General features: G+C 31.2%; 3 protein-coding genes and 1 non-coding gene across 7 annotated transcripts; 3 read left to right on the forward strand and 1 right to left on the reverse strand.

Moving 5' to 3' along the window:
• Positions 1 to 19,281: 19,281 nt before the first annotated feature.
• On the forward strand, positions 19,282 to 19,386 carry LOC150027228 (small nucleolar RNA R71). Its single transcript, XR_016522276.1, has one exon. It is a non-coding gene; the product is annotated as a small nucleolar RNA R71 (small nucleolar RNA).
• A 6,633-nt stretch (positions 19,387 to 26,019) lies between these two features.
• Positions 26,020 to 31,790, forward strand: LOC137831089 (polyamine oxidase 2). 4 transcript variants are annotated; one of them, XM_068638617.2, is made up of 10 exons: positions 26,020 to 26,389; positions 27,716 to 27,828; positions 28,621 to 28,709; positions 28,816 to 28,929; positions 29,117 to 29,204; positions 29,329 to 29,414; positions 29,507 to 29,609; positions 30,302 to 30,399; positions 30,488 to 30,917; positions 31,127 to 31,790. In XM_068638617.2, exons 1-10 carry the CDS (start codon positions 26,350 to 26,352, stop codon positions 31,433 to 31,435), a joined length of 1,470 nt encoding a protein of 489 aa, XP_068494718.1. In that variant the 5' UTR covers positions 26,020 to 26,349; the 3' UTR covers positions 31,436 to 31,790. The 4 variants fall into 4 exon arrangements, with proteins under 4 accessions (XP_068494718.1, XP_090159244.1, XP_090159245.1 ...); XM_090303118.1 differs by lacking the exon at positions 29,329 to 29,414 and having other exon boundaries at positions 26,023 to 26,389; XM_090303119.1 differs by lacking the exons at positions 26,020 to 26,389; positions 27,716 to 27,828; positions 28,621 to 28,709; ... (1 more) ...; positions 29,117 to 29,204; positions 29,329 to 29,414 and adding an exon at positions 29,733 to 29,847.
• A 375-nt stretch (positions 31,791 to 32,165) lies between these two features.
• LOC137831088 (protein DETOXIFICATION 41) lies at positions 32,166 to 35,622 on the reverse strand. The gene is made up of 8 exons (XM_068638616.2): positions 35,236 to 35,622; positions 34,079 to 34,623; positions 33,422 to 33,508; positions 33,273 to 33,329; positions 32,959 to 33,197; positions 32,703 to 32,821; positions 32,447 to 32,533; positions 32,166 to 32,362 (listed from the first exon to the last, which is right to left on the reverse strand). The coding sequence occupies exons 1-8, from the start codon at positions 35,545 to 35,547 to the stop codon at positions 32,288 to 32,290; spliced, it is 1,521 nt and encodes a 506-aa protein (XP_068494717.2). The 5' UTR covers positions 35,548 to 35,622; the 3' UTR covers positions 32,166 to 32,287.
• An 8,780-nt stretch (positions 35,623 to 44,402) lies between these two features.
• On the forward strand, positions 44,403 to 50,672 carry LOC137831091 (putative polygalacturonase). Its single transcript, XM_068638618.2, has 5 exons — positions 44,403 to 44,875; positions 48,945 to 49,065; positions 49,183 to 49,357; positions 49,496 to 49,566; positions 49,907 to 50,672. Exons 1-5 carry the CDS (start codon positions 44,534 to 44,536, stop codon positions 50,536 to 50,538), a joined length of 1,341 nt encoding a protein of 446 aa, XP_068494719.2. The 5' UTR covers positions 44,403 to 44,533; the 3' UTR covers positions 50,539 to 50,672.
• Positions 50,673 to 72,089: the final 21,417 nt, after the last annotated feature.

Below are 72,089 nucleotides of genomic sequence, written 5' to 3' on the forward strand. Positions count from 1 at the left end.
GAATGGTTACAGCAGTTACCAGTTCAGCGGGATCTGATGGATTCACTTTTGAGAAGATTCGTGATCTCATTCTTGGCGAGGATGTCCGAAGAAGGAGTTATGGGTAATTATCTAGTGAATCGCTATATGTCATTAAAGGTAAGAAAAATATCAAAGATAGTGAGAGCAAGAACAAAAGAAGGAGTCAGTCAAAGACTCGGGATTGCTCAAGTGTAACATGTTGGAACTGCAAGGAGGTGGGGCATTTTAGAAATCAATGCCCAAATGATAAACGAGTCAACATTGCAGAAGACTTCGTGGACGATGACCTTTTAGTTTGTTGCGTGGATAGTAGTGTGGATTCATGGATCATGGATTCTGAAGCATTGCAGAATCTAGTTATTGGAGACGTTGGAAAGGTAAGACTAGCGGAAAACAGAACTCTTGATGATACGGGCATTGGTGACATAGTGTTGAAGACACCAGTTGGTTTATGGATTTTGAAGGATGTCAGAGTTGTTCCAAGCTTGAGGAAAAGTTTGATTTCTGTTAGGCAATTGGACGAACAGGGACATGAAGTGAAGTTCGGAAATCAGCAGTTGAAGGTCGTCAAGAGAAATCTTGTCATGGCTTGCGGAAGAAAGAGAGGTTAGTTGTATATGGTCAGATTACCGCGTCTAAGGGAGTGACCATCCCAGTTCAGAAGATAAACAAAGTCTGGTTCACAGAATCTCGTGGGCAGAAGAGGGTTGTTTTTACAAGAGAGATACCTAGAGCCACAGGTCAGATTCAGGATGAACGAGCATGGAAAGGTTCAGGTAGACCAGTCAGAGGTACTTGTGGCAGTCGGAGCACGGGTTGTGCTTCAGCTAAGGTTCCTAGACGACAGTGGGTTAGGAGAACCAGTATTCCAGCAGTTGAAACTTCTCCAGAAAATTTCTTGTTGAATATGGAGAGTGTTTGTTCTCAGGTTGTTCTAGGATCTGACAGTTCCTATAAGTCGGAGCCGGTAGGAACAGAGAATGGGTCAGTGAATGACGTGTTGAAACTCAGGGGAGTTTTAACGAAGTCTTCAAAATGATTAAGAAGGCTGGTGGCAACTATATGTGGAACATTGAGTTCCGTCGACAGATTACAGAAGTACATGTACACAGTTAAAGCGCAGGTGAACATTGTTCCGTGACTTCAAGTGGGAGATTGTTGGGTATGAAGTCAAGACCAATTGGGTTGGGCTGACAAGACACCATGTACATAGTTGAAGCGCAGGTGAACATTGTTCCGTGACTTCAAGTGGGAGATTGTTGGGTATGAAGGCAGGACCAATTGGGTTGGGCTAAGTAGACACCATGTTTTAGTGAGTGGACTTAATCATTGTGTCCCTTTATTATCTCTATTTATCTCTATTTAAAGAGATCTTTGTATGGGGTGCAACAGGATAAAATGAAAACCTAATAGTTGCCCGTGTGGATGTAGGTTGCAGTTGGCGACCGAACCACGTTAAATCATGTGTTGTTTATTTTCTGCAGTTGATTTGTGATTGTGTGTGTTGCTTCCGTGTACATTTTTCCCATCAATGTATTGGTGGACTTCCCTAGTGAAGATAATAGAATACAAATGAGCCTTAAGTTAGATATTGGAATAAACTCAAATCTTCCTTAAAGAAAATAATATGCCCTCTTACTATGACGGATTTAATGGACAAGCTCCAAAAACTCCAACAAAAGAATATAGGTACAAATGAGTACATGCAACAAATAGAGTTATTGATGATGATGGTCCAAATTAGGGAAGAGCAACACATAACCATTGCGAGATTCCAAAGTGGCCTTAACCTAAAAATATGGATAATGTTGAACTCTTACCTTATAATAATTTTAATGACTTAGTTCAACTGTGTGAGGGTAGAACAAAAAATCAAGATAAGGTCTACCCATAGAAAGAAAGATACTACCCCTTTAAACCTAATAAGAACTTTAAGAGGGAGGGAGACCTCTCCATTTCCATATTTAGGCATGACGAATCATAAGAAATGGATAAGGATAAAGAAAAAGGAAAGATAAAGAGAAAAATGAAGTGAAAAAGAATGAGAAAAAAAAAAAGAGTTTATTAACCAAGATGAGGCTCATTCTTCACTTATTGAAGAAGTTTCAAATTCTGAGAAGGAAGTTATTCCTCAAGAATAAGACTTATTATTGGTGAGAATACTTCTTGAAAGTTAATCTTCTGAGTTAGAATTGTGAAAAAAAAGGAAATAACACAAGAATAGAGTATTGAATTGTGTTTTGAAAATTTCGCAAGTTTTCACTGATATCGTCTGTTTAGGTGTTGTCATTTAAGTATAAAATATTTGGGAAATATCTGTAAGATTAAATTTTAATTTTTCCTTCCTTTAGTTAAAAATTTGAATAATATGGAATGAAAAATATTAAGGAGAGAAAAGATACTTAGTATTTTTATACTGGTTTTTCTGATCTCACGAATTATGTCCAGTTCTTGACCAACCAGTCAAGTTCTACTAAGAAGTCTATTGTTGTGAAGTACAAACGATTACTCTTTGATCAAGCCACTCCTGACCTACACTGAGTATTCTTGACACTAGTCACTACTAGCTCAATATTGAGTATTCTTGACTAGCCACTCCAGTCTCAACACTAAGTATTCTTGACACTAGCTACTCCTTGATCAACATAGTTAGAAGGTTTGAGTGATCAACATATCACTAGGTTTTTCTCACTAGAGAGGATAATGTTTTTCAACTTATACAAGGTTTGTTCTCTCTAAACTAGTAGGCAAGAGTAAACATGAACAATTATCTTAAAAAGTGTTATGACATACACAAAAATTCAGCAAAGTTTCAGTACTTCAAAAGTATGGCTCACTTTCTTGTCTTTATTACTTTATAGCATGTCTTCTTATAGGATTTAGAAAAATAGTTGTTTCATTTCCTTTTCTAAATGTTGAGTAGCTTTGAACTTTCTTCATTTTCTTCTTTTTTTCTTCTATTAACATCTTATGAGCTCTTATGTTGAGAAGCATCAAATGCATGACATGGAGCATTAAATTCTCTTTTCTTCTTTACACAATCTTTCTGATAGTTGGTAGTACTTATCTTCTTCGGTAGCAGATCCTTTTACACCAAATATTGGTTAAAAGTGCACACCATGTAGGATAGACAATTGAGTCAGAGTTGAAATTACTCATGCAGAGAAGTTGGTGGTCATTTCAAATTTAGCTCAATCCCAAGGTATTTTTGAACGTTGTTGCTTGGAGCGAATCTTCCTGGTACAGATGTAGAAGACATTATCTATTTCTTCAAACTTAACCTTTGGAACAATCTTCATTCATATCAACTTGAATTCTTGGTTTGTACAAATTGTTTGAGTAATCTTCAATTAACTTATCAGATGAAGTGGATGACTCTATCATTTGTCAAACAAAGCATATGTATTTTTTATCTAATCAACGTCTTTTAGACGCATCTGCTTCATTTATTCCAAGCATCCGACTTGTTTTGTTTAAGCATATAATCAAAATATTTAGGTTGTTTTATTTTTGCTATAACAAGAAAAGATACAAAGTTGGTCGTCTTGTTTTCATGATGTTATCAACACATTTCCTTTCCTTGACAAATCCATTTAAATGTTGTTCTTAAAAGGCATTCAAAATCAACATACCCCCAATTGTAATTTGAACATGGTTAAGTCCTTTTAGGAACAAGAATCCATGTAATCACAAAAGCAAGAAGGCATTCATCCTTCTTCATACCTCTTGTCTTGAAGCAAAAGATGTTGGTGATGGTTTCAATATTTAAATGTACTCTAAACAGATAGGCAATAATCATTTGTTTAGGTTTTCATTTTTAGAAATTGTCTTTCCATCTCCTTTTATCTCTTTTTCTCTCATTTTTGAAAGTGTCTCTTCCTATTCTTCTCTCATTTATGCTTTTTGTTAATCATCCATGGAGAACTAAATTTTTAGGATCATTTCACATAATCAAGATTAAGAAATCTAAATTGAGTTTTGCATCGATTGTTTAACGCTTTGAGATTTTTTGTTCTTCTCTCTAGTTTTGGATTTTCACTTTGTGATTGTAACTTTCATTCTAATTTTAGAAATCAAATTATGAATCAATTGAATGTTGATTACATAATTAGATACAAATTAGATTGAATGATATTTTTTATTTGATTCATATTACTAATTTACTTGATTAATTGAATTGGTTAGTTGTTCAAACTTGGATATGAATGTTTAGAGAACTATGATAAGAGAAATTCTTTGGTTCTTGAATTTGTGGATTAACCTTTTATCTTCTACCATTTTTTTCTTTACCAATTTGTTTCCTTTTATTGGTTGCATTTTTAATTTGTTTTGACTAATGTTTTGCTTCAAAACTCCCCAAATTAATTTGTACATGATAATTCTTAAAAATTAAATGCAATCAGTATGTGTCCTCTGAGAATCAACCTAGGTTGTGTTATATATTGAAAATTTTAGAGAAAATCTAGAATATTTGATTTTAGAAATGACATTGAAAATTAATGTGATTATTGAGTTTTCTTGTGATACTCATAAGGTTAAATCATAGTTATGTTATTTAGGATATGTTGTTGAGTTTGTTTCACATGATAATTCATTGATCAAGCTTTTGTATCCAAAATTTCTTATGAAAATGGGTATGAATTGTTTGCTTAGTTGATATAGAATCGAGTCTATCTTTGTTGTTTTGAGTCTCTGTTCTCTTTTCTTCTAAGTATTTAGAGTTTTAAAATAGTTAAAGTCTCTTTCTTCTGGAAGTATATTGTTTAAACATTGGATAGAATGTCAAGGGATATAACTTGTGGCTCAAGTATTATTTTTAACGCATGAGTATGGTAGAGGCAAAGTACATGTATTTTAGAAGTGCATGATGTGTGTCTTGGATGCTCAAGACCTAGCTAAAGGCTAAAGCGTCTAATGGCGATGGAGGTGAATCAAGAACTTGTGTGTATTTACATCACTCCATGTATAAGAAATATATACAAGTGTATAGATACTTTCTCTCCAAATGTAATTCACTAATAATGGGATTCTATCATTAATTGTGTACAATTGTGTATAATTGCATATAATTGCGTATAATGATTGCATATAATTTGATAATTATTATTTCCTTAATATGCAGTAATAAATTTTTTTTAAGTGGGTGACCAAATAAAGATTGGTATTCAATATGTCTTTCATATCATTCAAAAAAAAAATTGTTTATAAATATATTTAGTATTAAGTAAATTATAACAATCATTGAGTAAATTTATATTACTTTAAGTTTAGAATATAATTTACTTTTGAAGTTTAGAATATAATTTATTTTGAAGTAGTCTTCGTAAATCTACATATAACCATCATTCATACTTTCTTGAGTTTTAAAAACCACAAAAAGAAAGAAACTAATGTAATGTATTCATGCACATTAATAATATAAATCTTAATAAAAGATTGAAAAAATATATATATATTTTGTTTTGTCTTACATTAATATCTTAATAAAAGATTGAATATATATATATATATATATATATATATATTGTTTTGAGTTACATGAAGGTTATCATGAAAATAATAACTTGATAAAAACTTTTGTTAAAATTTGAGAAACACCTCTTAACAATGCAACGAATGAACATGACTAAAAACATGTCATTGAAGATAAATTTTAGTATTAAGTATAGTTTGTTTCCTATACTATAAAAATTTAAATTATTTATAAAAATAAATTACCATATATATATATATATATATATATATATATATATATATATATTCCATGAGGAATTGTTAAAGAATAATTTATTTTTATGGATTATATTGTTTACTTTCTATTCAAATAAAATTCTACATTCTTTTCCTTTTTTTTTCTTTCTTCCTAATATAACTAAACATATCTGATATTTCAGATATTATTTTCTTAAAAAAAATCATATATATTTAATATTCACATCACTATCGCACATCTAAAACTAAGTTAAAAACATTGTCGTGTACAAATATTAATAATATCTTTTAAAAATGTTTTATTTTATTTTTGATACATTAACTAAAAAAGTTTTATGAGGAAATCTATCATCAACGTAGTCTTATGGTGACCTCATATATTCAAAAAAAAGTAAGAAAATAAAATAATATTTAAACTAAATAGTGATTGATTGTTACTTTTCTTTAAAAAAAACAAAATAAAGCAGAATACGACACTATTGTTTTCACAGATATTTTTTAGTTAATAAGTATTAATTTTTTTTCAAGTTTTATAATATGAATCTATAATTATTAGTTAATAACAGAAAATTCTCTTATTATGTGCAAAACACCTTATAAAAGTTTTGTATTTTTTTCTTTATTTTAATATTGAAGTAATCTTGGTTGCTTGAAGACCGTATTGAAGCAATCTTGGATGGCTTCTCTCATGATTACAACTCTTTCATTACCTCCATTATATCAATGTTGGATCCATATATTTTGAAGATATTGAAACTCTTCTTATAATTCAATAGGAACGTTTTGAAAAGACACGTATTTCTACTAAGAATCGTATTCAAGCTCATAACATTTTCGTCTCATCCTTCTCACGTTTTTATTGTTTCAACAAACTAGGTCGTGGACAATCTCGTTCATCCGTTTCCAAACCATCACAACGATTTTCCAACCAACAATATCATTCAAAGAATGCTTTGTAGTCACCTTCCAATTTTCACAAAACTCTGTGCTAGATATACAAGAAACTTGGATTTTATGCCGAAAATTGTTGGCATAAGTATGACAGGTCATCTCAATTTGTGATAAGTGGTACTACCTCTAAATTTTCTCCTTCAATTTTTGATAATGGTGAATCCTCGGTGCACCACCACTCGTCCCAAACAGCCTTTGCTATTATGACAGTGGCGCAACTCATAATCTCACATGATGAATCAACTTTCACCAACAAAATCCCATACACAGGTTCTGATTCTGTAACCATGGATAATGGTCTTGGCTTGCCTATTAAACATATCGGCTCAATTACTTACACTGGTTCTTCTTCTTCATTTTTTTTTCTCTAAATCAACTATTACATTTTCCTCATATTACAAAAAATCTTTTAAGTGTTTCTTAATTTGCTCACGATAACAATGTCTTTATTGAATTTTATTCTGACCTTTGCTATGTCAAAAAGAAGGAAACAAAGGAAATATTACTTCGAGGAAGACTTAAAAATGGTCTAATGTGTTTGATGAATTTGTTCCTATTTATTAATTTTTTGTTAACTCTTCCTTCTGTTAAATCTTTGTCATATACTTTTAAATTATGGCGTCATTGTTTCGACATACAAATGCTAATATCATTCATAGAATATTGAAACATTGTAATGTTGCTCACAATATCAATCAAAAAATTTGTGACTCTTGCGTGCTTGGCAAAATGCATCAACTCCCATTTTCTGACCCTACTATTGTGACTACTGCACCTCTTCAACTTGTATTTCTTGATATTTGGGGTCCAACACCTATGTCTGTTTCTAATAGTTCCTTCTACTACATATTGGTTATAGACCTACACATAAAGACAACCTATGTTTCTCACCAACTGGTAAACTTTATATCAGTCATCATGTTTTATTTGATAAAAATGTTTTTTCCTTTATATCACATTTTTCTACTATATCTTGATATGATCTATACCCATCCATCAACTTTACCTTTAATACCATCTTCTACTGCTACTCTTTCTTCTGATATCACTAATGATACCAATCATCCTCTGTTTATATCTCTATCTCTAACCCCTTTTGCAGATATGTCGTCTCAAGGTCTCATTAAAAACAACCATCTAATGGTTACTCGTGGGAAGTCTAGCATATTCAAACCTAAACCTACATTACATTTGTCATATCTTTTTTTGTTCCCAAAACAGTTAAAAATGCTCTTCAACAACCTCACTGTTATTTTGCCATGCATGAAGAATACAAAGCTCTATGTGCAAATCAAACATGGTCCTTGACTACTTTACCTCCTGGCATTCAACCTATTGGCTACAAGTGGGTTTTTAAAAATAAATACAATCCTGGTGGAACCTTACACAGACATAAAGTGAGGTTGGTTGTCAAAGGTTTTCATCAACTTGAAGGTTTGGATTATTCTGAAACATTTAGTCTTTGTAGTCAAACAAACTACAATACACATTATTCTAACTCTAACTTTATCATATAATTGGCATATTAATCAAAAAGACATTAATGATGCTTTTCTTTATATTGATTTGCAAGAAAATGTCTTCATGCTTCAACCCCCTAGTTTTGAATATGCAAACTCCAATCGTGTTAGTAAGTTACACAAAGCAATTTATGGCCTCAAACAAGCCCCAAGATCATGGTTTCAGAAGTTGAGTACTGTCCTTTCTTCTTTTGAATTTTCATCTACTAAATCTGATTCTTCGTTATTCATTAAGTGTCAAAATTATGTTACTTTGTTTGTCCTCATTTATGTGGATGATATAATCATCACAGGAAGTTCCTATGCGGCTATCAAGTCTCTTATACACTTATTTCAAAATCATTTTGGCCTAAAAGACCTTGGCAAGCTTAATTACTTCCTTGGTGTAGAAACCTCGTGGACAGCTGATGGTTCTCTTCATCTTTCACAAAATAAATATATCAAAGATCTTTTACATAAATCAAGCATGACTTTGTCAAAATCTCAGCCTACACCCATGGTTTCTTCTACTCGCCTATCTCAGGATGGCACTACAACCTTTGAAAATGCTTTGCTATATCGCTTTGTCATCAGATCCCTACAGTATCTTCTTATCACACGTCCCAAACTCTACAGTGTCAATAAAGTCTGCCAATTTATGCATCATCCACAACAACATCATTTTGAAAGTTGTAAAGCAAATTCTTCGCTACCTCTAGGCTCTCAGACTCATAATCTTCTCCTTCGCTAGTCTTCCCAACTTAATATTCAAGCCTATGTCGATGTTGATTGGGGTTCATTTCCGGATCATAAAAAATCCACCAGTGGGCATACAGTTTTTCTTGGAAACAATCCTACAGCTTGGGCATCCAACAAACAAAAGGTAGTCTCACGGATAACAATCGAAGTTGAATACTGTAGTATCACAACAACTCTAGCAGAAATCAAGCAGACAAACAATCTGCTTTATGAGTTATGTATTCAAATTATACCTCCATCCATATATATTGATAATCTTGGAACTGGTCTTCTTGTTGTTAATCTTGTCATGCATTCTAAGACCAAACATTTTGATTTAGATCTTCACTTTGTATGTGATTCTATTTAGCAAAAGCAACTTAACCTTACGCATATTCCTGGAACCACTCAATTTACTGATATACTTACCAAGTCTTTGACTACTTCTTTTCACTCATTCAGTATCCCAATCCCACCATTAATTTAAGAGGAATATTTATTAATAACAAAAAAACTTGTTTATTATCTACAAAACACCTTATTAAAGTCTTGTATTTCTTTTCCTTCATTTAAATAATATATTCAGTTTTCCTTCTCTTCTCTCTCATGCAACTTCCTTTTGCTTTCCGTATCTCTTCCCTCTCTGTTATTTGTTACAATAATCCTTCCAATATAATGTGAACATAGGTATATAATCTCCAAGTTAAATCATTTTTTTTATAATCATGATGGAATTATTTATCATTAAAAATTGAAGACCTTAATAATATATAAGATTTAATTTTTTTAATATATTATTTCGTATCTAAAATGGTATTATTAAGATTTAAATATGAATTACTTAATTAAAGAACACATATCTTTGTACCAACCAATATTGATAATTCATCGAGATTAATATGTATTACTTTATTTGCATAAAAAGTTAAATTTTTATCTTTTGATTTTTTGAGTTAGATATATTAGTTGGAATTTCTTGTATATCCTTTGATTTACTATGTATGTATTATGTTCATAAATAACCGATTTTATTAAAATTCATTTATTGTGTTTGATATGCCATAAAGAATTTTTTTTGTCTTCTCCTACTATTTGTGTGTGTGTGTGTATATATATATATATATATATATATATATATATATATATATATATATATATATATATATATTAAAATTGATTTATGTTTTTATTTATTTAAAATGTTATCTCTTTAAACTTTTTTTTCTTTTCTCTTCCCTATAACTTTCAGACTTGAATACTTTTTTTATTTATTTTCAGTTTTAAATATTAGATCAAGTTTTTAATTAGAATAAAGGTTTTAAATTAGAATAAATTTTTCTTTGCCCTAAAAATTTGATATGTTATGCATCAAGATGAAATTGTATATGAATGTGTAATTAATTGGGAAACATGAATTTGGGTTAATCAAAGTCTATAATGATATTTTTGGTTTTTAACTAATAAGTTATGACTTTTTAATTTGTATTGGTGTTATGAGGAGTTTTTTTTTATATATAGAACTAGTGAAAACAGGAAAGGAGAGTCCACTTAAATTTGTTAAATTATTTTGAGAAAATGATATTTTGAAGATTTAATTTGAAATTTCCTATTGGATTGAAATTATATAAGTGAAAAACTTAAGAAATATGCATGAGTTTTTATACATTTTTTAGATTTGAGATTAATTATTGTTTTTATGTTTAATAAGATAAAATGTATGTGATAAGTAAACAAATTTTGTATAAACCCTTAAAGTTTTATAGTTTTATTAGTTTGAACGTAACTTTTTATTGATTGATTATGTTATGTTTGGATATTATAGTTGTTGTGACAATTGGATTGAGTATTTGAATGTACAAAATAAGGTTTTATGTTGATTGAAAGATTGAATATTTGATTCAAATTAAATTTGGACTAATATATTTTGATTTGTAATGAATAAAATATATTTAGAAAAAAAAAACATGCCATAGTTTAATTTTGAAAAATAAACATGACTTTCATAGTTGATTTTGATACAAATGTGTTATTTTATTAACAAGTTGATTATATAAATTGAATTGAAGTTTGTTAAAAAAAAGTAACACAAGCAAGAATTGAGGGTTGAGAAATTTTTATAAGTATAAATCAAAGATGTGAGAAATTTTTGTAAAATTAATTTTAATTTTTACTTCTTTCATTAGTTAGTTAAACATTAGAATAATATGCAATGTAAAATATTAAAGAAAGAAAAGATACTCAATATTTTTATAATGGTTCATCTGATCTCATAAAGTATGACTACTGCTGCGAAGTACAATTGAGTTCTCTTTGATTAAATCACTATTGACTAATATTGAGTATTTTTTACACTAGTGATTCTTGGCTCAACACTTAGTATCCTTGACACTAGCCTTCCCAGCTTAATACTAAGTATTTTTTACACTAGTTGCTCTTGGGTCAATACAATTATAAGGCTTGAGTGATCACCAAATCACTACTTTTTGCTCACTAGAGAGGGTATTGTCTTTCGATGTATACAAGGTTTGATCTCTCTCAACTAGTAGGTAAGAATGAAGATGGACAATGCTCTTACAAAGCTTTAGGACACAAAAAATTCAGCAAAGTTTCAGCACTTGCAAAGTATGGCTCACTTTCTTTTCTTCGAAGCATGTCTTCTTATAGATTTTAGAAAATAGTTATTGCATTCCCTTTTTTGGTCGTTGAGTAGTTGTGAACATTAAATGCATAACATAGAACATTAAATTCACTTATATTCTTTACACAACCTCTCTTATAGTTAATAATATTTATCTTCCTCGGTAGCAGATCATTTTACACTAAACATTAGTTAAAAATAGACATCGTACATGATAGTTAGTTGTGCCAAAATTAAAACTAAACATGTCAGAGAAGTTGGTAGTCATTTCAGATTTAGCTCTTATCCCTCCCAAGTTATGTTTGAACGTTGTTGCTTGGTGTAGATCTTACTAAGACATTCTCTATTTCTTCAAACTTAATTTTTAGAATATTCTTCATGCATGTTAGCTTGAAGTCTTGGTTTGTACTTATTGTATGAGTGATCTTCAATTAACTTCTCAGACAAAGGGGAACTTGGTTCTATTGTTTTCCACATGAAGCATATGCATTTTTTATTTGATCAATGTTTGTCAAATGCAACTACTTCATGTATTCCAAGAACTAGGCTTGTTTTGTTCAAGCAAATAATTAAAATATTTAGGGTGTTGTATTTTTAATGTAACAATCTCCCTCTGAGACTAAGACCTCTCAACAAGTGAGAAACATTCTCAATCAGAGAGTAGCAATGGAAGCGCACAAAGTCATCTTCATGCAGTGAATGATTTATAATGTATGGCTCACTCCCCAAAGTATAAGTGCTCTGAACAACAAATATGAAATACAAACAGAGTAAGATTATGCACACTAAATATTTTTGTCACGTTCTATATTCGTGGTCTCTTGTATGTTTCGTGTTTGTCTTCTTCATCTTCAAGGTCTTTATATAGATTTCAGATAGTGATCGTTGAAGCTTTAAATTCTTCTCTTGTTCACAAAGTCGGTAGACACTAGATATGGAAGTTCTTTAATCTGATTGATCCTTTTACATCTTGGACATTAAATGTAATTTGAATTGTTTCTTTTCTTTGTCCAAATGTGAATGTTGATACTTCAATATTTTAATCTTGAGTATCTTTATCATATTCTTCAATGATGTGTATTATTCATCATCTTCTTCTCATTAGACGCTGAATATGACAACATTTGCTTTGATTTGATTTTCCGCATCTTTGAGCATGTGAAATAATTTGAATTGCTTCCTTTCAAATCTCTAATGTGAACATTAAACCTTAAATTCTTTGTGACTAATTCTCCAATCATATCTTTGTCATGTTGTGTCTCCATAAATGCAGGAGACGTTTGTTAAAGAAACTTTAGTTGTGTCATGATTTTAAAACCGCTTTTGTCATGTTGTGTCATGTTGTTAAAACCGCTTTTGTCAGAAGTAATAATTGTCCTTAAGGACGGACATCGATCCCACAAGGAACAAAAAATTATCGAGTACAATAATCGCTAAATATAAAAATAGAACAATAAAAAGAGTTTTGAATTAATTGTGTTGGCATTGATCAATCAGAAAACAGACAAAGAATTGGTTGTTTCAAGTTGGAAAAATAGGGATTAGGTTTCATCTTTCTCCCTCTTATGTATTTTAATTAGCATGTCAATATTAAGTTCTTTGATTGAAATTGATGTCCGTATAAAAGTCATTTATATCGATTCCTCGCATATAAAATCCTTAAGAATGTTCCCTAACTATCGATCCCTTGCATAATTATAAGAACAACTTAGAACGAGGCTCAGACGTTAATGGCAATTAACATTTCGAGTCTATCCTTAGCACTCAAATATGTTAAGTATTGTTGTTTAGGTCCAAACCCTAAAAGTACCTCTCGGTCAGATTTAAGATTCTCAATTTTTCACGAAAAATTACAAGTAAAACAACAATACCAATAATCAATCAAGAACTGAATATTAATATATAAGATATCACCTCAATACATAAGAGTTTTAGCAGATTACTCTCAATCCCAAAGGGTAGAATTAGTCACGCATACTTCTAGCACCTTCCATTCTCCCAATTGGGTTACAATTCACTATATGGTGTTTTCCTCTCAATCTGGCACCCTAGGGTTGAACCTCTAGCCCCCTATTTATCCTAATTTTCTAGAGTTAGGTTACTTCCTATGTCGCACTAATGGGCTAAATTATAAAACATAAAAAAGGCATAATCTTTCTTTGCATCTTTTTCCATTATGGGACCTTCTAGCTTTCTCTTTTTAGCTCAAATTATTCTCCTTTACTCCAAATCTTCAATCCTCCGTAGAAATCTGCAATTAACACCAAATTTGGGAATAAAATACTCTTATTCAAATAAAACTCATAAAAAATATAAAAAGTTATAAATTCATAAATTAAGGATTATTTTATATGTAAATTAGCAATAAATCCTCATAAGTGCCTATATTTTAATATGAAATATTACTGAAATTAGGCACTTATCAGTCTCCCCAACTTAGAATCTTGTTTGTCCTCAAGCAAAGTAAATGAATATATTTGGATTTAAATATCAAACAACATAATTCACTAAACAACAAATCAAATTAGAAACTTATTATGCTTCCAAATTCAAATATAGAAAAATATATACACAATCATCTTCTAGGATCAAATCAAAACAAACAAATGACAATTCATCAAGGAATATCTTCTCATATGCTCACATGTAAGTGTTTCTCTTTATTTTCACTAAATCATAACAAATCACAATTGCTTTTCATTTAATCTTCAAATCTCAAACATATTAGAAACATGAAACCTAAGGTCTTTTCCAGGGTTGTAATGAGGTTGGGCTTCCAAAAAATATTGATTTTTCTTAGATAACAAAATGCACATCTTAAAGAAGAAGAACATACCTACAATTCAATTATAGAGAACATATATGTTATCTAATCACCACTTTCTTTCGATGTCTTTTTTCCTCATTTTCTTTCTGACTTTTCATGATTTTCATGATGATTTTTTTTCTTTCTTTTCTATTTCTTTTTCTTCTTCTATTTTTTTCAATAATAGGAAAAAGTTATTCCTATTTTCAACTTTTTGACCTTTCACAATCAGAACCAACCATTCCATTTTCTATATGTATTTCATATATGTTCTTCTTCCTTAAACATGCTAAAGGGTAGGAAAATATATCATTAAAGATTAAGGTGCAATATTAACAAAAATTTATTGCCCAAAAGGGGATATAAAAAAACTGGAATTCTAATATAAAGGTTGGTTTTTTGGCTTTGGCTCCCAATTAACACAAACAAATGCCTCAATCATCTTCATGCTCTTTTATGATACAACAAAAATAAAAATTAAGCAACCACAATTGTCAATTCATCAGTAAAACTCTCAAAACTATTTAAGGTTCACACACTCACTTGGTTTAAATGGTCTCATTCCTTTTTGTCTTGTCATTATCTATCCTAATCAATCATCCTGTTAAATTTTCATGTATCATAATTTTAACAACATTTGAATAGAGATTCAATCATATTTTCTTTTCTAACTTGTGTCTAATTCATCTCACTATTTAATATTTAAACACAAATTATTTTTTCCATAATTCAAAATTAATATTCTAGTTCTTTTTTATTTGAAAAAAAAAAACTAGAAAATAAACAAATTAAAACTGAAATTTATTCAAGAAAGATAATTCAAGACTTAAAACTAACAAAATAGAAATTTATTCAAAATAAGCAATAAAAACAAACTAAACAAATAAGCAAATAAACAGAAAACAAAATAACCGAAAAATAAAATAAGACAAAATTCAAATAACTGAAAAATAAAATAGAATTAGAAAGATAAAACCATATTTTTGCTCAATCCTCTCTTCTTAAGAATTCATCCAGCTTTTTGTTAAAATCTTTATCAACAGTCTTGCTTCATTTGTTGGATCTGCCCCCTTGAATAATAGAACTTGTCCCCAGGTCAAAATACATAACCTGCAAAATGATTAGGAGGCATATAGGATTTTTTTTTTATATTATTTAATTTTTTAAATAAAATCAACAAAGGTAATAAAACAACATAAAACTAAAATGTGAACTGATTTGCCTCCCAATAAGCGCTCTTTTAACGTCATATAGCTCGACGAAAGTTTTCATCAAGGGAGATAATTATTCTGCTTGACCAGAGCTCTTGTTATCACTTTCGTTTTTCTTGTATATGGCTCTTCCACTTCAATTTTTCCATCCAGCTTTAATTCCTTAATGACCCACAAATTCTTTGTCTTCTTCATTCCTTTCCCCCTACCTGCACTGAGCATGATAGGTTGTCCTGGCTGATATTCATCTTCTTCCACTGGCTTCCCTTGATTGTTTCGGTCTTCTTTTGCCTCTAACTTTTCATGACAAGTAACATCCTCCTTTGGCTTTGAGCCCTCCAAAAGCTCACCATCTTTTAATATTTCCTCTTGTCTCTCATTCTTATCTGTAATCCAGTTAGTTACATTATCAAAAAGATTAAATCTTACCTCTTCATCATGAGACCTTACTCTAATTTCTCCTTTGTCTACATCTACTATAACTTTAGCAGTCTTCATGAAAGGTCTGTCGAGAATTAAAGAGACTTCCTCATCTTCTTTCATGTCCAAGATAACAAAATCTACCGGGAACATGAATTTGTATACCTTTATGAGGACATCTTCCACCACACCATAAGGATGTTTCACTATTCTGTCAGGCAATTGTAATTGTATCTTAGTGGGTTTAACCTCCAAGTCACCTATCTGTCTTAACATGGTTAGTGACATCAAATTTATACTTGACTCTAAATCTAATAGAGCATTACCCACAAATAAATCACCCATTGACACAAAAATAGTAAAACTTCCTGGATCCCTGAATTTCTTTGGCAAGTCTTTTAGCTTCAAAAAATTTCTTTCAACTTTCGGATCTATATCTCTATCTTCAAAACAACATATCTTCCTTTTAATTCCTTCAAAAATTGTCTTTTTCTCCGGTCATCCTGCAAAATAATTTTTTGGAAACAAATTATGAGGAAATAATCTTTTCTTTTCTTTTCTTACATGCATAAGAGAATGAGATAATTCTTTTGAAACTCTACTCTCTACAACTTCACATTTTTCTCCCTCTTTTCTATTTTCTCCTTTTTCCTTCTCAATCTTCACCATCTCACCATTTTCTTCTCTGGTTTTCTCATCACCCTCATTAGTGATGTTATTGCAATGCTCCTTGGGGTTAGTGGTAGTGTTAGCTGAGAATTGGCCAATTTTCCCATCTACAGTTTGTGTGAGTTGTGACATTTGTTTAGCTAGTTGTCCTATTTGAGTTTCCATGCTCCTAATCGAAGCCATACTATTTTCCTGTGCACTCACAGTCTTTGACAAAACATCTTCCACTTTATTCATCCTGTCAAGAATAGATGGAGAATTCGATTGATGTTGTCGTTGGAAAGGCCCTTGCTTGTTGGATGAATTATAGTCTTGCTTCCATCCAAAATTCTAGTTTTGATTATTTTTTCAACCTTGAGGATAATTGTTGGAAAAACCGCCTTGCCTTCCTTGATTACCCATATAATTTACCTCAGCTTCAGATGCGTTGTTCTGATAAGAACAGTGACCATTAGGATGATCACCTCCACAAAAACCACACCTGAGAGGTACATTCTGACTTTGGAGTGATTGAACAACATGCAACTTTTAGGGTAATTGGGTCATCTGTGTGGTCGGTTACTCAAGTTGTTGTGTCAGAATTTTGTTTTGAGCTAGCAATGCATCTGCAGTGTTTAACTCCAATACTCCTCTTTTTTTAGAAGGAAAAAGGAGAAATTGGAAAAAAGGGAGAAAAATGTGAAGTTGTAGAGAGTAGAGTTTCAAAAGAATTATTTCATTCTCTTATGCATGTAAGAAAAGAAAAGAAAAGATTATTTCCTGATAAATTGCTTCCAAAAAATTATTTTGCAGGATGGCCAGAGAAAAAGACATTTTTTGAAGGAATTAAAAGGAAGATATATTGTTTTGAAGATAGAGATATAGATCCGGAAGTTGAAAGCAATTTTTTGAAGCTAAAAGACTTGCCAAAGAAATTCAGGGATCCATGAATTTTTACTATTTTTGTGGCAATGGGTGATTTATTTGTGGGTAATGCTCTATTAGATTTAGGGTCAAGTATAAATTTGATGCCACTAACCATGTTAAGATAGATAGGTGACTTGGAGGTTAAACCCACTAAGATAGAGTTACAATTGCCTGGCAGAACGGTGAAACATCCTTATGGTGTGGTGGAAGATGTCCTCATAAAGGTAGAAAAATTCATGTTTCCGGTAGATTTTGTTATCTTGGACATGAAAGAAGACGAGGAAGTCCCTTTAATTTTCGCCAGACCTTTCATGAAGACTGCTATAGTGGATGTAGACAAAGGAGAACTTAGAGTAAGGTCTCATGATGAAGAGGTAAGATTTAATCTTTTTGATGATGTAACTAACTGGATTATAGATAAGAATGGGAGATAACAGGAAATATCAAAAGATGGTGAGCTTTTGGAGGGCTCAAAGCCAAAGGAGGATGTTACTCATCATGAAAGTTAAAGGCAAAAGAAGACCGGAACAATCAAGGAAAGCTAGTGGAAGAAAATGAATATCAGCCAGGACAACCTATCATGCTCAGTGCAGGTAGGGGGAAAGGAATGAAGAAGACAAAAAAATTGTGGGTCATTAAGGAATTAAAGCTGGATGGAAAAATTGAAGTGGAAAAGCCATATACAAGAAAAATGAAAGTGATAACAAGAGCTCTGGTCAAGCAGAATAATTATTCCCCTTGATAAAAACTTTCGTCAAGCTATATGACGTTAAAAGAGCGCTTACTGGGAGGCAACTCAAATCCACATTTCAGTTTTATGTTGTTTTATTACCTTTGCTGATTTTATTTAAAAAATATATAAAAAAATTAAATAATATAAAAAAAATCATATATGCCTTCTAATCATTTTGCAGGTTATTTATTTTGACCTGGGGACAAGTTCTATTATTCAGGGGTAGATCCAGCAAATGAAGCAAGACTATAGATAAAGATTTTAACAAAAAGTTGGATGACTTCTTAAGAAGAGAGGACTGAGCAAATATATGGTTTTATCTTTCTAATTCTCTTTTCTTTTCAGTTATTTGAATTTTGTCTTATTTTATTTATTTTATTTTTCAGTTATTTTGTTTTCTGTTTATTTGCTTATTTGTTTAGTTTGTTTTTATTGCTTATTTTGAATAAATTTCTTGTTTTGTTAGTTTGTTAGTTTTAAGTCTTGAATTATCTTTCTTGAATAAATTTCAGTTTTAATTTGTTTGTTTTTTAGTTTATTTTTTTAAATAAAAAAGAACTAGAATATTAATTTTGAATTGTGGAAAAAAGAATTTGTGTTTAAATATTAAATAGTGAGATGAATTAGACACATGTTAGAAAAGAAAATATGATTGAATCCCTATTCAAATGTAGTTAAAATTAGGATACATGAAAATTTAACAGGATGATTGATTAGAATAGATCATGACAAGACAAAAAGGAATGAGACCATTTAAACCAAGTGAGTGTGTGAACCTTAAACAGTTTTGAGAGTTTTACTGATGATTTTGTCTATCATGTTGAGCTTGATAGTCAGTTGTGGCCAAAGCTTCTATAATCCTCGTTGCTTGATCTGTATCAACAACCATCATTGTGCCACCAACCGCGACATCTAGGAGCATCTTTGCATTTGACATGAGACCATTAATAAATATGCTCAGTTGAGCAATATCTTGAAACCCATGATTTGGGCATTTTCTCAGCTTCCTCTTGAATCTCTCTCATGTCTCACAGAAAGACTCCTCTACTCCTTGTCTGACATAGATATTTCAGACTTAGCATTGATGTAATGAGAGATTTTGGAAAAATCTTTGCAAATTTTTTTCCTTCACATCCTTCCATTTGGTTAAACTCTGGTTAGGATGAGATATAAGCCACTCCTTTGCTTTCCCTACCAAAGAAAAAGGAAATAAACGCATGTATACACTCTCAAGATCACCTTATTGGAAACCCATAGTTCCCACCAATTCATAAAAAGTAGCCAAGTGTGTATGAGGATCCTCATGATCCATCGACGTGAATTGATTGGTACTAATGAGGGTAAGGAATGCAGACTTCATCTCCAAGGTCCTGTTAGTTGCAGGCACTACAATGCTAGAAAAGTGTCTAGGCCCTTGATGTATGGCGTAATCTCCAAGAGTTCTCCTAGGAGGTGGTGTTTCCTCCCCCGCCATGTTGTTATTCTACTGAAAAATATCAATGAAAAAAAAAGATGTTGAAGAGTCCTCTCTATTATCTTCTTGATTCTCTTTTGCCTTTGATTTTCAATTTTTTCTGGCCACCTTCTCAATTTCTGCTTCAAATAGAAAGTGGTCTTCTGGAACTTGACCTCTCAATACCATATAAAAGCAGCTAATGCAAGGATTAGAAGGAAAAATTCACAAGTAGTAACCGAAATTTTATATTTTATATATCTCTTTCGAAAATTAAAAAATAAGCAAGAATTTAAATAGCTAACTAAAATAAAATCAATAACTGCCTAAACTACAAATTAAAACTTAAAGATAAAATAAAACAAAACAAACACTAAAATAATACTAAGAGAAAATAAAACAAAAATATTCAGAAAAAAAAAAAACTAAAAACAGAATAAAAGAAAACAATAAAAACAAGAAATAAAAACAGAATAAATAAATACTAGGAATAAAATAAAAATAAAATAAAATAAAGCTAAAACAAAATAAAACTGAAAACTATAATCGTAAATAACTAACTAAAATAAATTAATTAAAACAAATAAATAACAACTACGTAAACTTAAATAAAACTACGTAAACTAAACCTAAAAAAAAAGAAAAACTAAAATAAAATATAAGAAAACAAAACAAAATCAAAATAAAAACAAACTAAAATAAAATATAATAAATTAAAACCAAATCAAAGAAAAATCAAAATAAATCTCAAAATAAATAGAAACAAATAAAATCAAAATAAGAATTAAAATAATAACAGCAAATCTTCAAATTAAAAAAAAAATAAAAATAAAAATAATTAAAACAAAATAAAAAACAGTAACAAATATAAACACAAAATTAAAACAAATCAAAACAATTAAAATATTTACAATATTTAGTAAACTATACTCAACAAATCAAACTTGTTCCCCGGTAACGGCGCCAAAAACTTGATGACTTTTTTTTACGTAAGTGCACTACGTTTGTGAGAAGTAATAATTGTCTCTAAGGACACATATCGATCCCACAATAAATAATCGAGTACAATAATCGCTAAATATAAAAAACAGAACAATAAAAAGAGTTTTGAATTAGTTGTGTTGATCAATCAGAAAACAAACAAAGAATTGGTTGTTTCAAGTTGGAAAAATAGGAATTAGGTTTCATATCTTTCTCCTTCTTATGTATTTTGATTAGCATGACAATATTAAGTTCTTTGATTGAAATTGATGCCCGTATAAAAGTCATTTATATCGATTCCTCGCATATAAAATCCTTAAGAATGTTCCCTAACTATCGAACCCTCGCATAATTATAAGAACAACTTAGAACGAAACTCAAACATTAATGGCAATTAACATTTCAAGTCTATCCCTAGCACTCAAATATGTTAAATATTGTTGTTTAGGTCCAAACTCTAAAAATACCTCCTGGTCAGATTTAAGATTCTCAATTTGTCACGGAAAATTAAAAGTAAAACAACAATACCAATAATCAATTAAGAACTGAATATTAATATATAAGATATCACCTCAATACATAAGAGATTGAGCATATTACTCTCAATCCCAAAGGATAGAATTAGCCACACATACTTCTAGCACATTTCATTCTCCCAATTGGGTTACAATTCACTCTATGGTGTTTTCCTCTCAATCTGGCATCCTAGGGTTGAACCTCTAGCCCCCTATTTATCCTAATTTTTCTAGGGTTAGGTTGCTTCTTGTGTCGCGCTAATGGGCTAAATTATAAAATATAAAAAAGGCTCAATCTTTCTTTGCATCTTTTTCCATTCTATGACCTTTTAGTTTTCTCTTTTTAGCTCAAATCATTCTCCTTTACTCCAAATCTTCAATCCTCCTTAGAAATCTGCAATTAACACCAAATTTGGGAATAAAATGCTCTTATTCAAATAAAACTCATAAAAAATATAAAAAGTTATAAATTCATAAATTAGGGACTATTTTATAAGTAAACTAGCAATAAATCCTCATAAGTGCTTATATTTTAATATGAAATATTACTAAAATTAGGCACTTATCGACCTACTTCCTCTAAGCCATGACTGGACGACACTTTAATACTTGATTTGCTCAAATCTCATTCATCAGTATTCATGATTTCTTTAGTCAAACGTTGAGTATGGAAACTCTGGATAGTGACTTATCTACATCTTGATGTTCCTAAAGTACAGTTAGAAACCTTTCGTGAATCTCAACAATCAATATAATCTTTATATTAGATCATGGATATCACTGAGAACAATATCTTTGAATATTTTTGAATTATCAACTCTTTCTAATTCTAGATATTGATTCAAAAATACATTATCAACACTTTCCATATTAACTTAAATTAAAACAATTGAGCACAATTAGATTTGGTTTATATTCTTGTGAATATATTTCAAAAAACTCTTTAACACATAATCAGTTATACACTATATTTTTAAAACATTTCTTATACAAACTTTGAATTAGATCAATAAAACACATTTGTATTAAAAATCAATTTGTAATCACTTAGGAAATTATATTTCTTCTCTGAAATATTTAAGCATAGTATATTCATAAAAACACCTTTGTTGTTTGGCACAAATCTTCCTAAGACATACATAGAAGACATTCTCTATTTCTTCATGCATGTCAAATTGAAGTCTTGGTCTATACTTATTGTCTAAGTGATCTTTTATTAACTTATTAGATGAAGTAGAACGTCGCTCTATCATCTATTAAATGAAACATATGCATTTTTTATCTTATCAGCATCTATCAGATGCAATTGCTTCATGTATTCCAAGCATTATACTTGTTTTGTTTAAGTACATACTCAAAATGTTTAGAATATTGTATTTTTGCTCTAAAAAAGTTATACTTATGTATTTTTTAGTATTTTAGAATGTATGTTATTCTATCTTGCTATTAAGGAACAACCTATGGTTGAGCGGCCATTTCTCTCTATTATAAATTTCTTAAGTTTATTGAGCGATGACTCATGCTTGAGTAGTCATTTGTCTTTATTCTACAAATTTTCATTTTAGTTTAATGAAAATTGTAATTAAGTGAAATTTACTCTATTGAAAGATAAAAGTGATGTTCGTTGAGTAATAGTCAATGACGCAACATGCACAAAACCTTTTTTTTCAATAAAAATTGTGTCCCCTTTTAATTTTATATAACTTCCCTTATACTTGATTTTTTTTTTAATTTAAATGAAATTATATGGATATTGTAACTAGTTTATATATCTGTTTGGCAAAGTATGAAAATGATGTGTTATGAATTATATGCCTTTCATTGGATATTAAGATTATGAAAATTATTATATTTGGATATTGAAAATAAAATGGATGAATTGAAATGGTTATGGGTAAATATGAAATCATAAGTTAAGGAAATGTGGTACTGCTTACTTAATGGAACCTAAAAATTATAAAAAAACATTTAATATCATAAACTTCAATTAAAATATGTATCTCATCTTCGTTTCTTATTGTCATACCAATGTTATAATAAGTTTGAATCAATAAGTTTAATCAAATGAGGATAACAAGGTATGAGACAATAACATAAAACAATACTAAGAAATATAGCATGACAATAGTAGGTAGCAAAAATGGAAGATAAATAATAATATAACTTGAATTCAATGACAAAATTTAAATAGAAAAATGTGGGAAAAACTTAAGAGATGAAAAAAGTTTGGTGTGACATTTCCGGTTGAAGAAGTTTTTCATTTTTAAGATAATCTCCGTGTAGAATCTTGACTCCTAAAAATTTAAGATAAGACTCGAAAGTAAAGTATAATTCTTAAAAGTTTCTCACACAGCTAAAATTTTCATATATTATAAAATGTTTTAATAAGTGAGTGATGAAGATGATTATTTAACTCTAACCTAATGATAATAAAATGAGTCTATAATGAAATTTAAATGCTAATTCTAGAATACTATAAGCTTTGGCTGAAAACTTCAAATAGAAAATGAGATGGAATTTTGAATAATAAAATTTCAATTATCCTTTGTAATAATTTCTCTTTGGTCGAGAATCAAGGATGTGATCCTCGTGATGTTCATATTTCCTTTGCCTCTCCTTGATCATGTTTTCTATGTCTTTGTTTGATTAACCCTTAAAAAAAGTTTAATTGTTTCCATTTGGACTTTAATTTGGACTTCAAAGATGCTCTTTTCTTTGTTAGACTCCCTTACCTTGTGTGGTTGCTCCTTCATATCTTCTACTTTGGGTTCAGAAATTTCAATTAAGCTTATTTTAAGTATTACTTACATCTTATTTTATAATATTTCTTGTAATGTTTCTAGAGATTGTCTTGCTTTTTTTCTTCAATCATACACTCGATGAGATATTTGTTAACTAAATTATTTAAATTAGGCATTATAACACTTAAATTGGATTATAGGGGTGTCATATATGAAATACTTTGATTTTAGTATGATAAGAAAAGAAAATTACAGACTTAATACAAAAATCTTAATTCCATTAATTTTGTTTAAATTTCATTAATGATTAATGTCACTCAATACATGTTTTATCTTTAATAATTGTCATGTATATTTATTAAATGAAAAATTAATGTTAATATATATTTAATCTTAATATCAATTTCTTCTTTAACAAATACATGTGATAATTGTTTAACAAACAAAATGTGTTTAGTTTACTCTAATCATCAACAATTTTAAACAAAATTAATCGAACTAAAGATTTTATATTAAAATTATAATTTTTTTAGGGATAATTATTTTTTTAGTTCCTATTTTTTAATGATTTTAAAAAACAATCAATTTTATCCTAACTTTTTTTTTAAAAAGTATGCAATTTAATCCCTTTTGTTAAATTGTATGAACAACGTTAACTCATGATTATATGACATATAGAGTGGCATTGTCATCCCACGTGTCTCTATGTGTAACCCAACATGTATATTCGAAGACACTACATTCATCTACATCTTCAACTCAATTTCTGAAAACTCTCTTTAAATTTTTTTCTCAACCCCGACGATATTGGCAACAAGATCAAATTTGTCGATTTCGACAACAACAATGACATCAACTTCGTGGAGTTCAAGCACATTAGGAGCATGGTTTAACACTAGTAAATAAATTTTGTTAATTTAGGTTAACTCACAACACATTTTCCCCTTTTCTCATGCCCTATTTCACATTGCAAATTTCCCCTTTCTCTATCCCTAAATTGAGTTGCATTTGTTAGGTCCCAACGGAAATGTCTACTATGAAAATACATTAAATCCCCAATTTGTTTCAATAAATTTTCAAAACCTAAAATTCTTGTGTATGGTATGTGAGAAAGGTTTAGGAGCTAAAGAAACCCTTCCTCATTTGAGCTCAAATAACTCAGTGGGTGGAGTTCAAACTGTGGGTGGTGGATACTACAAAGGTTTATTTTTTCGATTTGTATTATAAAAGTGTAGCACACTATTGATTTTGAAATGCATTTGTTATTAGACTTGTTGCTCAAGTAGTTCTTGGTTTCTTTGTATGTTTTCCCTAATTAGTGAGAAGCAATCATCTGTGCAACTCATTTCAATAAAGCTTTGAAACTTACATAATTAAATAAATAAACAAATTATTTCTTTGAATGTGTTAGCTGTCAAATAGTATAGTGATACCTATTTATAAAAAGAAAAATTATCACTCTGTGCCACATAATTTGTTAACATCGTTCAGTAAATTTAATAGAAAAAAATCAAATTGTATATTTTTTTTAAAAAATTTAGGATAATTTTTTTTAAACTACTATAATAACTGTACTATTAACCTTTAGTATAGGAAAAAAAGTAATTATACTTTTTTATTATAATAGAAATATGAAATATGTCGATATTTATTATTATTTAAAAACACCATCTATTATAGTATAGAAGATTAATTATAAACTAACCAATAAATATTTAAATAATATGATTAAGAAAAGCATAGAAGTGATTAAAAGAGAATGAGTTGCAAATTACAATATAAATAACTCCAACCCCTTGTGATGTAATCAGATCTTGATCACTCATCATACGAAGGCGACGCGTAGCAAAAGTACTCTCGCGCACGTTCCAAATTACAATAAAAAAAACGTAAACCACGTGTCCGTTTTCCATAGGATGTCCTCCTCACGCGCCCAGCCGCGCTTGAAAAAATGGAATAGTTCGGCTGAGACGAACGACGAACGTGACGAACCTACTCTATAAAATCAAACGAATCTTGTTTTCCGAAATCACAACTCAAGCTTCTCTCTCTAAAATCTACTCTCTCTCTCTCTAAAATTTTCTCACATTTTCTCTCTCTTGAAAATCTTTTTAGCTTCCAGAACCTTCCGCCTCATCGATTCGATTTTTCTCGGAAACTCGAATCGATATCGTGGCTCGAGCTGCATGAATTGGTTCGTGAAGCTGGATTCGTCGTCTTCAAACTTGAATTCCAATCACCTCGTTGCGTGTTTACTGATTTTCTTCCTCCATTTCTCGCCTCAATCGCTCTCTTTCTCGTCGAATTTCGTCGCCGAATTCTTCACTAACAATAATCCGATTTTTGGTTCCGATTATGGAGTCCAGAAATAAGCGTAGTCCTCAATTAACCAGAGGTTTGCTTTTAATCGATTTTTCCGTTTCTGAATTTTTTATATTATTCTGTGCTTTTCTCGAATGTCGGTGGTGACTGCTTTTGCTCCTGATTTATATATAGTGATAGTAGTGGTGGTGAGGAATGAAAAGAAGGTTTTTAATTTTTTTAATTCGTGCTGCGGTTTGATTGGAGAGATTAAAAAGCGTGTCAGTAACAGTGGGAGGCACGTGTTCGTCTACCAGACGCAAAGCTGTAGGCTTTTTTTTTTATAATTTATTTTACACTTAAAATTAAATTAAAGTAGCTATAACAAAGCTTCTAAAAATATTTTTGAAAAAAAAGTAATTTCTGTATTTTATGTATTGTTTTCCGAAAACTTTTGGATAGAAGTAATTTGTGTATTTTTAGTTTTAGAAAACCCAGTTTATAAGATGCGATTTAGATTTTTAAACTAAATAAAAATACTAGAGGACAATTTAGTCCATGAGAGAGAGAGAGAGAGATGCAGGAATAGTAAGTATTTTTATAGATGTGTTTCCATATTTTATTATTTTCCTTCAGATTGAATACCCAAAATGTAATTTTTGTAGTTCAACAATTGATCTATTTTAGTCTTATATGTATATATATCGTTTTAATCCATTTTAATTTTTATGCATATTATTTTAATTTCTTTTAGTTTCTATTCTTTGAGTTTAGAAATTATTAATTTTTACAATAAATACTTTTAGAGTCACATGGTTCATTTCGCTAATATTATTTTTTTATATATTATACTTTAAATTATAGAAAAGTGGTTTACTTTTAGTATTATATTGTCTTTTAATTATTTATAACAATTTCTCTTAGTTTTATAATAATTCTTTTGCAGAATACATTAGTTCATAGTCTAAAGTGTTTAGACTCACATTATGCACGCGGCGATTTATTTATTTATTTATTTTTATATTAAGGTTATTGTTTTGTGTGCAACAGATGTATACACCAAACCTCACTTACGTGATTTCATGGTTTGCGAACTGAGTGTTATTTATTTTTTTGAAAGTGAAACTATGAGTGTTTTTTGGTAAGGGAATGACGTTTGGAAATGATTTTGATTTTTTTTTTTCTACCATATTTTACACTAAAGTAGGCCAAAAGAAATGTTCGTATGAGGACAGAGAGAATTGTAAGATAAGATATATAATGTAAAGAGAAGAGGTAAGGAGAGAAAAAATTATTTGAATTGATATATAATACACCCATGATCACTCTTGTATTAGAAGTTGAGGGAATAATTTCAAAGTGGAATTAATGTTATGGACCGTTCGATCATATTTTCTTTCTTTTTCCCCTTTTCTTGTAGCTCTTTGCTATGGAAACAGCAAGCAGGAGGGGAGGTCACCATCTGTTATTGTTGTTGGTGGTGGCATGGCTGGGGTTGCTGCTGCCCGTGCACTTCATGATGCTTCGTTTCAGGTAACAACTGTGTGCTAGTTTAATTATATGGATATTAAGAATATTTGTTAAACCTGTATACTTTAATGAAAAACAGTACTTTATATGACAAAAAATGAATGCAGTTTTATAGGTATTTTTGGCCCTGATCTCCAATCACAATAAGGGTTTTACTTCTGCTAATCTATGTTAAACTTCAATGCAAGTGGATGCTAGTTTATTGGAGAACACTTCCCAAAGAATTTGAAGAAATGCATCTGAATTTTGTTAAGTCCATGAACCGAGTTATTCTAAATAAATATTGTGGGCATAGCGAATGGTTGCTCAGCATTTTCCAGTAGTTTAAGTAGGTTGCATTTTATTTCAGTGAACAAAATTGGTGGGTCAATCCATGATTGTGATTTCCCCTGCTTTGAGTCAATTTATGGGTCATTTGCGGGCGAGCCTGGTTGAATGGCAGCTTGTAATGGTTCGGGGGAAGGGTCCTGGGTGATACTTGCTAGTTTAGAATTGGACTGGTTTTGTACGCACATTTTGGTGAATCAATTTTCACGAAAGGCACGCATGTAGCAAATGAATTGGGGCCACATTTTGTCTTTTATTTTGATGAACCTGATAGAATTTTATGTGTTTGGGCGAATGATGCAAGTCATGAAGTGGCAAAATAATTTAACTTTTAAGCTAAGGATTGTGTTTTTGTGTTGGTTCTAGTCGAAACTTGAACTGCTTTATGTTTGTATTGTCAATAGTTAAATTATTAATATGCATTTTCATATTTGAGGGACTAAATGTTGTTTTTTCAAATTTTGTTAGGTTGTTCTCTTAGAGTCAAGGGAAAGAATTGGTGGCCGAATTCACACTGATTACTCATTTGGTTTTCCTGTTGACCTGGGAGCCTCATGGTAAGGCTTATTTTCTGATAATTTTATCATTTTTATGTTTTAGCGAGAATGCAGAATTTGTCCATTACTTTCCATGTTTGAGAAATAAAAGTTACACACTATTCAGGTTGCATGGAGTTTCCAAGGAAAACCCACTGGCTTCTGTCATTGGGAGGCTGGGGCTACCCCTTTATCGTACGAGTGGAGATAACTCCGTACTTTACGACCATGATTTGGAGAGGTAAGTACTTAGATTTTCATGATTTATTAATATTATATAGCAAACTCTGTCACACTTGCATAGTATGTATGATCATTGATTTCAAATAACATTTGGCAACGTGTTTTAATATATTAGCTGGTCATTTTGCATGGTGGAAATTACTATAGACTACTTTTCTTTACTGAAATTCATCAAATTCTTGCAGCTATGCACTTTTTGATACGGATGGGAATCAGGTTCCCCAAGAGTTGGTAACAAAAGTAGGTGGAATATTTGAGACAATTTTAGAGGAGGTAATTAATATTTTTTATTAATTTCCTACTTATATTTTACCTAATAAACTCTATTTTCATAGTTTGAAGAAATTTTTTAGGCACAAATTGCATCTCTAAACGATCATTTGATTACTAAATGCAGACAAATAAAATAAGAGAAGAATTCAGTGAAGACATGTCCGTATTTCGTGGTCTTTCAATTGTTTTGGATAGGAAGCCTGAATTAAGGTTATTATGGACATAAGAAATAATTTCTTTGGCACCATTATTACTCTTTTAGGCCTAGTAATTGATAAGATTTCTTCATCTCGTGAATCCAGGTTGGAGGGCCTTGCTCATAAGGTGCTTCAGTGGTATTTGTGCAGAATGGAGGGTTGGTTTGCTGCAGATTCTGATACTATTTCACTGAAAGAATGGGACCAGGTAATTTCAACAAATCAAGTTGACAATGTTGTTTGTATTAGTGGTCTAGTTCCAAATCCCCCACCCTTCCACCCACCCCAATTTACGCACTGAATGATCTATTCTCTTTGGTCTTGCATACAGGTAGTGAAAGAAATAGTTTGTAAAGTCGTCTCATAGCCAGGTGCATGAGTCTTCAACATGCAGCCTTTCTATGACCGATAATCATGTAAATGTGTTTCCTGATCTACATATAGGAGTATGTATCTGATTGAAACCCTTTTGCACCTTAATAAGTCATCTTAAGGCAAATTGCATGATATACAATTAAATGAATGACGGCTGCCTAAGATTTGAAACTAGTGTCAATTTAATATATAATACAATACAGTCATTATAACATTTTTCCTCCACTATAAATTGGTGGTTCATTTCTGTTAAAGTGGTTGGAGTGGGATGAGTAGGAATCCTATATCATCTGAATATACCATCATATTGCATGAATTATTAAAAGGTGGTCTCAACCTTTATGAGATGTAGGGTTCAAAATTGTTATGCACTTTATACCGGCCTGCCATAAAGTTTGTTGAAAAAGAATCTATATTATAAATACACAACCTTTTTTACCCTAATTATAGCATCTTACATGAAACTCTTTAAGTAACACGTAATCTATTTTTTTCTTCGTAATTACTTATGTCCTGTACTTACAGGAGGTGCTTCTCCCTGGTGGTCATGGTCTAATGGTCAGGGGCTACTTGCCTGTTATAAATACCTTAGCCAAGGGTCTTGATATTCGCTTGGGACACAGGTAGATACTATTTTTAGTTATTATTTTAGATTAGTATGTACTATTTTGTGTAATTAATTCTCTGTCCTTGGTGATGCCCCTTTTTCAGGGTCACAAAAGTAATTAGGCGATATAATGGCGTAAAGGTAACAGTGGAAAATGGTAAAACATTTTTTGCTGATGCTGCCATTATTGCTGTTCCTCTTGGGGTGCTTAAAGCAAAGAGAATACAGTTTGAGCCTAAACTCCCAGACTGGAAGGAAGCTGCCATTGCTGATCTTGGAATTGGACTTGAGAACAAAATCATCTTACACTTTGAAAATGTGTTTTGGCCTAATGTGGAGTTCTTGGGAGTAGTTTCTGATACATCTTATGGATGCAGCTATTTCCTTAATCTCCACAAGGCCGCAGGTCATCCTGTCCTTGTTTACATGCCTTCTGGGCGGCTTGCCAAAGACATCGAAAAGATGTCTGATGAAGCAGCTGCCAACTTCGCTTTCATGCAGCTCCAGAAGATTCTTCCAGATGCTTCTTCACCGGTACCCATATTAATTTTGCCTGTTACTAGTTTCACTTTTAGTCTGCAATATAAAAGAAACGAATGCTTCAATCTCTAGTAGTACATTGTCTAAGCTACATAAAGCATAGTCTATCTGTCCTTCCATTTTTTTACAAGTGTATGACTTTGGTCATTCAATACTTAATACGGTCTATGTATTTTAATTGGTAATTTGATGTCACTCTGCAGATTCACCATCTTGTGTCTCGGTGGGGCTCAGATATAAATTCACTGGGTTCCTATAGCTATGATGCTGTAGGAAAACCCCATGAACTGTTTGAGAGGCTACGAGTCCCAGTGGATAATTTGTTCTTTGCTGGGGAAGCAACTAGTATGAGCTATCCAGGATCTGTTCATGGGGCATTCTCCACCGGAATGATGGCAGCAGAAGATTGCCGGATGCGAGTGCTGGAGCGATATGGAGAGCTTGATTTATTCCAGCCTGTGATGGGAGAAGAGGCTTCCCTGTCTATCCCACTTCAGATATCTCGTATGTAATTTGGCTCACAACGCAACTAGTAGACAGAAGCAGAATCTCTGTTTTGTTCTTCACTACGATCTAGCTCTCTCTCTATATACTTAGGCTTGGGTCCCCTTTTGTGTTGCATATCCATAATCAATGTTTGTCATGAAATGGTTATATAAATATTGTGTACCTTAGAGCCTTTGCCATTTCTTTAGTTTTCACCAAGTGCTTCTTAGTTTGAGAATGTCTCTGGACTCATCAACTTTATATTTGCATGCATGATAAAAGTATGTCAATTCGTGTTTTCTCTCGTCTTTTATATAACATTTGTAACAGTGGAACCTGAAATCTTCAAAGAACTGACAACACGTTATTGTATTTTATGGTGATTGTTGTTTCATGCAATAATTTATAGTTTAAATATCTTCCACATGTAGGACTTTATGACACTCAGACATTTCCCAGCTGTGTGAAAATGTTGCCTCGGACACAGACAGGATAATTATAGATTAAGAAGTTTTCAGAAATTTCACATGCAGGAGGCAGTTCTATGATTTTTATCTTTATTCAATTACTTTAATTACGTTACAAAACTTTACACTTGGGCGGGCATAAAGGAATTATTAATGCTACAAGTTTCAATCTCATGAATTTTCAATTTTTAACTTGCCCCTCTTGTTTTGTGCACACGTGTGACATATTTATTGAATTTTCAATAATTAACCGCAAGTGGAAGTTGGTTTAGTTCTTTGATAACCAAAATTGTGTGAACTGATATTAAATATAGCAACGAATCAAATGATATTCCCGTGTCCCAAAACAAAATTATTGTGCAGCTAAACAACTTTTTTATTCTAAGCCTGAAGGAAATGAAAAAGAAAATGTTAGTAGTTGGCAATCAAGTGATCTAGGGTCTCATCTTCTGCTGATCTTTTGATGCGAGCAACAGCTTTTTCAACCTACAATTGCGTAGTAAATTGCTTCACTTTGCATGTAACAACCAATTCCTGTAACATTTAGTATTTTTTTTTAATTTTCGTTACCTCTGCATCCCAATTTGTTCTGGCAGTCAGAATTATTAGAGTTGCTGTTTGTACTAAAACTGCAAAGATCATCCCCCACCAGATACCCTGTAACAAACCCAAATACTAAGAAATAAGTTTTCAGAGAATCTATTCTGATTACATTTCTACAAATTAAAGTTAACTTTAAGGGAATTTATCTTTTATTAATTTTGTTGTATACAAATATTTATGAAGAAATTTATTCAGATGTCTATCAGAAATGTTTTGAACTTACAGCTACTCCTAGAGTTGTTTGAAAGCCAAGAACACATCCAACAGTGAGACCAATGACGTAGAAAGAAGCCAGATTCACATAAGCCACAACAGCCTGCCATCCACTTCCAATTGCAACTCCTGAATTTTTCCAAAAGGAAGGATCACAACTAAAAATGATGTGCAAGCATTTTTGTTGGCACTTACATGATATTAATTATTTTTTTTAGCAAAAATGAGTTCATTTTTTAAAGTTTAGTGGGAGTAGATTTTGTTACCTGACAGTATTGGTTGAATGAAGTTTAAGAAAACTGAGATAGCAAGCAGTGGAGTCAAACTAGAAACTTCCTCAATGACTTCAGAGTCGGTAGTGAAAAGCTTGCTCAAAGGCTCCTTGCATATCAAAACAATTGCACAGAAAACTACACTGATGGCAATGCTGATTCCATTCACTACAATGACAGAAAATTTTGCTACTCTTGGATGAGCTGCCCCTAATTCATTGCTGATTCTGACACTACAATCACCCAACTTCTCATTAACACCATTTAAGTTTACTCAAGTTAAATGAGCATTTTTTTCTTACACTAACCTGGTTGCAGCACTTAGACCCAACATAAATTGCAGGTCCCAGTTTAAGTAATTCATACTGAATGAGCATTCATTGACATGGAAATTATGGTCAGATAAGATGAACATTTATTGGCTATACCAATAAAGGATGTTGTCATAATAACATACCAAATGGAAATAGTGTCCACTGAGACTGTAGGATTGGAGATCAACCCAGATAAAAGTATCAGTCCTTGATTATACCATGTCTCCAAACTACATTACAATGTATATTTAGCTTGTCAAAGAAATAAACTATGTGAACATCAGGGTCTGTATGGATTTTTTTTTCTTGTTTTCAATTCTGATTTTAACTTATAATTACAAAACTACCATCTATTTTCACTCTGGGTTGTCTTGATAACATTCCACAGGTAATGGTGATAATAACATTTTCGTGTTTTCACTAAATAAATCACTGAAAAGAGTGTACAAAGTGAAAACAAAAGTGCTATTTTTGTAAGGACAAATTTTAGATACAGTTTTTTTCAAGTATTTTATGTGTTACTGTTCAATTAGAAATAAAGTTGTCTCAGTACCTTATTCTGATTTTTAAAAGCAAACTTTTACTGTGCAGATTACTGATATAGAAATTCAATTCTGATTAGGAGGTAACAAAAAAATACTTAAAAAACTAGATCTAAGTTTTGTACTTTTTCTAATTATTAGTAAAAGTAGAAAATGTTTTCTCAAATCAAACAAACTCCAAGAGATGCACTTCAAAAGAAATATTTGTGTTGTTTGTGTGAGCAAGAGGGTGAGAATTAGGTGGATTTTTGTCTATACCACAGCATCCAAGCATAAGCAGCTGTGAGTTTGAAATAAGGCCAAATTCCTTTGAAAGCTTTCACAGTGAGGCCACCCCAAGTTTGCTTACATCTTGGGCTAAGAATGATGTATAGCCCATTCAACAAGACAAGAAGCCACCAAGAGATGCTGAGAGTAAGGGCAGCCCCAACAAGTCCATAGTCCAAAACAAAGACAACCAACCAACTGAGAAGAACATGCAGAAGGAACACCCCAATTGACATGAATGCAAGAGGGTTCACAATGTTCTGTGCTTGGAGGAACCTCTGCATAGGGCAGGATACTGCAAATGCATAGAGTTGAAGAATGATTCCTCGTGCAAAAACTTGACCTTTCTCTGCTATGCTCTCTGACTGACCAATGGCTTTCAGAAATGACCCTGAGAACCAATAGAGAAATGTGAGAATCACTGCAGCTCCCAAGTGTAAGATGATTGCTCTTTGCAATATGATGCCCATTGCTGAGTATTTTCTTGCCCCATATGCTTGCCCACACACAGTTTGCACTGCACTTGCCATCCCCAACTGTTTAAGCAGAATTCAACAACCACTTTCACAGATTGAATATACAAAACTGAACGCAAGTTGCATACAAAGAAATTTTCCCTCCATGAAACATACACAAACATTAGCATAATAGTCTCTATTAATACTTGAAATTTATTGAAATCACCAAATTTGAGAATCTCACTCACTTCTTATTTACTAAACTCATTCATTTTTGTAATTTCTAATTACTGTTAACACATAACAGTGTTAAGAAAATATAGTGAAAATGAGTTGTTATCACTTCTGGTAACAGATATACATCAGGACAATGTGCAAAATGAAAGTCATAAACTAATTCTATTGTAAAATTGAAAGTAAGGACTCACATTTCTTCTTCTTCATACTGACTCCTATCCAAATATGACCCCACTTTCACTACTTGTAATACTTTAGTAGGCATATTAGCCATGTATTTGATAACTGAGTAAGAAGCAACTTTAGAAATTTTCATAAATTGATGTTGAAGCAATAGATTGTAGAACCACCCCAAATCAAAGTACATTTATGAAAAAGTAGTAATAAAACCAAGCTCACTCAAAATGACAGGTTAGGTAAAAGTTTAAGAGGATAAAAACCAAGGAAGCATACCATAATCCCATAAGCAAGACCCTGAATTCCAACAATGGCTATGGATGCCCCAGCAAGCTCAAGAGGCCCCAAGTGCCCAGTGAACATCAAGGTGACAAAGCTTAGCATGTAGTTGAAAATGGAGACAAGAATGGAGGCCCAAGAGAGTAGCCAGATGAGCCTTGACTCCCAAGCAACAAGTTGAGGCCACCATCTGAACTCAATGGACTTATGTTTGAAGAAGTCTTCAATGGTGTCTGATGACAAGTCTGGAATGTGTGAGTGTGAATGAAGACCAAGTAGAAGTGGTTGGTAACCTGATTCTGAGTTCATGCTTGTTACCTCCAAAAGAAAGGAAAGAGGAATTGGTAGTAGTATAGTGGAACAGTGTGAATGCTACATGTGAGATTTTGTTCTACCAACCATTCTTCTTCTTCGCACTTACCTAATATGCAGACATGTGGATCAAACTACCCCCAACCAGAACAATATTTTCCTCACAACATTCTTTAAAATGAGTAACGTTTGTTTTTTAAACGGGTAAGTATTATTTTCGTCCATATAATTTCACGCAAAACTATTGAACTAAGTTTTTGTTAAATTTTTTTTACATATGATAAAAAATCTTCATAGGATGTAAAAATATTTCATACTGATTGATTATTGATGTGGATCTTATAATATATAATACACTTCAAAAAAAATTGAAATTAGTTTGTTACTACTTTAAAGTTTAATAGTTTATAAGACTAGGAAAGACTCCTCCTAATTTTAATAATTTCTTTATTATAAAGTTTAAAATTTGTTTTAAAATTTGAACAAGGATAGAAATCAATATTTAATCCTTTAAGTTAGTTGTATAAAACGTATTCCTATGAAGTATTACTTATTCAATTTATTTAATTACTTATTATAATATTGTCTGATCAATCTTAATATAAAACTGAAACCAGAATTGTAACATAGTATATGAACTTAGAGGTTTTATTATAATTTTAACTTTATATATAATATATGTTTTGTTAAATCTGAAAATATGGTCCCAATTTTTGTTTTACATAATTTGGATCCCTATTATTTTTTCTAAATTTTTAGTTTTAGTCCCAGATTACTTTTACATAATACCTTAATTTTTAATTATATGCAACTTTGTTCAATTTTCGGTTTTAAAAATGTTTAATGTTACACTTAACATTGACTAATTAGGTTATTTGATCTTATAACTTGAAAAATAAATTAAAAGATATTTTAATTTATTAGTGTAAAAAATAATATTAAGAAATTATATCTTTTAGATATAATAATAATATTTAGTAAATTTGCTATTCTCATTCAATTTGGACTCAACTATCCTTAAAAATAAAAACTTGATTTCGTTTCTATAACGTAAGAAAAATTTAATTTGATATGATAAAAACAAATCTTTCTTTTAGAATGAGTTGAAGTTACACTTCTTATAATGTGATTAATATATTATTATATAGACTTTTAGAAACTTCTATTAGGATATAAGATATGAATAATGATAGCCAATTTATTTAGTCTTTATTTATTTTTCATATGATCACCAATTAATGTGGTCATAATAAGTTACCTATAAGATATTCGAGTTAAAATTTAAGTATGTCATACCATGAATAAGTACACAAACTTTCTAAATTTGAAATTCAAATAAAATACTTTGTTAAGGAGGTAGATACTTTTTGTTATGTTTGGACAGTCGTCTTTTTTTTATAATGGTTTAATAAACTTTTAAAAATTGTGCAAGCTTAAAGCTTTTAATAATCAAGCTTAAACTTGTTATCTTTATGATATGTATTTTGATAGTAGTATTTTTATTCAATTTCGTCAAATAATGAGTCTATATGCTAATATTTATGGGTAATCATTTAAAATGTAACATTTAATTTTATTAATAAGATGTTTCACTAATCCTAAATGACAATATTTTTTGGGCTACTAACATTTTGGTTATTAAGAATTGTCACAAAACATCTTGAAAAGTAGGTGGAAAAATGTCACCTTTAGAGATACCAAAAACAAACAAATACAGTATTATACTAATCTAAAATTTCATCACAATAATTAACCAAAATAATAAACAATAGTTTTATAATTCTAAACCCTAAACCCTAAACCTTAAACCTTTCATTAAATACATAAATTTATATAGTTATAAAAGATAAATATTTTCAAGTTTTGTCTCCAATCCTCTAATTATATCATCTTCTTCATCCCTATCAAGCTCTTCCTTAGATGAAAAATGTGCAATATCAACATTGACATCAAAAACTATATTATCAAAATCAAGTGCATCTAGAGTTAGATAGATAAGTTGAACTTGGTCCAGTTATATGTCAATATTTTCATCATCACCTTCCCCTTGAACTTACTCAACCTCAATATTATCTCCATCTTTAGTTATCCATTCACCACTTAATATCGTTAAAATGAGAGAGCTACATTTTTTCTATTTCATTTATTTTTTTTTAGCTTCAAGTTATACATTACATAAACCAAGTCATTCATCTTTTTTTTTAATATAAACAATTTCTTCCTTTTGTATGAACGTATATACAAATATGAAGTTTTAAAACTATACTAACCAAATAAAGAAAATTAAAAACCACAAAGAACTTGAAAAAGTTGAGTTATCATTTCAAATAGCTCCAATTACTACTACAAGAAAATCTTGAAATAGAAACTAATTTTTAGTGACAAAAAATAATTAGTTGCTATAGTGACTAAATTAGATACCATTTTAGAGACTAAAAAAATTTTGGTTTCTAAATTAGTTTCTATTATTATTAAATGGTTTCTAAATTGGTATCTAATTAGCAACCAAGGTTTTTGCTACCAAATTTAGAAACTAAATAATTGGTAGTTAAAATCTTGGTTGCTAATTAGATAACCAATTTAGAAACCATTTAACAATAATAGAAACTAATTTAGAAACCAATTTTTTTTAGTTTCTAAAATGATATCTAATTTAGTTACTATAGCTACAATTTTTTTTGTTTCTACAATTGATTTTTATTTCATGTTTTTCTTGTAGTGTACGCTCACACCTATAAGAACGGCAAGTTAAGCACAAAACTTGAATAACAAATTCTCTTCAACTCTGGAGTTCCATCCTTAAAAATCTCCCATCATTCTCCTGGAAGTATAACTTTCCTAAAACATTTCGTATCTTTTATAGAAAAATGTACTCTAGCGTAATGAAAATAAGTTACAAATTAATATTTTTCTTTCTACAACATCCTTAACCAATCTTTTCATGCATATATTCAACCCTTCTTTTACATTAGAATCATTATTTCCTAAATTAGGTTCAGTGCAAGTAGGAGTTAAGGTAATATGTAGCCATAAGTAAAGGCCTATGAAATTCATTATCCCACCTCTCATAAATTATTTTTCAAGTAGGTTCATAACTATGAAAATACCTATGGTGTTATGCTAGAAATAATTAAACAAATAAATAATTAAAATTTAAGATAGAAGGTTTATAAATTTGACCTTTTTTCCAATATTATTAAAGTTAATTTTGATCTTTTTTTTTTACAATTCATTGAGTTTTATATTTGAATTCATTAGTTGAAGGACCACCATTAAAAGGGTAGCGACTTTGAGACAAGTGATTACATTCTTCCAAAATCGACTATCTAATGTCACATATTAAAGTTCCAAACTTTCTGGTTTTTTATTCTCAAAATCTAAACAAGTTCATCAATGATATTTTCAATTCATGAAACATGCTAAGAGTTAAAAAAGTTATGGCAATTAATTATTGAATTTTGATTAAGAAAAGAATAGTAAACTTCTTAAAAAATAATATTATTTTTATTTATTTATTTTAATTATATATTAATTATAAAAATTTATTAATTATTAAAAATTTATTTAACTATTTAAAAGAACATTCTAATAGATAAGAAAGAATTAAAAAAAATAAGAAATCATAAGATTACATTTAATGAATGTAACCATTAAATAAAGGATAAGAGAGAGAAAAAAGAAATGAGATTTGTAACAATAGAATATAAGTAATTCTAATTTTAGTGTGTTACTTTAATAAAGGGAAAAGGGAGTGAGATTAAGCTCTTTTTATATTAATCTTAATAAACTTATCTATGCTTTATTTGAATTATATATTATTCCTTTTGTACATCTTGATAGGATAATCAAGTCCGTCAAATAACTGACCAGATAGTTAACAAGGGGATTAGTCAATTTGGAACGGTGACCTGGCAGATCATGTTGAGTTGTTTGATCTAGTCGGAATATGAAGGTCAGCTAGAATGTTGCCTAAATAAAATACTTGCTAAAATGAAGGAGCCTAGGTAAGATATTTGGATAAAGCAGTACCAAGACACTCCTAACAAAAAAGGGGTATTCTCGGAAGGGTAGAGACGATCTAGGTCGTGGAATAGAGGAAGACAATGTACACAATATGAGAAAGAACGTGGAAGCGAAGCTACAAAACTAAACCTAGAAAATAGGGGTGAGAGGGAGCTATAAAGAGGAACAAAAGGAAAAGAAAAAGGGACGCATTCGTAAAAGGTCTTCGAGCAAGCCTTTTCAATGACTCGTTGATCCGGAATCGAGCGTAGTCGCTGGCGGAAATACGAGAAAGAGTGGCAATTCACATCGAAGTAGAGGAAGCAATAAAGAGAAAAAGAGTGAACGAGCTTCAAAAGCAGGGATGATATAAGCACAATTCACACACGACAAGAAGGAAAGTATGTCCCGTATGTGGCTAAAAGCAGCCCGATAAGTAGTCGTCCCACTAAGTACGATCAACTCAAACCCACGTTCGATACAACATTAAAATCACTCTTAAGCAAAGATGATGTGGTGAAAGGACTCCAGTTTCCTCAAAAAAACCGATCATGTATTAGGTGCAAGAAGGGAGGCCAATTCTATTAAGGTCGTGGCCACGACACAGAGAGGTGTCTGACCTTGAAATATCAGCTTGTTAAACTAGTTAAAGAAGGTTTTATAATGAAATATGTCAGAAGTTTTGATATCGATCGAAAGGGGGGAAACCAATCGTAGGAGCACAACCATGAAATTCTCGTGATGGGGGATCTTAATACAATAGCTGGCGGATGCTCGGGTGGGGGACTTCTTCATCAGCTCGGAAGCAATACTCAAGATCGGTATTATCTTTACAAACTCGGTGACCCCCTATAGTTCCTTCTCTTTGTTTCACTCCTACAGATCTGTAAGATGTGTACCCCTATGAGGAGGACCCCGTGGTACTCTCAGTTGTTACCATGGGGCGTAATGTACATCGGGTGTTGATTGACCAAGGAAGCTCTGCTGACGTCATGTTTTGGGACACGTACCTCGGCCTCCAAATTCCTCCTGATCAGCTTTGACCCTTCGATGGATGCCTCGTCGGTTCCAATGGGGACCATGTCGAAGTGTGAGGATATGAGGAGCTACACACGACCTTCTTGGATGGGGAAGCGACGAGCACCATAACCATCAAATACATAGTCGTCAACGCTCCATCATCGTAAAACCTACTCCTGGGTTGACCATCGTTAAACAAGCTGGAAGCATTGGTTTCTACGTCACATCTAAAGTTAAAACTACCCTCACTAGAGGGGAAGGTCATCACCATGAAGGTGGATCAGAAAATTGCCTGGGAGTGTTATGAAAATATCCTAAGAAGCCGACATGGGACATACATGATCACGACTTGTGCAAAGGAAGTGAAGGTAGATATCGACTGCAAGAGACACCTTGAATCCATAAGAGACATTAAAGAGGTCCAGATAAGCGAGAAAACTTTCAGGTTGGGAGCAACGTTGTACGAAGAGTTAGAGAACAGGCTGAAAGAAGTTCATTAGAGGAATGTAGACGCCTTCGCGTGGTCGACGGCCGACATGCCTAACATTGATCCATGCTGGGACGAAATGTACAAGCTTATGTGGATGACATGGTTGTGACATCAGAACAACCTGAGACCCACCTCACGGAGTTAGAGGAATTGTTTAAAACAATCGGGAAACATTAGTTAAAGTTAAATCCTAAGAAGTGTGTCTTCGGTGTTCGAGTCGGGAAGTTCCTAGGTTTCTTGTTGACAAAAAAGAGGTATAGAGGTCAACCCTGACAAGTGCGAAACAATCATGCCTATGAGGAGTCCCACTAATGTAAAAGAAGTACAACAATTGACTGAGAGGATAACAGCCTTATCACGTTTCCTCCCGGCCAATGGTGAGCGGGGTTACCCGTATTTTTAGTGTGCTTTGGTCACTGAAGGGACTTGGGTTCGAGTAATATCATTTTTTCTTATAGTGAGAACCATTGAGGCATAAGAGAAATGAGTTCAACAATAAGAAACCCTATGAGTGCCTTTTCCATGCTTCTTGGAATTCTTCAGGGCAAAATCATTCATATCCTGCAAATACTTTTGGTATAACCTGTAAGAATGTTTGGCTTTAAACTAGAGGGGGGTGGGGTGAATGGTTTAAAGAGAGTTTTCGCAAACTTTTAAGTCAAGAATGAAATTACTTCGAGAAACAGTTGATAAGGAAATTAGTTTGCCAAAACACAAAGCAAAAAATCACAGCACCAGAAAAACAATCGGTTGTTTCGTAGAAACAATCGGTTGTTTATACCAGTTCACAACTAACAAAACTGAATTTAAAGAGATTAAGGATAGAGAGAAAGCACATAGAGGTTTATACTGGTTCACTCTAAACCAGAGCTACATCCAGTCTTCCCAGAAACCACTGGGGAATCCACTAAGCAATCAACCCTAGATCACTTACAACACAACCAAAGAAGTGACCTTGATCCCCTCAAGACACACACTTCCTTTGGTCCAGCACAACCACACTAAGAATGCTGATCTTGATCCCCTCAAGAACACACAACACTTCTCAGCAAACACACAAGGTTCTTTCAAAAGATACAAAGGATTACACTTGTTACAGAACAAATCTGAAATCAATATAAGATGAAAAATCCTATCTCACACTTCTTTGATCAAACTTAATCTCTAAGCAATTCTCAACTTTTCAAAATCTCAATCTCTTGAAAAACTCAAATCTGTTTTTCTGTATATATTCAAAGTTGTTGTTTGTTATCAAATCTTAACAAGCTATTCATTGCATTTAAAGTTTGGTCAAAGAATTAAAAACTGGAGCGTAAACAGTTAGAAAATCATTTAATGCTCAGTCAAAGCACAAAACAGTTTTCTGTTATGGTACCAAAACAAACAATCGGTTGTTTCCACGAATCAATCGGTTGTTTTGGTTTTGATAGCAAGTCAACCATTAAAAACAGTTTTCAACCTTTCTAAAAAATCCTAAGTATAAAATAATCGGTTGTTTCGACAAAACAACAGGTTGTTTTCACTTAGTTTGAAAAACACTTTTCTTTTAAAAGGATTGAGAATACTTATGTTTTGGATTCAATCAAGAGTGGATAATACATAAAATCTACCCCAGGTCCTAACTAAAAGGCAGCTCAGCAACAACAAGCACAACTAGCCTTTCATCATCCTTCAAAGGATTTGGATTCTTCAAAGCTTGAACACACTTGGTTTAACATATTAAATTAGTAATATTAAGTGTTACATTAATAATTATAATAAAGAACATTAATATGAAGTATTTAATTATTCATTAAATACAATAATAGATGTAATAAATACTATTACTGAAAAGCATTTAACTATATTTATTAAGTAATTAATTGATTTGTGGAAGACAACTAAGTCCATTTAAGAGATCAAATGTTTGAATTTAAAGATATTGTCATGACATAAAATAATTTTACTCGAAATTAAGTATTTGATTAGGGTTTAATCTTTATGTTTATCTATAACAATATATAAAGAAAAATCTTTTTTTTTTTTCTGTAACATCTCTTTTTCTAATTTTATCCTTTATGAAAAATATGATAAAATTAAATTTAAAAATTTGAATTAAAAAAAAAACTAGAAAACACAATTTTTGAATTTGAAAAAAAATAATTACAGAACCCAATTTTTGAATTTAAAGCTCAAAATTTGAATTTGAAAAAAACCCTAACAATATACAAAGAGGATTATGTACACATTTTTGTTTCTAATTTTATCCGATTTTAAAATATGACAAATTTTAATTTGAAAAAAAAAACTAGAAATTCTAAAGTAAAAATTTGAATTGAAAAAAAAAAAATAGAAAACAAAACTTTTTTAATATAAAGGATAAAAAGGGAGAATGAAAACACAGCTATCATACAAATCTATCTTCTTTTGTCTTTTTCTTATACCATTCCATTCTTTTGTATTCACTGCATAGCATGCATTCAGCCTACACAATCATGTAATTGTAAATATATGTATATTACATATATCTTTATTTTATAATTTATTGATAATTGAAGAAACTAAATTAGTGAAACAATGTAACATTTAAAAGGATGATACATTAATTAAATCAATTTTAACCAATTAAAATTTTACATAATAATGATAATGATATTGACATTTTTTATTAATATAAACTTTTAATGATTATAATTTCAATCTTCTTACAAAACAAAATATCTATATTTATAAGATTATTATAATTTATTTAATTTCTTTTATTGTAGATTATATATTATTAATATGTCATAAATACATTACATAAATATTTTAAAAATTAAGAAATTATAGATGAAGTGTTTTACACTGAATTAAGAAAACTCCTAACTTATGTTTTCTATTTAAATAACATAAATTTATTCAATTATTATAATTTAATAAATATAAATATATTCATTAATATAAATTTTACTTCTTATGAATAAGAAATTTTGAATATCCATCTTTATTTAGTCTCTCATTTAAATAAAAATTTATTATTACAAAATGGTAATATTACACATTGGTATTTTCTTCTATATATAAATATATATTACAACTTGTAATTATAGTTGTAAATTTATCATCTATTAATTAATAAATTATTATAAATTTATAGTATAATAATATTATATAAAAAAATAATTAAAAAGACACGCACACAATTTTTGGTAGTACGTGAGAAAATGTATATAAAGAAATATTAGTTATTTAAATAAATATATAATTCTGCATCATAATTATAAATTAGTTCTTTCACTTTACTGATACCAAAGTAACATTTTCCGTTTTAACATACTCCTCTCTAATATATTACCTTTAACTTTCCCCATTTTAGTGTTTCGAGATCCAAACGCACATAAACAAAGCAACACAGAGATTCTTTTCTCTCTCTCTGACACCGCACAAAAAGCAGCACATCCTTATAAATGCCATCACTCTTTGTATGAGCAAACTGTCATCAAAACAAAGATGCTTCTCTCACCTTTTCTCACACTCACTATCCTTCTTTTCTTCTCTTCTTCTTCTTCTTCTTCTGTCTCTGCAATCTATTCAACTCCAACATGTTCCAACATAGTGCCGTTCAAAAATCGCACCGACAGAATCTCCATAACTGACTATGGAGGTGTTGGCGACGGCCGCACTCTGAACACGAAAGCGTTCAGAGAGGCTGTGTACCGCATTGAGCACCTGAAAAGGCCCGGAGGCACGGTGCTGTACGTGCCTCAGGGAGTGTACGTGACGGAGAGCTTCAACCTCACCAGTCACATGACGCTTTATCTGGCTGCCGGTGCCGTTATCAAAGCCCAACAGGTAAGGTTAACTCGTTTCTTTCAATGTTCATCTTCTCAAAAATAAATTCTTAATTCAATTTTTTAAGTTTTGTTAAATTTAAATTTAACTCTTTTCAGTTAAATTTTTTATTAAGAATTAAGTTTTATAAAATATCCAAAAAATTTATACTTTTTTATTAAATTTTTATGCTTTGATTTTACTGTAAATTGGAGTTTAATGATGGTTATTTTGTATTGATATTGCTTATTTCTCTTCGCATCAAAAATAAGAAAGCTGTTTAGTTAAGTTTTAATTTTTTTTTATAAATTTAAGTATTTTTAATTGATTTTTTTGTTAAAAAAATTATTTTATTAAAAGTTTAAATTTTTGTTTTTTTAATTGAATTTCTACTGTTAATGGGATTTCTACGTCTGAATTTTAGTTGGTTTTGGTTTGAATTTTATTTGGTTTTGGTATTTTTAATTGAATTTCTACTGTTAAAATTTTTGTATTTTTAATGGAATTTCTACGTTTGGTTTTGCTGTCTCAAATAATATACTGTGTAAAATAAGATGGATTTGTATAATCTTAATTATCTTCGTAAAAATGATAACATTTTATTTTATAAATTAAATATTAAAATAAAAATCAAATCAATTATGTAAAATACACAAAATCTATTATGTAAAAATATACAACAATAATTATGTTTGTTAAAGATAATTAGGGTTTGAGAATTATTTTTTATTATTTAATTTTGTGGTGTTTTATTTGAGATAGTCATTCCAATTGACAAGAACTCGGAAAATATAATTTTTTTTGGACATTTTAATAGAATAATTTCTTTAATAAAAATTCAATTTTGAAAATATTTAAATTAATGAAAAAATTTAAAATTTAATTAATTTTCTTTTTATTTTTCATGTAGGAGTGCATAAGCAATAACAACATTCATGTCACTCCACTTAATGGTAAAATTAGATGATAAAGATGATAAAATTTTTGAAGAAGAAATTTAACTAGTTAAAAATACTTAAATGAATGAGGAATTTAACACTTAATTATTATTTTTTGTTTTCCTTTATTCTATTACATTTTCTGGTGAATTTTGAGGGAATATGTGATTTGTTGTTTGGGTTATGGTTCTTTTTTTCTTAAATTTGAGTTTATGTCTATTGTATTTTAAGATTATGAAAAGCAGGTAATATAAAATAATTTTGTAAGAAATTGTTGAGAATATATTTTTTGTATACATGTTTGAATATATTGTTTTTCTTTGATTGAAATTTATTAGATATTATAAAAGTTAGGAGACTTTTGTGAACATATTATTTTATTTGAAAATTTATAAATTTTTGTAGGTTTCATAAATTGTTTTAAAGATTCGTTCGTAATTTTCGAATTTTAACATATAAAAATGTAGTAGAGAAATGTACTGCAGAATTTATTCATAGCATTCCTCCATTTTATAATATCATTTAGATATATTATACAATATATAGTTTTAGATTATTTATTTTTTGGTAATAAGTTTCCTTTTTTGTTTAAATTAATGATGTCTAACTTTGCTCTATGTTTTCCTTTTTTGTTAAATTATTAAATCATTAATGTGTAATTTATTGTTTTGGAACTGATTTAATAAATAATTCTTTTAGAAATTAAAATAATATAAACACACTAAGTGTCTGTTTGATTAAAATTTAATTTTAAGAATTAACATAATTAATACTTTAATTTCTTTAAAAATTAATAATAAGTGTGGAATTAATTACTTTAAAAGCAACTCAATTAAACTCGACCTTGCTAATAAAACAACATTTAAATTATTTGAAAATGTAACTCGTTTACAAATTAATTTTTTATTTAAACAAGCAGAAATCAAGCATTTTTATTTATATTATCTTATTTTAATTATTTAAAATTTATATTAATTGTAGTTTTATTTCTTTAAATAAAAATATTATTATAATCATTATTATTTATATTTGATTTGTAATTTATAATTTAGTAATAGAGATTGTAGATTTACATGAAAGAGAAGAAAAACAATGCAATTATATGATAAAGTAGTAATGTGAGAGATTATTTTAAGTAGTTAACAATCTTTACTATTTTTAAAATTTTAAAATAAAATTAAAGATAAAATAAAAATATAAAATGGTATATTTAATTATATATTATATATAGTTATAAATTAGATTGAATTCTTCATAGTTTTAAACTCTTTCTACAATGTGGGTTGTTTTCCATATTGTAATTTGAATCCTTTATGTCTTTTTTTTCTTTGTTGTCTATCAAAGAAATACCCAATTATGAATTATGAACATGATGAGATAATGTGAACCTAGAAATAATTTAGCCATGAAATTATATAAAAAATTTAAATCTAACACTAAATTTCAAATTAAAATAAAACTCTTACTATTATTATTATTGTGTGTGAACTTGATATATTATCTTATTGAGACTAAGTATGTCGGTGTACATGTTGGAAGCAGACAAAAACACATGTATACTAATGAAAAAGAGAAAAAAATTGCATTATCATTTATTAATATAAATTGTGTGAACAATTTGTGGTATATTTTAGTTTTTCTAGTTCAAAAGTAGAGTCTCTAGACCCCACTTGTCACTAAAACCAAAGCGATAAAGACTATATAGTTCCTGCAATGCAAAAAGCCAGCAAATGCCAGCATATTTCAGGAAAACCCCAAAAATTGAATGGCAGAATGTGATACACCATAAAAGTCAGTTACCATTTGTGAGAGAAAAATAAGATCAAATGAAGGATCAATACGATGTACTTGTGAATGATGAGAGGAACATTGTACATGATAAAGGATCTGATACAGTGATGTATAATGAATCAGTCAATTGGGAAGTGTTTATGTTAATGTTCTAGTCTGAATTATGTAAGGTTGGAAATATAGATTATTTAGATAGCAAATAGGTTGCCCAAAACAAAGAATTCACATGAATATGAAATATGGTGGACCTAAAGCTGAATGGATGAAAAAAATTGATGGGTCCCTTGTCTGCATAGATGCATGTGCCTGATATTTAAAGCTTTCACAACTGACAATGGCTTTGTTGGACAGCTGGTTCCTTGGCTAATAGCCGTTACTGATGTCTGTCTTGGATTATTTAGTGAACAATTCAAACATGATTTATTTATTTAAAAAATAAAAATCAAATGAGGGGTATCATGTAAATTGATGTAAAACTAAATTTGAGTACTATTCATATGTTCTTGGGTCCATTGCAATGTTAAATGGAAAGGACCATGTTATCAGCAAACCTGAGAATAATACTTTTCTGTTGATATATATTATGAAAAATGTTACTTTCAAATTGACAACTTTACATGAAAAAACATCAGTTTATAATTATAATTTACATTTCAATAAAAAGATAAGTTTTTTTTTAATCTAATGCAAAGTTATCAGTACTCATATATTATTTAGGACAGAGTCAATTCTCTAATGAGATTCTTCCTGATTGTTTATTAGTTAGAAATGGTTTGTCATCTTGCCTTTTGTGGAACTTGAACGGTAGCAGAATACAAACTTCATATTTATTTTTTGCTTATGGTAATGAACTTGGTTGGAACAAATATGTGCTGTGAATTAAATAGTGGAATGGTGATACTGTAATTGTAAAGTTAGGACAGAGAAGAGAAAATTACTTGTAGTTAGAGTATATAGTTTTTTTTCTATCATTTGAGAACTTAGCATTTGCTATTTGTGAAAGGAGAAATTGCTTTTGAAGGGTTTCTATAAACAGGCTGAAAGTACCTGCCAGATGTATCAGCTTTGTGACTGTTTCAACATTCAGGTTTTAGATGCATGTTGTAAATCTGTATAATTGAACTACACCTATCAAACTCATTTGGGATGTGTATTTAAGGTGATAAATTCATATTTTTGCTGCTAGTATATGATTTGAAGTGAATACTCCAAGTCCACTGGAAATAAAAACTCATCTATTATTCCTTCTAACAAGTTTTCTTTTTCTTGATAGCAAAGGAAACATGATAGATAAAAAAACTTCTTTAGAAATGTCTCATTTTTCTTCCCTAGCACACTCTTTAATGTTGTTCCTCTCTTAGGATTCAAGGAATTGGCCTTTAATTGCACCCTTACCATCTTATGGAAGAGGGAGAGAGCTCCCTGGAGGAAGGTATATCAGTTTTATCCATGGAGATGGACTTACTGATGTGGTGATCACAGGTGGGTATCAAATCTTGAATATTTTTTGCAAATTTTGTTTTTTGGGGACAATCTTCCTTTCTTGTACTCTTTATAGACAAACTAATTTTAAGGGAGCCTTACCCAATATTTTTATAGGTGAGAATGGGACAATTGATGGACAAGGAGATATGTGGTGGAACATGTGGAGGAAGAGAACACTTAAATATACAAGACCAAGCCTTGTTGAATTTGTAAATTCTCAAGATATTATTATTTCAAATTTGATTTTCAAGAACTCTCCCTTCTGGAATATACATCCAGTTTATTGCAAGTATGAATCAGAAGTATTTTTATTTATAGTATTTTCATTTTTTTCATCACAAGTTGCTTGAAACAAACTAGAAAGGAATTTGAGAGGTAGAGATGTTTTCATGAAATATAATCTCAAAACCCTGTTCCTTCTTTGCAGCAATGTTGTGGTTCGATATGTCACAATTTTGGCTCCTCGTGACTCTCCCAATACTGATGGAGTTGATCCAGGTAAATTCCCTCTAAATAAGCCACATCTTGTGCATATAATAGTGAACTAGTTTTAGTTTTAGCTTGTAATAAACAGTCAAATCCTAATGCAACCAACTGATCTCGTTAAGTTTCACTTGTTGGTATTGAAACAAGTGAAACTGTTAGGGAAGGAAAGTAGTGGAACTATTAATGTTGATTCCACTAATGCTATGTGGCTCTTAGCTTTCACGTATGATTTTGTATGCTTTCATGGTACATGAAATAACAATTCAACACTATCAAGTGTTATGTTGTGATTGCCATGAGGTGTTTTGACAAGGCCTATGTACTAAATCATCTGCATAATTCATTTATGCAGATTCAAGTTCAAATGTGTGCATAGAAGACTCGTACATATCAACAGGAGATGATCTTGTGGCAGTGAAGAGTGGATGGGATGAGTATGGTATTGCATACGGTCGCCCCAGCTCCGGCATCACCATCCGACGCCTGACCGGATCATCGCCGTTTGCCGGCATTGCAGTTGGCAGTGAAACCTCTGGTGGGGTGGAGAATGTGCTTGCTGAAAACATTAACCTCTTCAACATGGGAGTAGGCATCCACATCAAGACCAACAAAGGCAGGGGAGGGTTTATCAAGAACATCACAGTGGCTCATGTGTATGTGGAGAATGCAAGGCAGGGAATAAAGATTGCAGGTGATGTAGGAGGGCACCCAGATGAGAAGTATAATCCTGATGCTCTCCCTGTTGTGAAAGGCATCACAATTAGGAATGTTTGGGGAGTGAAGGTTAACAGAGCTGGTTTGATAAATGGACTGAAAAATTCTCCTTTCACTGATGTTTGTTTGTCTGTTATCAACTTGCATGGTATGGCAGGATCAAGGGCTCCTAATTGGAAGTGTTCTGATGTGTCTGGATTTGCTTATCAGGTTAGTCCTTGGCCATGTTCTCAGCTGCACAGCCAAGAACCAGGATCCTGTGCCATTTAGACATCTTCATTCTCTTCTAGTATTGTTCTCATTCACTCATTCAATCACCATCTTTCCAATTGTATGATATCATATCAAACAATAATACCCTACCTAGTATACTATTAATAATATTTACCTTAATTTCATGCTGAGATTTTGATTTCTGTTATGTTTGGTCCATCATTGTTGATAAACATGTGGGAATTCATAGAGGTTTATAATTCTTAACTGATCTTTCCTACTGAAAATAAGAGAAATTTTCAATTTTCTTAAAATTATTTGTTTGATAAATTTTATATAAACTATTGAATTAAAATAATTCAATAATTAATAGAATTTTTATTATTATTAATAATAAGTTTATGAATTTATTTATCTATACTGCACTTGTCAATGAGTCTGCTTTTTAATTTGAATTTATCAATTTTATTTATCATCTCAATGAATGATATTTGTATTTTTAATATTTATTTCAAAATTTCATTTTAGTTATTTCAATCTTAGAAAAATAATTGCTAATATATTCAAAAAATTAAATACATACTCATATTTACTTAAACTATTAATTCAAATTTGAAAATTCATATTTTTCCAAAACACTACAGTACTAAAAAAATAAATAATTGTAACATGTGATCTTGTTAGCAATCACATCAAAATTTAATTTAATATATTATTTCATGATATACAATTAGCTTAATATTAAGAATTGTATATCATTAATTAGAAATTGTATACTAAATTGACAACTTTATTGTATTTAAAAAAATCTTTCAAAAAAAAATAAAATAAATATATATATATATATATATATATAATTTAGAAGTTTTTAAAATTACATGAACTATGAACTAAATAAGAATGTTGTGAAAAATGTATTTTATAGATAGATAATATGAAAAAAAATTAATCTTGTTTTATTTAAGAAAATCATATATAGAATTGAAGAATTAAAACTAAATTTTGTTTTGAAAAAAAAAAAAAACAAACTTACCTTAAATCAAGTTTTGATATATTAAAAATATATATGAAATATTTTAAATAAGTTGGAATAAAAATATGTTGTACAATAAATTTAAAATATTTAGTACTTTTTAAACATCGTTAAAGTTAAAAATATTTTTTTGTTTTAAAAAAATTGAAATTATGTCTGCGAAGTAGCATTTAGGATTGATACAATTATAAATAAAAAGGGTATCGTTTAAACAATATTTATAAAGTGATAAATAAGTAAAATTTATACATGATAAGAAAATAAAAATGTAGGAAAAATTATCATCTATGAGAAGCTTTGCCATAGAGTGATCTTCTTCTGGTCGTCCTTGTGGTTGTTGTTCGGATGGAATGGTAGGAAGGGGTGGAGGTGAAATGTCATCGACAATGTCTTCGACTTTATTGTCTTCTTTTTCTCTAATTTTTGGACACCTGTGAAGGCATTGTTGGTCAATAATACTACATGAATGACATTTGATTATAGGCAGATGATGGGGAGGTCCTGGTAGAGGTTGCAAATGGATTTGATGGACCAACAATAAATTTTTTTTGAGATAGAAATGTTGAGTAGTTGAAAGGTGGTTGATGGAATGACAAGTGAGGTTGATACATATATTCGAACAATTGAGTTGGGTGGACGAAGCTTTGCCATAGAGTGGTCTTCTTCTGGTCGTCCTTGTGGTTATTGTTCGTTTGGAATGGTAGGAAGGGGTGGAGGTGAAATGTCATCGCCAATGTCTTCGACTTTATTGTCTTCTTTTTCTCTTATTTTTGGACACCTGTGAAGGCATTGTTGGTCGATAATACTGCATGAATGACATTTGATTATAGGAAGATTATGGGGAGGTCCTGGTAGAGGTTGCAAATGGATTTGATGGACCAGCAATAAATTTTTGTTGAGATGGAAATGTTGAGTAGTTGAAAGGTGGTTGATGGAATGACAAGTGAGGTTGATACACATATTCAAACAATTGAGTTGGGTGGAAGAAAAGATTGTTGTTGAAACAATTCAACTTGAGAAGAAGACCTGACATGATGTTGATAGTGAGGTTGTGTAGTCCCATGTGGCATATCATACTATTTTGAAAATATGTGTTAATTTCGGATGAGTCGATGAAAAATAATAAATGATTTTGTAATTTAACTTACATCGTCATCAGACAATGACTGTATAGGTGAGATGTAGTGGATAGTAGAGTTGATGTAACATTGCATGTATGTTGAATTGCCATGCAAATGGTCATTTTCCTTAAACTGATTTTCTTGAATTAGAGGGTTATGAAAGTCATTCCACATAGCTATTCATGCGGCATGATATTGTGGCTAGTATCGACCAGTCTGTCCTCTCATATCCTCTATGTGAAGTTGATCAAGGTTCGATTGGTCCCTTGGAATACTCTGTTAAAATCCAAACTAATGCATAACCCTATCAACCTAATGAAATTCAACCGTTGTGAAACATATGAGAGGAACTAACGCTCGTGTAATTGGGGAAACCCCAATATTGATCAACCGCCTAACATAATCCACTTGATATGGAGTCCAAAGAAAAAGTAAATAAATGTTCAAAACATCAGTAATATGAAATTTTCAGTTAAAATGGTATGTAAGTTTAGATATTGTTTACAACCTCTCTAGCTTTAATGCCATCAAACATGACCCATATTTGGGGAACAATGGTTCCTCCTGTATGTGTTCTATGTATCCTCCGAGTCCACCCAACGTAAACAAAGGAATATAAAGAAATTTACAACTAAGATAACTTGAATTTAAATTTGTTTTCTTGTCTCAAAAATTAATACAAAAAATAACATGTCTTTTCCCGAGAGGGAAGCCAACGCCTTGTTCAACTTTTTTAATAAGTCAATGTTTGAAGTTGTGAAGAAATTCAAGTTAGGCGTTCCATGCCCAACAATGTAAAAGCAGCGTGCAACCTCCAATGTTATCATGATTAAAGTTTATTCCATGATCGAGCGCACGATACAGAGAAGCCAATATAACTGACCCCAACTATAATTCCTGATGTTGTTCAAGTCAACCAACAATAATAGGTACATTAAATGTACCTTACTACCTGAAGTATTTGTTGATTAAGGATGATCTTGAAGCTTTGATGTCTCCAAATCCATGGTGTTTGATGGAAGGTTGGAGTTGCTGCTTGTGTGGGTGGATTTTGGGTAGAAGGATGTGTAATCCACTCTTTGTTTGAATCTAAAACAGTTTGTGTTGAACCAAGTGGTGTTCATGTTTTGAAGAATCCAAATCCATTGAAGGATGTTGAAGCCTCTGCTATGCTTGATGTTGTTGTGCTGGTTTACGCTTTGTTCTGGGGTAGTTTATATGTTGTAATCCACCCTGTGATTAAATCTAAAGCATTAGCATTCTCAATCTTTGTGAAAGTAAAATGTTTTCAAGCTAAGTTAAAACAACCGATTGTTTTGTCGAAACAACCGATTGTTTATACTTAGGTGTTTTGAGAAAAAGATTGAAAACTGTTTTGAATGGTTGAACTGTTAAGTACCAAAACAACCGATTGATTCGAGGAAACAACCGATTGTTTGTTTTGGGACCATAACAGAAAAATTGTTTTCTCTTTGACTGAGCTTTAAATGTTTTAACTGCTTACGCTCTAGTCATTAAATGCTTTGACCAATCTTTTAATGCAATTTAAGAGTTTGTTAAGATTTGATAACAAACTACATCTTTGAATAAATTCAGAAAAACAGTTTTTGACAATTAAGAATCTTTGACAAAAGTTTTTCAAGAGAGTTTTTCAAAGTGCTGAGATTGCTAAGAGTTTGTGATTGATCAAAGTGTTGGAATAGGATTCTGCTTGTATTGATTTCAGATTATCTTCTGTAACAAGTGTAATCCTTGTACTCTGTTGAACAATTCGTTTTCTGTGTTTGCTGAGATTGGCTGTGTGTTCTTGAGGTGTTCAAGATCAGCAATCTTAGTGTTGGCCAAGGAGAGTGTGTTTCTTGAGGTGTTCAAGGTCATTCTCTTGGTTGTAGTGTAAGTGATCAAGTGGTGATTGCTTAGTGGATATCCTCAGGGTTTCTGAGAAGACTAGATGTAGCTCTGGTTTGGAGTGAACCAGTATAAACAACTGTGTACAATCTCTTTATCTCTAACTCTTTAAATTCAGTTTATTTGTTGTTTGCTGGTGTAAACAACCGATTGTTTCTACGAAACAACCAATTGTTTTTCTGGTACTATAGTTTTTGCTTGCTTTTTGGCTAACTGAATTACTGAATCAATTGGTTCCTGAGATAAATTAATTCTAGTTTTGAAAAGTTTGCGAAAACCCTCTTTAAACAATTCACCCCCCTCTAGTTTAAAGCCATCTTTTCTAACAGTTTGGAATAAAAATCTTTTTGGAAAAGATTGTTTTATAAAGAAGTGAAAAAAAACAAGTTGTTTTATCGTTTCAATCGATTGTTTGACATTTAGTGCTTTTTAAAAAGGATTTGAAACTGTTTGACTTGGTTGACTTTGATGTCAAACCAATTCAATCAGTTGTTTCGTGAATTCAACCGATTGTTTGTTGAAAATCCATAACAAAATTTTTGTTATGTTTGCAAATCAACTTTAAATATTTTCTAAATAAGCTCCTGCTTTAAATGTTTTTAACATCTTTTGGAGTATTTAAAAGAGGTTGTTATACTCTCTTAAAGATTAATACAATTTTGAGACATTTTGTGAAAGTGTGAAAACAAATTTGAGTTTTCAAGATTTGCATTCAAGCTTTTGAGTTTTCTCAAAGAAGTGGAATAGGATTGTTGTAATCTTTTGATTTGATCCTCATCAGGTGTAATCCTTTCTATATCTCTTGTATTTCTGAATACTGGTGTGTAAGTGCAGAATCAGAGGGTGTTCTGATTTTTTTGGTGTTTGTGTGCCAAAGGAAGTGTGTGACTTGAGGTGTTCAAGGTCACTTCTTTGGTGGTGTGTTTGTAATCTGGATTTTGATTGCATAGTAGATACCCAATGGTTTTTGGGGACTGGATGTACCTCTTGGGATAAGAGTGAACCAGTATAAATTCCTTGTGTGTTTTTCTCTTACCTTAAACTCATTTAAGTTATGCTTTTAAGTTGTTTTTAATTCTGCTGATATAAACAACCGGTTGATTTTCTGATAATCAACTTAAACAATTTTAATTGATTGCGTTATGGATTTCTATATCTGTGATTTTGCTTTGAACTTCATTATACCTTCAAAGTTTGCGAAAATCTTTCATAAACAATTCACCCCCCCCCCCCCCCCCCCTCTTGTTTAAGGCCATATATTTTAACAGTATCAGGCATCAATAGGCTTCCAATAAGTGTTAATATGTGGGCTCGAACATGTGGAACAATAACATCGTTGGTTGCATGATATGGCGGTTCTTGAAAATTTTTGTTAAGACAAGATAATTTAATTGCATTTCCTTTCACCATTGTAGTGGGTGGTATAAATCCCAGCAACTACTCACATAAATTACCACTAGTAATCCCAGTGACAGCCTCTCCATCAACAGGTAGACCCAATATCAAATCCACATCTTCCAATGTAACAGTTGTTTCACCAAAGGAAAAGTGAAAGGTATGAGTCTTTGTTCTCCTCTTTTCCACTAATGTTGTAAGAAGTAGGTCTTTGATGTCAATGTTCTTAAACTTTAACAGATCTCCAAAACCGATGTGATCAACTAAGTCTTTGACTCGCTAGTCAAGTATCTCCTCATGTTTTAGTACCCAAATTGCTTGTCTTTTGGGTCTCAATATTCTTTCATTACCTTCCCATAGATCTTTAGTAACATGTTTCTTTTGAAGCCACAATAGAGACATATCCACGAGAAGGCGATGAGATGCCATAAAATTCTAATAAGATAAATCTTGAAAATTATATTCAAAATATTAATTATGCTTATGCAACCATATTTATTGTTAATATCATATAATAAAAACTTCTCTAGCGTGAAGGACCCTGTTAATGATATTCATAAGACCGTAAAAAAATCATATGTAATAATATAATATAAAAATATTCATAAAACCACAAAAAATATCTTTTATATCTAAATTATATAAAATAATGTAAAGATTTGATGTATTTCAACATCATAAATACTATTTCTTATTCACGTTTTTATGTATAAAATAAACATATAAAATGCCTATTAAAATATTTTGATGCAAAAACACATTATGGTCAATTTTGCTAACTTACTCCATGCAAAAATCATTCACCGACAACCATTACTTTAAACTGACGCAAAAAATTAAATGATGATATCATACCAAATACACAAAAAAAGAAATGACCCCTAAAATGCGTCAAGACCACAATGTTAGAATGGATGACTTTAAACTAGAGGGGGTGAATTGTTTAAAGAGGATTTTCGCAAAATTTTAAAACAAGAATGAAATTATCACAAGAAACAATTGATAAGAAATTCAGTTTGCCAAAACAGCAATAAAAAACAGTAGTACCAGAAAAACAATCGGTTGTTTATACCAGCAAACAACAAACAAAACTAAATTTAAAGAGTTAAGGATAGAGAGATTGCACACAGATGTTTATACTGGTTCACTCCAAACCCAGAGCTACATCCAGTCTTCTCAGAAACCCTGAGGAAATCCACTAAGCAATCTCACTTTGATCACTTACACCACAACCAAGAAACTGACCTTGAACACCTCAAGACACACACTCTTCTTGGCCAACACACCAATACTAAGATTGCTGATCTTGATCCCCTCAAGAACACACATCCAATCTCAGCAAACACAGAAACGAAACTTGTTTCACAAAGTACAAGGATTACACTTGTTACAGAAGATAATCTGAAATCAATACAAGCAGAATCCTATTCCACAAACTTTGATCAATCACAAACTTTCAACAATCTCAGCTCTTTGAAAAACTCAAAAAATCTTAGCAAAAACTTGTCAAAGATTAATTCTCAAATCTGTCTTTCTGAATTTATTCAAAGATGTAGTTTGTTATCAAATCTTAACAAACTCTTAAATTGCATTAAAAGATTGGTCAAAGCATTTAATGACTGGAGCGTAAGCAGTTAAATCATTTAAAGCTCAGTCAAAGAGAAAACAGTTTTTCTGTTATGGTCCCAAAACAAACAATCGGTTGTTTCCTCGAATCAATCAGTTGTTTTGGTTTTAACAGCTTAACCATTTGAAAAACAATTTTCAAATCTTTTCTCAAAACATCTAAGTATAAACAATCGGTTGTTTCGACAAAACAATCGGTTGTTTTAACTTAGTTTGAAAACATTTTACTTTCACAAAGATTGAGAAGGCTTTAGATTCGATCAAGGGGTGGATTACAACACTCAAACTACCCCAGATCTAGACTAAACCAGCACAGCAACAACAAGCACAACCAAGGCTTCAACATCCTTCAAAGGGTTTGGATTCTTCAAAGCTTGAACACCACTTGGTTCAACACACAACACCACAACTGAAGATTTCAACTTCAACCAGATGAGGTATGTTAACTTGGCACAACTAGTAATTGCAAGTTGAAGGTAAATTGGAGTTGGTATGTTTCTTACAACTATGAACTTTAAAGAAGATGGAACTTGGCACAGCTAAGAACTTCAGAATTTTTGGGCACACCTAATGAGAGATTTCAGCATGATCACAATGTTTAGGTAGATGCCTATTTAAATAGAAATTGTGAACAAATTGTAACCACATTTGAATGGATGGAATCTCATTATATCCACCCTTAATGCTCAAGTTGCAACCTCCACCCGCACCAATGAATGTTAAGTTTGAACTCAAACTTAGTGTACCAAGAAATTGTTGTACCCATCTCAGTAAAGCAAGATATTATTGTAGCCATGTGAGGAAAGAAACGAGGTGGTGCATGCGTTCTCACATAAGTCGCCAACGGTGTGAGAAACTTCTTCATTTCGTGCCCTAAAAAATCGCTAAACGTGAAGGCAACTTCTTCAATTGTGCCATGCAAAATCGCCAATGTAGAAGGCAACTTATGTGTTATGAAATTGAGAAAAAACAAGTGGTGTGAGTTCAATGAAACACAGTGTACGTGTACGCGATTATTTTTTGTTTGTAGATTAACTAAGAGATTGGACTTGTCATAATGAATCAAAATTCAAATAATTATGTTAGATTGTATTGGAGTGAGACACAATTTTTGTTATATAATAAGAGAGTAATGGAATGGATTTGTGCCTTGTACCCATAATTTGTTTCAGTTCATATCTCTGAATTGTTGTAGCCACTTTAAAAAAACTGGGGAGAAGGTTTGTGGGACACAATATTTTCTTCGACTAAAGTTCAAACAAAATCATAAAGGTGAAGTAAAATTTCCATAACATTCTTGTCTATCATCTTATTTCCTCTTATTTAGGAAAGACACACACACACACACACACACACACACACATATATATATATATATATATATATATATATATAAGGTAATGTTATTTTTTTTAAAACACAAATGGACACGTGGATGTCGGTGGAACATCAGTAAGCAAACATGAAGAAACAAGAATTAGAGACATCGTGGATGACATAAGTGAAGATAGAGACAACTACGACTTCAGTTTGGATGATGAAGATTAGTTCAAGAAATCTTCTTCACTATATATTTTGTCTGGAAATCAATCCAAACATAACATTGATTGTGACATCCATGAACACATGTTTTCCATGTCAAAGGAGGCGACATTGAGTGCCATAAAACAATACCACATAGACAACAGTTACAAATTTGTTGTCGTGGAATCAAAGCCAAATATGTGGTTCGGTGCATACATCATGATGGAGGGTTCCAATGGAGAATACATGCATCTTTTAGTAAATTACCAAGACAATGGGAGATAAAGAATATTGATGCACAACATACTTGTTTGTCAACAAATCTTTCAGTAGGCCATGCTAATTTGGACTCAACCCATATTGCGTCCATGGTGTTGACTTCAGTAAAAGTAAATCCTTCCATCCCAATTAAAAGCTTAATTGTATAAATAAAAAATCTTCATGGCTATAATATCACATATATAAAAGCATGGTTGGAAAAACAGAAAGCTCTTGCTATAGCATTTGGCAATTGGGAACAGTCCTACAATTATCTTCTTAGAGATGGTTTGAAGCAGTAAAACAAAGTAATATGGGAACAATTTTGCAATATATTGTTTCTCCTTGTATGGTTGATGGTGTTCAAGAGAAATCTTGATACACGTTGGATCGTGTGTTTTGATCTTTCAAACCTTGTATTGACGGTTTCACTTTTTGCAAACCCATTGTACAAGTTGATGAGACATTTCTAACCAGAAGATATCATGCAACATTGCTTACCGCAATCGCTCAACAGGAATCATAACATATTTGCATTGGTGTTTGCGATTGTTGAAGGCGAGAGTTGAGAGGCTTTGATCTGGTTCTTCCAGTTATTGCGACAATATGTGACACCTCAACCGAATTTGTACATGATTACTAATAAAAAGAACTGACATAATTTCATCATTACAATCCAAAGAATTTGGATGGGAAGGAAACAACCTCATTTTCGTGTATACACCATATCGAAGCGAACTTCAAAAAAAAATTAAAAATACCGAGCTCAAATGACAGTTGGTTAACATGGGTAATAACATTGTTTACCTTCCCTCGTACATAATTACGACCTTTTACCATTTAACTAATTTCACTTACTTCTTTATTACAACTTATGAGATGAAATAACCCACTGTACAGGGTAAGCTATCAGCTATGTGATCTGAGTTCAAGCAAACAGTTTCCTAGATAGATTGCATACCATTAGAGAAATGGACTCGGGCATATGATGGGGGAAAGAGGTATGGCCATATGACCATAAATCTAGTGGAATGCATTAACTCTATGCTTAAGGGAGCTTATCCCTTGTTGATTTCCGCTTTGGTTAAGGCAACTTTCAAAAAAATAAAAAATGGTTTGTGGAATGAGGCTTCAACATAAACATCATGCTATGCATAGGTCATTATTATCTAGAAGATATCATCACAACCTTACTCATAAAAAACCAACAAGATTCGGCTATGTGTTTTGTGGAAAGGTTTAATGGAGATAATTCTAAATTTGATGTCCAACAGTTAGCCACCCTCCCATCATGATCGATGACCTCAATCATATTTAGTTAAATTAAATAATTGGTGGTGTGATTATGGCCACTTCCAAGCTCTTCGACTTCATTTTCGTCACATTATTGCCATTTGTTCCTCTTGTCATTTACAAATGACGACATTCGTTGATCCAGTTTACAGCCTCCACACGGTTAAAAGGGCATATCAAGTTGAATTTCATTATGTTCGAAACGAGGATTATTGGTCTACTTATACCAGACCAAATGTCATATTTGACCCTCACATGTGACGCAAAGAGTCAATTGTTGAACAAGATGCTTTGATGTCTTCAAATCCAAGAGGAAAGCTTGAAGACCTTGCTGTTGGGTGTGTGTGTGTTGTCTAGTTGTTTGAAACTTGTTAATTCACTCCTTAAGATGATCCAAGTTCATTTGAATCTTTAACCTTTTGAAAAGATGTGTTTTCTAAAAAGCTGTCAAAATTTCAATAGGTTGTTTTACCTTAGTAGTTTTTGAAAAGGTTTTGAAAAACTTGGTTGACTTTGCTGTCAAACCAAAACAATCGATTGTTTCGACAAAACAACCGATTGTTTTCCTGAAAACCTCAACAGAATTCTGTTAAGCGGTTTTAATATGTTTTAAATGATCCTAACTAACTTGGCTCCTTTATTAAATGCTTTTGACCACTTGGTGGGTCTATATAAAGGTGGTTTTACGCTCCTAATCTTAAAGTAACAGAAAAAGTTTATCAAAACAGTTTTTCCATGATTTGAAAAAGCTTTGGATCATTCTTAAGTGTGTGGAATACGATTGGGTTGTAATTATGAACTTTAAGCTTTGTAATACCCAGGTGTATTCTATTCCCTTCTTCCTTGATTACTGTATTTATGTATTTGTGTTGCCAAGGAGTGTTGTGTGTTCTTGAGGGGTTCAAAATCAACATTCTTGGTGTGGTTTGACAAAGGTAGTGTGTTTCTTGAGGGGTTCAAGGTCACTACTTTGGTGTGTGATGTGTGTAATCTGGTTTTGATTGCATAGTGGATTACCCAGTGGTTACTAGGGACTTAATGTAGCTTTTGGTGTAAGAGTGAACCAATATAAATCTGTTTGTGTGATTTTCTCTTTCCCTGATCTCACATATATCTATTTTAAGTTGTTTTTATTAACTGCTGATAAAAACAACCGATTGTTTCGACAAAACAACCGATTGTTTTTCTGATATCATCTTAAAACAGTTTTGGGTATTTGTTTCCTTGATTCTTTTCTCTGTAATTCAACATTGATTTTCATTATACCTTCAAAGTTTGCGAAAATCCCTCTTAAACAATTCACCTCCCTCCCCTCTTGTTTAAGGCCATATATCATAACATCAATGACAAGTTACAACTTGTTTGCATAATGAAATGGATCAACCAATTCAAAACAAGCCAAAAAAATGTTCTTATTGTCGCAATGAAGGTCACAACAGAGGAAATTGTCCATTTAGATAGTAGAATAATCATTTGTAATGTTTTTTTCATCAAATATTTTAATATCGTCTTCTTTTAATGACTTATATTCAATAATTTAATTTTTTTTAATACATTTATTTTAGCATAAATATATGTATACTATTACTTTTTATAACCATAATTCAAATTTTTGTCACTTGTGTTCTGTGGACATTGTAATTTCAATTATTCTTATATTTTGGAATAAAAGTAAATAACGAGAAACACAAAAAGAAATAAGAAATATTAAAGTACAAATATATTTTTGTTTGGAAATATTTTTAATTTTGAATACATAGAAATAAAAAGATTGGAAAATATCTCCATACTTATTTTTCTTTTAATAATTTTTTTTCTCATCTTCTTACTGTTTTTTAATGAGTGGAAAAGAAAAAAAAAATTGTTTTTTTTCATGTTATTTCAAATCATATTTTATGTATTCAGAAAATATGTTTTTATTCAAAAGTTTCTATTTGAAAATCATATTATAAAAATTTTAGATACTACTGAACACTAAACACTACTAGAAAAAGTAAATTTTGCTGAAAAAAAAGAGTAAAGGTGATAGGTGGACACTAAATAGTGTCAAATAAGCATTCACTATTAAAAAAGTTAAAATAAAATGTGAGAAAGTGTGGGTTATACTCACGCAAACTTAAAAAAAAAAAAAAAAAAGGTTGCGTTGGTGAAACGGCCATTATTAAAAGCATAAAAATAATAAAAATTTAAAAGTTTGAAGGTTTAACCCACGCTAAACATTTTAAAATTAAATTTAAATAAATAATGAAACACTGAAGGTGAAGCCCACACAAATAATTAATTTTTATTTATTTGAAAACTTCTTAATTGTTAAGGTATCAAATCATTTTGAGAAAATATTAAACCCTTTTCAGATCGAGCTTAGCATTTCCAGGTTTCAAATCATTTTGATAAAATATTAATGCATTTTCGACTCACCGTTCATACAGGGAATAGTCAACGTTCATAACGCTTGAGCTTGAGCAGCAGTGCGTGCCACCGTAATGGAATAGTGCGTGTCACCGCAAAAAAAAAGTGAAGGTGATGGTGGACACTAAATAGTATCAAATAATCTTTCACTATTAAAAAAACTTCAAATAAAATGTGAGAAAGTGTGGGTTATGCTCACGCAAACTTAAAAAAAAATACAAAAAAGGGTTGCGTTGGTTAAACGACCACTATTAAAAGCATAAATATAATAAAAATTTAAAAGTTTGAAGGTATAGCCCACGCTAAACATTTTAAAATTAAATTTAAATAAATAATGAAACTCTAAAGGTGAAGTACACGCAAATAATTAATTTTTATTTATTTGAAAACTTCTTAATTGTTAAGATTTCGAATCATTTTGAGAAAATATTATTGCATTTTCGAGTCACTGTTCATACATGGAGTAGTCACTGTTCAGTATTTCCTACCACCGTGATGGAGTAGTGCGTGCCACCGCAAAAAAAAAGTGAAAGTGGTAGGTGGACACTAAATAGTGTCAAATAAGCCTTCACTATTAAAAAATTTAAAATAAAATGTGAGAAAGCGTGAGTTATACTTACTCAAACTTAAAAAAAAAAAAAGGATGCGTTGGTGAAAAGACAACTATTAAAAACATAAAAATAATAAAAATTTAAAAGATTGAAGGTTTAGCCCACGTTAAGCATTTTAAAATTAAATTTAAATAAATAATGAAACTCTGATTGTGGAGCCCACGCAAATAATTAATTTTTATTTATTTGAAGACTTCTTAATTGTTAAGGTTTCGAATCATTTTGATAAAATATTAAACCCTTTTTAGAGCGAGCTTAGCATTTCCAGGTTTCAAATCATTTTGAGAAAATATTAATGCATTTTCGAGTCATTGTTCATACAAGGAGTAGTCACCGTTCATAGCACTTGAGCTTGAGCAACAGTGCTTGTCACCGTAATGAAGCAGTGCGTGCCATCGCAAAAAAAAAGTGAACGTGGTAGGTGGACACTAAATAATGTCAAATAAGTCTTCACTATTAAAAAAATTCAAATAAAATGTGAGAAAGCGTGTCTATTCTCATGCAAACTTAGAAAAAAAAAAAGGTTGTGTTGGTGAAACGGCCACTATTAAAAGCATAAAAATAATAAAAGTTTGAAGGTTTGAAGGTTTAGTCCACTCTAAACATTTTAAAATTAAATTTAAATAAATAATTAAACTCTAAAGGTGAAGTCTACATAAATAATTAATTTTTATTTATTTGAAAACTTCTTAATTGTTAAGGTTTCGAATCATTTTGAGAAAATATTAAACCATTTTTAGAGAGAGCTTAGCATTTTCAGGTTTCAAATCATTTTAAGAAAATATTAATGCATTTTCAAGTCATCGTTCATACAGGAAGTAGTCAACGTTCATACAGGAATTAGTCACCATTCATAGAACTTGAGCTTGAGCAGCAGTGCATGCCACAATGAAGGAGTAGTGTGTGCCACCACAAAAAAAAAGGTGAAGGTGGTAGGTGGACACTAAATAGTATCAAATAAGCTTTCACTATTAAAAAAATAAAATGTGAGAAAGTGTGGGTTATACTCATGCAAACCTAAAAAAAATAAAAATAAGGGTTGCATTGGTGAAACAACCACGTATTAAAAACATAAAAATAATAAAAATTTAAAAGTTTAAAGATTTAGTCCACGCTAAACATTTTAAAATTAAATTTAAATAAATAAAACTCTGAAGGTGAAGTACACGCAAATAATTAATTTTTATTTATTTGAAAACTTCTTAATTGTTAAGGTTTCGAATCATTTTGAGAAAATATTAATGCATTTTCAAGTCACCGTTCTTACAGGGAGTAGTCACCAATCATAGAACTTGAGTTTGAGCAGCAGTGCGTGCCACAGTGATGGAGTAATGCGTGCCACCGCAAAAAAAAAGTGAAGGTGGTAGGTGGACACTAAATAGTATCAAATAAGCTTTTACTATTAAAAAAATTCAAATAAAATGTGAGAAAGTGTTGGTTATACTCACGCAAACTTAAAAAAAAAAAAAAAAAAAGAGTTGCGTTGGTGAAACTACCAAGTATTAAAAGCATAAAAATAATACAAATTTAAAAGTTTAAAGATTTAACCCACGCTAAACATTTTAAAATTAAATTTAAATAAATAATGAAACTCTGAAGCTGAAGTACACCCAAATAATTAATTTTTATTTATTTGAAAACTTCTTAATTGTTAAGGTTTTGAATCATTTTGAGAAAATATTAATGCATTTTCGAGTCACCATTCATACAGAGAGTAGTGACTGATCATAAAACTTGAGCTTGAGCAGCAGTGTGTGCCACAGTGATGGAGTTGCGCGTGCCACCGCAAAACAAAGTGAAGGTGGCAGGTGGACACTAAATAGTATCAAATAAGCTTTTACTATTAAAAAAATTCAAATAAAATGTGAGAAAGCGTGGGTTATACTCAAGCAAACTTAAAAATAAAAATAAAAAAGGTTGCGTTGGTGAAACGACCATTATTAAAAGCATAAAAATAATAAAAATTTAAAAGTATGAAGGTTTAGCCTACGCTAAAAATTTTAAAATTAAATTTAAATAAATAATGAAACTCTGAAGGTGAAGCCCACGCAAATAATTAATTTTTATTTATTTGAAAACTTCTTAATTGTTAACATTTCGAATCATTTTGAGAAAATATTAATGCATTTTTGAGTCACTATTCATACAGGGAATATTCACCGTTCTTAGCGCTTGAGCTTGAGCAGTAGTGCGTGCCATCGCAAAAAAAAAGTGAAGGTGGTAGATGGACACTAAATAGTGTCAAATAAGCCTTCACTATTAAAAAAATTCAAATAAAATGTGAGAAAGCGTGTGTTATACTAACACAAACTTAGAAAAATAAAAAAAAAGGGTTGCGTTGGTGAAACGACCACTTTTAAAAGCATAAAAATAATAAAAATTTAAAAGTTTGAAGGTTTAGCCCACAACATTTTAAAATTAAATTTAAATAAATAATGAAACTCTGAAGGTGAAGTACACACAAATAATTAATTTTTATTTATTTGAAAACTTCTTAATTATTAAGGTTTCGAATCATTTTGAGAAAATATTCAACCCTTTTCAGAGCGAGCGTAGCATTTCCAAGTTTCAAATCATTTTGAGAAAATATTAATGCATTTTCGAGTCACCGTTCATACAGGGAGTAGTCATTGTTCATAGTGTTTAAGCTTGAGCAGCAGTGTGTGCCACCGTGATGGAGTAGTCGTGCCACCGTGAGAACGCAAATGGGAGTTCCGCATTTCCTTCCGTTTTCAATCTTTGCGAGTCTTTGTGGGTTTTCCCCTAGGTTTTCATCTCGATTCCTTTCTTTTTGTGTTGTGTAATTTTATTTTTGATTCCTACTCTCGGTTTTTCCCTAACATCATGTTATTGATTTTTAGTGGTTTGAAGGTAACACCTTATTTCCTTCTCAGTGGTATAAGCCAATTTCGTGGAGAGGTAAATCCTTTATAAGATACTTTTTCTCTTTTGAGACAATGAGATATTAGAGAATTTGTTTCACCATAATTTTAATCTGTTTCTACCTCTATGTGTTTTGTAACTGTTCATTGCTTGTATATGTTGGTAGCATTTTGGAAGGGACAATATCTCCAATTCTTGTTATGTTTATCCTTGAATATTGGGAATTATTTCAAACTTTTAGTTCCCCTGTCCATTGGGTTCTGTATTCACCCTGGGTCACTCAGTACTGCTTGCTAGTCGAGTGAGTTAGTCTCTTGTTTGTTGTCTTTAGTTTTGTCACTCTCCTAGCCCTCTCATACTCAAAATCCAGTTACTTCTCAACATTTAAGTCAAACCATGGTTCTGTACACTACCTCCCATTAATTTATGGACACTGTTCTTTGTTTATTCTTACTTAGTCACTTGTTTTAATCATCTCTGCAAAATATATTCTAAACTCCTTTCACTCAAATTAAGAATAATAATTGTATATGGAAAATGTGTTCATTCTCTTGGCCAGTCAAATGTAAAAGTTAATTAGCATTGAGAAATAATAGTAAGTTCAGAAGCATGTACTTACAACTTCAAGAAAATCAAAGTTTCACAAGTAATAACAATAACTAATAAAGTAGTATCACATATTAAGCTGGCAATGGTTCATTAAACGTGATTTTAGGATAATGATTATATTAAATTAACATACTTATATATATATATATATATAAATACTAATTAAAATATTCTTTCAAAATTAAAGAAGACAAATGTATTGACAATTTGATTGTTTTAAAACTATTTTATTTGTGAGTTTTGAGTTTTGAAAATAAGAAGGGTGTTGTGTTTGGTTATGTGGGAATCTTAATCTGCCATGAAGATTGAAAGTTGTGGATGAAAAGGTGAATAGAGCAGGGCGTGGAGCCCCCAACCCCACTTGATTTCTACGAAATCTATTTTATGTGAGATTCTGATTTGGCGATGTTGTTGTAAGCTTTTGCAAAATACGAATAATAGTTAGGGCAAAGAGGAAGAACATTAAGAAGATGAGTAACTGGGGTGAAATGTTTAAGCAAAAGTGGGAAAAAGTGAAAGAAGGAGTTGAAAAAGAGTTGATCTTATCTACTTATCTGGTAAATTCTGATAAACATGTTGTGTGAGAGTATGAGGGAAACTGACATGTAGCATTTGTGGCAACCTGAGTCTTTGCTTTTTGGGTGATTAACAGAGTTTTGGACCACTTCCACATACCCATTTCAACTCTTACATAATAATACATATGCTTTTATTTTGTTTGTTTTTACTCAACATCAGATAATAATATCTGTTTTATTTTGTTTGTTTTTACTCAACATCATATATAAACTCACAATTAAAATGTTTTTTAAACATGATATTTGTATGAATTATTCAAAACTAATCACCACCACACTTCAATGCATTGAACACAAACATGGTTAGTATTTATTTTTCTTATACAAATATTAATTATTTAAGATTAATCTATCTACATTATATAAAGGATACATATGTTGCTTACTACAGTGTTATTGTCATTGTTGTTAGAAAAGATGGCTTTAAACTAGAGGGGGGTGAATGATTTAAAGGGGTTTTCGCAAACTTTTCACAGCTAGAATGAACTTATTTCAGAAACCAATTGATTCAGCAATTCAGTTAGCCAAAACAGCAAGCAAAACTGTAATACCAGGAAAAACAATCGGTTGTTTCTTCGAAACAATCGGTTGTTTATACCAGCAAACAACAAACAAACTGAAATTAAAGAGTTAAGGATAGAAAGATTGTACACAGCTGTTTATATTGGTTCACTCCAACCCAGAGCTACATCTAGTCTTCTCAGAAACCCTGAGGAAATCCACTAACCAACCACACCTTGATCACTTACAACAACAACCAAGAGAATGACCTTGAACACCTCAAGAAACACACTCTCCTTGGCCAACACTAAGATTGTTGATCTTGAACACCTCAAGAACACACAGTCAATCTCAGCAACACATACAAAACAGAATTGTTCAACAGCTTACACAGATTACACTTGTTACAGATGAATATCTGAAATCAATACAAGAGAATCCTATTCAACACTTTGATCAATCTCTCAACTCTTTTGCAATCTCAGAATATTTGAAAAACTCTTCTTCTATGAAAACTTTGTTTCAAGATTCTTAATATATCAAAACTGTTTTTCAGAATATATCTAAGAATATAGTTTGTTATCAAATCTTAACAAACTCTTAATTGCATTTAAAATAGATTGGTCAAAGCATTTAATGACTGGAGCTTATTTAGTTAAAGCATTTAAAGCTCAGTCAAAATTATGGTTTTAAAACAAACAATCGATTGTTTCCTCGAATCAATCGGTTGTTTTGTTACTTAACAAAAACACCATTCAAAAACAGTTTTCAAACTTTCTCAAAACACCTATGTGTAAACAATCGGTTGTTTCGACAAAACAATCAGTTGTTTCAACTTAGTTTGTAAAACATTTTGCTTTGTTAAAATTGAGATGCTAATTGCTTTGAGATTTAATCTAAGTGTTGATTACAACATAGAACTACCCCAGAACAAGACTAAAACAGCACAGCAGCATCAAGCAAAGCAGAGGCTTCATCATCCTGCAAAGAATTTGGATTCTTCAAAACATTGAACACCACTTGGTTCAACAATCTCCCTCTATTTGATGAAGACAAATCCCTGATGCTTGTGTTGTTCTTGATTAAATCTGAAGCAGTTTCTGCAAAAGAACTTTGAGCAATATTTTGAACTTTCTGATATTCTGTTAGTATACAGATAAACAATTTAAAGCTTAAAACAGTTAATATCAGAGCCAAACTTCATGTTACTCATGTTTTTAACACTATGAAAAACAGAAAATTAACAAACTTCAAACACAGCATATATCTCCCCCTATTTGTCTTCATAAATAGACAAAGATAAGAGATAAAAAGAAACATTGTTCACATTACGTCAGAATAAAACAGCAACAGTAGAAGGAAAGAAATTTTAAAAACCAGAAACGAGAACATGCAAAAACAATCGATTGTTTCGATTTTCAATCGGTTGTTTTTCTTCAATCTTCTTCATCAGCAAACTGAAGATCAAAGATCTGATTCTGGACAACTTCAATCTGTTCGTCCAGTGTCATAAACCTTGCATCCATGTTGTCAAACCTTGTGTCAATCCTTTGAAAGTTGCTAACACACAGATCATAAAGGCTCCTTTGATTTTCAGCAAAGCTATCAAGCCTATTCACCATGAGTCTTTCAAAAGGTGACATGGTTTGCATTCTTTCTCTTTGATTTCCATCTTCAGTGTTAGGTCCAGCATCTTGAAAAACTCCAGTTGGATCTTCATGTTGAACATCCATATCAGCAGCTTCATCTGGTTCAAGATTGGCAGCACCACTTGATGAGGCACCATGATCACCATCCTTACTTAACCACTTTCCACCTATTTTTGTGAAGCCCATCTTGCTGAGTGATCCATTGTTCAACTCTTGAGTTGACTTGACCAGCTCAGAAGTTTCATCTTCAAGATTAACTTCAAAATAGAGTAGAAACTTAGATATTAAAACAGCATAGGGATAATGGTAATCACCTAACCTCATGGCTTTTTGCAGGGTTCTTTGATTATGTGAATCCAATTGATCTTCACTTTCTTGGTAATGCAGAAGATGTAAACCAGATCTTCTTCAGTCAACACAGAGTGATTGCTCCCCCTAGGAGTTAGGATCCACGTTACAATGAGAGCAAGCAGCCTCTCATCTAGCTTCAAGCCACCAACCGAACAAGTGCTAACTTGAGTTTGATTATTCTTCAAGCAACTTTTGTAGAACTGAATCTTGTTGAAATCTTCTACCACGCCAAGGTTTCCTTTGTTGATTCTCAGTCCAGAGAACTTGAGTCCAACTACAACAGCTTAAACCTCATGGGTTATCTCCATCTCCACGCCTTTTACATGAGAGACCAAGTTGTTTCCCTCAAACTTCAAGTTGGTGTAGAAAACTCTCACCAAATCTGGATATATGTTACCTTTGAGCTCCAGAAACTTTCTAAGTGACTGGTCTTTGAGAAGCTTCCTCACATTGTCAAGCTTTTGATCCTTCATCCAGTTGAAGCACACAACCTTGGGGTTGTTTATTTTCTTGACACTTGTTTCATATCTATACTTCTCAATGAGCTCGGTGTCACCAGAAAACCAGCTTTCAAGCCTTCCTCCAGACCTTACAGCTCTGGTTTTGACTCTTTTAGCAGTGAGAGGAGTTGATTCCATGATAGCAGAGATGAAAACAGAGGAGAGCAGAAAACCCAGATTTTTCAAGAGATAGTGCAAGAGATGTTGCAATTGGTTGTTCTTGTTGAAAGAAATCTGCACCTGATTTTATAGCAGTAAGAGAATCAAATTGAATTTAATTTCATTCAATGGGTACCTGATTTTCAAAAAGAGGACTTGACTCTGTTCTGCACTAAAAATGTCAGAAAAAGCTGAAAATCACATGGTCTTCACATGTGATCTTTGACTAGTCATTAAGGCTTTTGATTTTCCAAGATTTTGGAATATATTCCTTTATGACTGTTGTAAATCCTTTCTGAACGTGATCAGCTTTCAACACAGATCCTTTGACCAAAATTCTCCCTTTGAAAAATATCTGCAACAGCTAGAAATTCAAAAATCAGTTAAATCAATTTCTACACAGTTCTGTCATACTCAAAACAATCGGTTGTTTCGAAGAAACAATCGGTTGTTTTTCTGCAGTAGTTAAAACTTGATTTTTCAATTTTTAACCATACACAGAAACAGATTAAGGCACATGACATTGATTGAAAGACAATTAATCATAAGAAAAAAATTTGAAACAGAAATTGAGAGCAAACAAAAGGAAGGTCTTATCCTTGTGTTGTTTCTTCAATGAGCCAAATGCTTGTTGATCAAGAAAACTTCTTTTCACTGTTTTGACCTTTTGCACAGCATTGATTCATCTTCAATGACTGCCCTTTTTCTTCAACAGCTTGATCAGAAGGCTCAAGTCTTCCTTTTCTCTTCATTTTTCCTGCATAAACAAATTCAAGTTGCAAGATTTGGTCCCCTTACAAATTTGGGTCCACTTGGCTTTTCTTTGCTGTTAGAATCATCACATCCCTTAGGAATCCATTTCATAAAACCTTTAGGAACATATATAATATTTTCTAATTTTGTAGAATCTAACATAGTGGCCTTTCTTCATGCAGTAAAAGCATGTAACAACCGGTTGTTTCGTCTTAACAATCGGTTGTTTTTCAGATTTTCTCAAAAAACTTTTTGAAAATCTATCTTGCTTGTTCTGTGGATTGAAGCCTAAACCAGCTTTTCCAAAAACACAGCTTTGAGATGCTAGGACATTCTCAAAGTTTGACTTTCCTTTTGAAAGCTTGTCCACAGTTTCAACAAGATAGTGAACCTTTTTCTCAAGATTTTCAAAATTTTTGCAATTGAGAGTATCACACTTGCAAGAGG

The sequence above is a fragment of the Phaseolus vulgaris genome, chromosome 6 (genome assembly GCF_051622355.1).
Source record: "Phaseolus vulgaris cultivar YP4 chromosome 6, ASM5162235v1, whole genome shotgun sequence".
NCBI lineage: Eukaryota > Viridiplantae > Streptophyta > Magnoliopsida > Fabales > Fabaceae > Phaseolus > Phaseolus vulgaris.

Bases quoted from the DNA above. Each gene is read 5' to 3' on its own strand.
- LOC137831089 (XM_068638617.2), top strand. From the start codon at position 26,350: ATGGAGTCCAGAAATAAGCGTAGTCCTCAATTAACCAGAG. The intron at 29,415-29,506 runs GTTATTATGGAC...TCGTGAATCCAG, and splicing joins GATAGGAAGCCTGAATTAAG to GTTGGAGGGCCTTGCTCATA. The intron at 29,610-30,301 runs GTAATTTCAACA...CTGTACTTACAG, and splicing joins CACTGAAAGAATGGGACCAG to GAGGTGCTTCTCCCTGGTGG.
- LOC137831091 (XM_068638618.2), top strand. From the start codon at position 44,534: ATGCTTCTCTCACCTTTTCTCACACTCACTATCCTTCTTTTCTTCTCT. The intron at 49,066-49,182 runs GTGGGTATCAAA...ATATTTTTATAG, and splicing joins TACTGATGTGGTGATCACAG to GTGAGAATGGGACAATTGAT. The intron at 49,567-49,906 runs GTAAATTCCCTC...TCATTTATGCAG, and splicing joins TACTGATGGAGTTGATCCAG to ATTCAAGTTCAAATGTGTGC.
- LOC137831088 (XM_068638616.2), bottom strand. From the start codon at position 35,547: ATGAACTCAGAATCAGGTTACCAACCACTTCTACTTGGTCTTCATTCA. The intron at 33,509-34,078 runs GTATAGACAAAA...ATTGTAATGTAG, and splicing joins GCTTATGCTTGGATGCTGTG to TTTGGAGACATGGTATAATC. The intron at 32,363-32,446 runs GTAACGAAAATT...ACGCAATTGTAG, and splicing joins GAACAAATTGGGATGCAGAG to GTTGAAAAAGCTGTTGCTCG.